This window comes from Aquarana catesbeiana, linkage group LG11, assembly GCF_042186555.1.
Source record: "Aquarana catesbeiana isolate 2022-GZ linkage group LG11, ASM4218655v1, whole genome shotgun sequence".
NCBI lineage: Eukaryota > Metazoa > Chordata > Amphibia > Anura > Ranidae > Aquarana > Aquarana catesbeiana.
In genome coordinates this window covers 274,700,188-274,761,135 of record NC_133334.1, presented here as the reverse complement: position 1 = coordinate 274,761,135, position 60,948 = coordinate 274,700,188, and the positions used below count along the sequence as shown (strand labels likewise).

At 45.5% G+C, this 60,948-nt stretch overlaps 2 protein-coding genes across 2 annotated transcripts in view; one reads left to right on the top strand and one right to left on the bottom strand.

The window, feature by feature from the left end:
• Positions 1–11,868: 11,868 nt before the first annotated feature.
• Positions 11,869–35,325, bottom strand: ATXN1L (ataxin 1 like). The gene is made up of 2 exons (XM_073605855.1): positions 35,146–35,325; positions 11,869–19,271 (listed from the first exon to the last, which is right to left on the bottom strand). The coding sequence occupies exon 2, from the start codon at positions 19,152–19,154 to the stop codon at positions 17,064–17,066; it is 2,091 nt and encodes a 696-aa protein (XP_073461956.1). The 5' UTR covers positions 19,155–19,271; positions 35,146–35,325; the 3' UTR covers positions 11,869–17,063.
• Positions 35,326–46,341: 11,016 nt separating this feature from the next.
• The window catches only part of NQO1 (NAD(P)H quinone dehydrogenase 1), a 28,861-nt gene continuing 14,254 nt past the window's right edge, over positions 46,342–60,948 (top strand). The window contains exon 1 of the mRNA XM_073605854.1: positions 46,342–46,475. Coding sequence (XP_073461955.1) covers positions 46,469–46,475 — 7 coding nt within the window. The 5' untranslated portion in view covers positions 46,342–46,468. The remainder of the gene's footprint in view (positions 46,476–60,948) is intronic.

The window sequence follows — 60,948 nt, the reverse complement described above, 5'->3', positions numbered from 1 at the left end:
ACTTTAAAAATCTCCATAGGCAACTCTTTAAAAATGTTTACAGGTTCGTTTACAGAGGAGGTCCAGTACTAGAATTATTGGTCTCGCTCTAATGTTCGCAGCGATAACCTGTGGTTTGAACGCTGTTTACATATGTGGGCGCAATGTGCGTATGCGTTCGTTTTCGTGGTGTGGAAACACAGGGGCGCTTTAAATTTTTTTTATTTCTATTATTTTACTTTTATTTTTTTATTTTGACACTTTCCCTTTCATTTTTTTTATCACTTTTATTCCTATTACAATGAATGTAAACAACCCTTGTAATTTAGAATAGGGCATGACAGGTCCTCTTTACAGCGAGATCTTGGGTCTATAAGTCCCCAGATCTCGCCTCTAGGCTCAAAAGATTAAAAAAAAAAAAAATAATAAAAAAAGACGATCTCGGCTTCCCAGCCGAAGAGACGGCAGTGTTTACATCTGCCAAGGCTGGATGTGACGTCATAACATCGCGCCCGGCCTCAGAAGGTCATAGAGATTGCTGGGGACCACCTGGTCCGCGGTATTCTCTATGGTAAACTTTCCCCCGCCCGCTGATTCATTCTCCGGCTCCCCAATCGCACGGGCGAGCTGGTAGAAGCACCGAAGGGCGGCAGGAGGGGGACGTCCCCTTCCCGCTATGCCGCTATGATTGTTTTTACATGACGGGATTGCCAGCAGAAAAAAAAAGATAGATAAAAGGGGATTTTGCGAGCCACAATGGTATATTGCCTCAAATGTGGAAATCGCCTAGCTGCCCGCGCAGAACACATTTCATATGCTGTGCAATACAATGTATACAAAAGATATGCTGCGCTAAAGTGAAAATATCAATCTGGAGATTATTAATGCATATGAGGTATACTGAAAATACCGCATAAGCGGCTTATCCAGCCACAGCAAGGCACAAAGGATATAGATATATAAAACAAGTGATTTTAAAGTGCAATGTGTAAATAATATACTAGATGTATATCATTAGAATGAGAGTAGTGATTACTGAACTACTACTGTACCTGTATATATAATGGATGAAAAAATCATTTATATAGTCTGAAATTTACCGTGAAAAAAAGAAAAAAATATAAATAAATATATCAGTGATAAGTGCGAAATACAACAAGGTGCCAAGTGCCACACAATGAGTGTGAATATCAAATCCAAGATGTGGTACGTGATTATTAAAGTCCAGTATATGAAAGAAATGCACATAAAGTCCATAAAAACAGTCCATAAAAAAATCCAACGTGCGTGCATTTATCTTAGTGGTCAGAATACCATGCTCAAGTGCCATCCAGTGACCCCCCCCGGGGACAGCCGCTCACCTCAGAGAGTGCGACTCAGCTGTGAGTCTGAGTCTAAACACGCTTATGAGCCATCCCACGGCTCAGTGATGGAATCCAGATACACAGTTTTCAGCAGCAACTCCACAGTTAGGAATAAAGGAAAAGAAAAACTGGATAGTGTGATATTGTTTTTAAGTATTAGAATAAATGCTCCCCACATTAGGGTACTCGCATTTGCAAGGTGCGTGAGTGCACCAATCTGATAACAGTCTCCAAAGTTTGCCTCAAAGTTTGCCTGTCAGGAGGGATAAGCTGTGCATCTCATCTCAGTGGAGTGAAAGGCTCCGTGCTCCGTCCTGGCCCTTCCCCTACGCGTGTTCGACACAGGGTCACGTGTCTTCATCAGGGGGATGATATGCAGCCTGCAGCTGTACCCATCATTCAGATATCCCCACTCAAAGTCCAGGCCGTCATATGACGCCCTTGGGCGGGAAGTGGTTAAACTGTCATAGTGGTCCATTTGAAAAGGACAAACACCTTTAGAGCTCATGCACCAGGGCGTGATGAAATGCTAATTATTTGTCTCCTCGAATACCTGATGCGGAGGGCACAGCGGGTGCTTAAGGGCTACCTAAATGCCCAGGATTCTGGGTTCGCTCCCCTACGACGGAGCCTGAAGGGAAAGTGGCCGGCTAGAAGCCTGCTCCCTCCCCTCGCAACTGTGGACTGGAACTAGAGATGCATGACGGAAAAAATTATTTTGGATTTTTTCATTAGAACAATTTGTTTTTGGAATTAGTTTGTATTTTCAGATTCGGTTAGTATATTTATTTATTTCGAATCGATTCAAATTTCGGAAGACAGCTATATTCTGTTTTACTCTATTCTTTTCTATTTTATTCTATTTTTTTTAAATTCGATTCTGTTTCATTCTATTTTTTTTATTTCTTATCTATTACATAGTTACCAGTCTGGTTGAAAAAAGTCCATCTAGTTCAACCAATAAAAGGGGGGGGGGAATTATACAATTTGAGTTACATAGTTAGTCTGGATGAAAAAAAGACACAAGTCCATCTAGTTGAACCAATAAAAGTTAAAAAGAAAAAAAAAAAAAAAAAAAAAAAATCATACAATCCTATACCCAGAGTTGATCCAGAGGAAGGCAAAAACAACACCAGCAAAGCATGATCCAGTTTGCTCCAGCAGGGGAACAAATTCCTTCCTGATCCCCCGAGAGGCAATCGGATATTCCCGGATCAACTTTTTCCTATAGATGTTAGTATCCAGTTAACCACTTCAGCACCGGGCCATAGACATATGACGTCCACAGATGGGATCTCCCATCCTGGGTGGACCTCATATGACAGCCTGGGATTCCCGGGCGTCTAGGGAGCGCGGGCCGCGTTGCTCGGGACCCGGCGGCCGCGATGTCCGCCGGGCACCCGCGATTGCCCGTTAACCGGGCCGGACCGTGGATCTGTGTGTATGTAAACACACAGATCCACGTCCTGTCAGTTGTGAGGAGAGGCGATCTGTGTTCCCAGTACAGCGGAACACTGATCGGTCTCCTCCCCTTGTATGTCCCCTCCCCCTACAGTTAGAATCATTCCCTAGGAAACATACTTAACCCCTTGTGTCCCCCTAGTGGTTAACCCCTTCACTGCCTGTCACATTTACACAGTAATCAATGCAATTTTATAGCATCGATCGCTGTATAAATGTGATTGGTCCCAAAAATGTGTCAAAAGTGTCCGATGTGTCCGCCATAATGTCGCAGTCACAAAAAAAAATCGCGATCGCCGCTATTACTAGTAAAAAAAATAAATAAATAACTTTTTTTTAAAAATGCTATAAATCTATCCCGTATTTTATAGACGCTATAACTTTTGCGCAAACCAATCAATATACGGTTATTGTGATTTTTTTTTTTTACCAAAAATATGTAGAAGAATACGTATCGCCCTAAACTGAGGAAAAAATTTGTTTGTTTTTTTTAAAAATTGGGATATTTATTATGGCAAAAAGTAAAAAATATTGTTTTTTTTTCAAAATTGTCGCTCTTCTTTTGTGTAGAGCGCAAAAAATAAAAACCGCAGAGGTGATCAAATACCACCAAAAGAAAGCTCTATTTGTGGGGAAAAAAGGACGTCAATTTTTTTTGGGTACAACGTCGCACAACCGCGCAATTGTCGTTTAAAGTGCGACAGCGCTGAAAACTAAAAATTGGCCTGGGAAGGAAGGGAGTGAAAATGCCCTGTATTGAACCGGTTATATTATGAATATTTATGCTGACCAAACACTATACAAAAATATTGAATGAAATTCAGTCATTTGGCCAGTTATTGGGCACAAAATCGATAATCTTTGAGACGTTTTTGAGCCGAAAAAAACGGAAGGACAAGTTTGGAAATTTTCCAATTTTTGAAACATTAATGTGTTTCCCGTCAGAACTGCTTGCACTCGGTATATATAAAAAAAAAAACGAACAAAAAATGGATCCATTTATGTCCACTGAACGATTTATCGATCATTACAAGATGGCACTATCGTTTGCTCTCACGGCTGAATGTTCGTGTTTTAGAAAATGGGTTCGGCTGATTTTTTCGTATAGTGTATGGCCAGCATTAGGAAAGAATCCAGGCCTTAAAGCAATCTGAGCTGACTAAAACCAGTTCTGGAGGAAGTCTATTCCACATTTTCACAGCGCTTAAAGGGATACTAAAAGTTCGTTTTTTAAAAAAACAAAAAAAACCAAACATGTTATACTTACCTCCACTCTGCAGTTCGTTTTGCACAGAGCCGCCCCGGATCCTCCTGTTCTGGGGTCCCTCGGCGGCTGGGATGTATTAAGGTGAAAAAACACTTTAAGCCTCGTACACACAATCAGATTGTTGGCCAACAAAGCGTCAGACTTTTGTCCGAAGGGCGTGTGCCAGGAACTTGCCTTGCATACAAACGGTACACAATTGTCGGCCAACAAACACGAACGTAGTGATGTACTACGTGGAGATTTCAACTCTTGAGCGCCACCCTTTTGGGCACCTTCTGCTAATGTCGTGTTTGGTGAACATTGATCCCAAACATGCATGTTTGTACTTTCAACTTTTGTATGACGGATTTGTGTACAAACGATAGGAAAATCTGACAACAGACCGTTGTCCGCTAAAAATTTACTAGCCTGCTATCCAACATTTGTTGGCGTAAAGTTGTCTGATGGAGCGTACTTAAGCCTTGTACACAAGATTGGACTTCAAACAAACTTTTCCGTGGATTTCTGTCCAAAGGGCGTTGGCTGTGAACTTGGTATGCATACACACGGCAGGACTTTTTCAGCCAACTTTCACCAAATCACGTGGTTTTTCAGCTCATTACCGCCACCCTTTGGACAACTTTTGTATTGTTGTCTGATCTTTTGCATTGGTTCTGAGCATGCGTGTTTGTACTTTGGACTAAAGGCCGATGGATTTGTATACACACGATCGGTCTAGCCAACGTAGGACTTTTGTTGCAGGAAAGTTTGTCTGTTCACTCAGCCAACATTTGTCCGATGAAAACCGAAAAAGTTGGAGCATACACACGGTCGGATGTTGCCTTAAAACAGGTAATTTGCATGTTTGTTGTCAAAAAGTCCGATCGTGTGTATGGGCCTTAACATTTGGATTTAAGGCCAACAGTCAGTCATCACAATTCCTAGCCGAAAAGCCGATCGTGTGTACGAGGCTTTACTGTTAAGAAAGCTTTTGGTATGTGTAGATTAAATCTCTTTTCTGCCCCCCTTGTCCTTTGTGAGGACCTTAAAGTGAATAATTCAACACCAAGTTCACTATATAGACCACTTACAGTCATGGCCAAAAATATTGGCACCCCTGCATTTCTGTCACAGAACGCACCACTTCACCCAGAAAATTGTTCCAATTACAAATGTTTAGGTATTCTCATGTTTATTTCTTTTGTTTGTATTGTATGACACAAAAAAAGTGGAGAAATAAAAAGCCAAATCTGACACATTTTCCACGCAAAAAAACTCAAAAAATGGACTGGACAAAATTGTCACCTTCCCAAAACTGTAAGAAATATTTACATTCCAAGTTGGTAATGCTCCCATAAATTAAATTAATTTGGTGAGTAATTCAACTAACCTTTATCAATTAACAGGTGCTGACAATATAGAAATCACACCAGCAACCAGTTAAAATGGTGAAAAATTGACTCAACCGTTCTGTTGTGTGTCTCTGTGTGCCACACGGAGCATGGAGAAGAGAAAGAGCAGCAAAGAATTGTCTGAGGATTTGAGAACAGAAATTGTGAAAAGCATGGACAATCTCAAGGTTACAAGTCCATCTTCAGAGATCTTAAAAAAGGAAGTAAACCTCTTTTTTTGGGGGGACCTGCAAAGTAAAGGCAAAATGTACTAGTATACATCGCATACTAGCACATTATATGAAGCTTACCTGCAAACAAAGCACCTTGTCGTTCCCCGCTGGAAGCGGCATCCATCTTCGCCCCCGTCTTCCTTCCAGGTCTGCGGACCCCCCCGGCTGTGTGACTGGCCAGAGCCGCGTGATGTTACGGCACACAGCTCTGAAGAAACGGCACGGGCGGCCGTTCCTTCGGAGCGCATGCGCCGATGACCTCATCGGCGCAGTATACAGTAAATATCTCCTAAATGGTGCAAGTGCGTCCTGGATTTATTCCAGAATTTTCATTTCATCGCACCACTAGATATAACCGAGGAGTGAATACGTAGTTTTGAGGTGGAGCTAGGAAGTCAGGAAGGTGGTCTAGGGGGCATGAAGGATGATTAGAGGACTTTGCTTTCCCACTTAAAACCATGAAGGTAAGCAGCTAAGATAAAGTAAGATGGAGAGAACAACCCAAAAAGCTTCTTTTCTACCCCGAGTTCCAGCAGAACATTCCCGTCCAAAAGGAGGAAACACAAATACTGACCAGTTCAGCAGAAGGACTTCCTTTTAAAATATTTTTTAGTGACGTGTTTCCTCTTCCTGTTGAAGGTGGTGTCTCTCATGTACTCTCCTGGAGGACGATTTGTTGAAAACTGTATTGGTTCGTAAAGTTCTCTCATCTTTATACGTGTATAGACGCGTAAACAAACATCTGTATGCCTAAGAGTACGGTTCCCGAGGGTTACTGATCTGGAAACTGCTAGTAAGCCACGAAGGCCAAAAGCTGTCCAACCTTGATAGAAGTAAAATGTTTCTGGTGAAAAAAAAATAAAAGTAGAAGGTGTCCATCACCTAAGGACACTAGCAAAAAAACCTGGAACCTCATGGGTGGGGTTATATGGGTATACTAGGGGGTTGTCCCAGTGAAGACTTCTCCCAGTCTCAAATTACCTGAAGGTCCAAGGTCTACGAACGGATTCCTGTACTGTACAATATTGTGGTTTCCTTCTAGCTTTGTTTTAAAGCTAAGAGGTAAATGTACGTACGTTTATAAGCCCTCCAACCTTGATAGAAGTAAAATGTATCTGGTGAAAAAAATAAAAGGTGTCCATCACCCAAGGACACTAGCAAAAAAACCTGGAACCTCATGGGTGGGGTTATATGGGTGTACTAGGGGGTTGTCCCAGTGAAGACTTCTCCCAGTGTCAAATTACCTGAAGACCCAAGGTCTACGAACTGATTCTTGTACTGTACAATATTCTTGTTTCCTTCTAGCTTCGTTTTAAAGCCAAGAGGTAAATGTACATACGTTTATACGTGTCTACGTGGAAATTGCTGACCTCAGACGCAGATTTTTTTTTCAATCCCAGCGCAGCATGTGTTTACTGATCTTTATGCAGCTGTGTGCCAGAGCCCTGAGAAAATAATGGAACTGTATTCAGATCTATAAACATTGTACTGATAAAAGTGCAGCAGAGGCTGAGCCAGGTGCCGGTCCAGAGTTGTGGGCAGATCACAACCATATTGTCGCTATCTTGCCTCAGCCTGGACCGGCTCTGATGTCAGCTGGCAGCGGGCTTCAGCTCGCTGTCTACTAAAAACAGCTCATAGGAGTGCAGAACAAACTGCTCTCCTGTGATCTGTGGGAGAAGTACAGCCAAACGAGGTTTGGCTGTACTTCTTCTTTAAGCTGTCTTTTTCATATTTGCCTGGAGCTCAGCTTAAAATAAATTTTTACCGCTACAGAGGAACCTTGGATTACGAGCATAATCCGTTCCAGGAGAATGCTTGTAATCCAAAGTACTTGCATATCAAAGCGAGTTTCCCCATAGAAGTCAATGGAAATGAAGATAATTCGTTCCGCATTGACTTCTATTACATGCAATACCGCGTGTGGCCAGAGGTGGGGGGGCATCGAAGAGCCTCGGAAATACTCGGGGACAGCTCGGCTGAACTCGGAAAGTCTCGGAAACACTTGGGAATGGAGTGTTTCCGAGTATTTCTGAACGGCTCCGAACTGTTCCGAGTGTCCCTGGCACCCCTGGCCAAATGCCTTACTGCACACCCCATTAGCTTGAATTCTGCTCGTTTTGTGAGACAACACTCGCAAACCGAGTCAGAATTAAAAAAAGTTGCTCATCTTTCAAAACACTTGTTAACCGCGTTACTCGTAAACCAAGGTTCCACTGTATGTGATTGCTGTCTCAGCCAATGAGGAGGGAGAGTCCTGGGCACCCGAGGCTCTCATGCAACATCGCTGGATCGTGATGGAACTCAAGTAAGTATGAGGGGGGCTGCTGCACACAGAAGGTTTTTTATTTTAAAGCAGAGTTCCGGCGAAAACAATTCTTTATTTTTTTGCATCCTACCATTATTACTAATGAGATTTGAAAAAGAGTAAATAATGATCACGATCACTTTTTAGTAAATATAAAGTTCTTACCGTTTTTTTTTTCTGCTCTGTTTGTGGCCATTGCCATCCTGAATGTGGGCATGTGAAGCCCAATCGAGATTGTTTCCTGGAATAGCTTGGGAGAGGTGCATGCTGGGTAACCAGCATGCACCACTCGATCTCGCGCATATGAGATTCAATGGCGGTCGTAGCGCCGAGCACAGTACTGCCCAAAGACTCCTGGGAAATGATGTGTCATCATTTCCCAGGAGCACAGGCGAGGGAGGAAGTCACCAGGAGCTCCGCGGACCAGGAAGTGGCAGATTACGAGGACTGCATAGCAACAGTGCCTTTCTGGTAAGTATAAAAAAAAAAAATTCCTCCAAATGATTTTTTTCTAGGTTAAAAGGAGTCATTTAATGAATTTTTTTTTTAGGGTGGAACTCCACTTTAATGCATAGAATGCGTTAAGATAAAAAAACTTCTGCCTTTACAACCACTTTAACAGGAGCCAAATACTGAACTTAAAAGTGACACCTTACACATAACAACTTGATAAAAAAAATAATGTTCTTTAACAAGGAACATACATTTCACGTTATTAAGTATGCTACAAAATTACTATGTGCTGAAAATTGCCTCCAGGAGGTGCTCCTGTTTCTTCTTGCTGGAAGCTGCTATTTTGCTGAAGCCCAGAGCCCCTAATCAGCAGTAAATCTTTAGGCTGTCATCAGATCGGGCTCTACATTTGTGGCACAGTGCCTAAAAATAAAAAGCAACTGAGCATGTGCAGAGTGAGACAGAGTGTATTGTAAATTACTAGATTTTAAACAGTATAGGCACTTATTTTTAAGGTTTCATATAGCTATACCTGCAAAAAGGGGCCAGCCTGAAGTGATCTACAGTGCATCTGGAAAGTATTCACAGCGCTTCACTTTTTCCACATTTTGTTATGTTACAGCCTTATTCCAAAGTTGATTAAATTCATTATTTTCCTCAAAATTCTACAAATACCCCATAATGACAACATGAAAGAAGTTTGTTTGAAATCTTTGCAAATAAAAAAAATAAATCCCATGTACATAAGTATTCACAGTCTTTGCTCAATACTTTGGTGAAGCTCCTTTGGCACCAATTACAGCCCCAAGTCTTTTTAAGTACGATGCTACAAGCTTGTCACACCTATTTTTGGGCAGTTTCTCCCATTCTTCTTTGCAGGACCTCTCAAGCTCCATCAGGTTGGATGGGGAGTGTCGATGCACAGCCATTTTCAGATCTCTCCAGAGATGTTCAAGTCTGGGCTCTGGCTGGGCCACTCAAGGACATTCACAGAGTTGTCCCGTAGCCACTTCTTTGTTATCTTGGCTGTGTGCTTAGGATCGTTGTCCTGTTGGAAGATGAACCTTCACCCCAGTCTGAGGTCCAGAGCGCTCTGGAGCAGGTTTTCATCAAGGATGTCTCTGTGCATTGCTGCATTCATCTTTCCCTCAATCCTGACTAGTCTCCCAGTTTCTGCCGCTAAAAAACATCCCGACAGCATGATGCTGCTACCACCATGTTTCACTGTAGGGATGGTATTGGCCAGGTGATGCCTGGTTTCCTCCAGACATGACACTTGCCATTCAGGCCAAAGAGCTCAATCTTTGTTTCATCAGACCAGAGAATTTTGTTTCTCATAGTCTAAGAGTCCTTCAGGTGCCTTTTGGCAAACTCCAGGCAGGCTGTCATGTGCCTTTTACTGAGAAGTGGCTTCCGTCTGGCAACTCTACCATACAGGTCAAGATTGCTGCAGAGATGGTTATTCTTCTGGAAGGTTCTCCATAGAGAAAAGCTGGAGCTCTGTCAGAGGGTCCTTAGGGTTCTTGGTCACCTCCCTGACTAAGGCCCTTCTCCCCGGATCGTTCAGTTTGGCCGGGAGGCCTGCTCTAGGAAGAGTCCTGGTGGTTCCAAACTTCTTCCATTTATGGATGATGGAGGCCACTGTGCTCATTTTGGACCTTCAATGCTGCATAAATGTTTCCGTACCCTTCCCCAGATCTGTGCCTCCATACAATCCTGTCTCGGAGGTCTACAGACAATTTTCTTGGACTTCATGGCTTGGTTTGTGCTCTGACATGCACAGTTATCTGTGGGACCTTCTATAGACAGGTGTGTGCCTTTCCAAACCATGTCCAATCAACTGAATTTACCACAGGTGGGCTCCATTCAAGTTGTAGAAACATCTCAAGGATGATCAGTGGAAACAGGATGACCTGAGCTCAATTTTGGAGTCTCATGGAAAAGGCTGTGATACTTATGTACTTGGGATATTTTCGTTTTTTATTCTTAATGAATTTGCAAAGATTTCAAACAAACTTCTTTCACTGTATTGTTTGTAGAATTTTGAGGGAAAATAATGAATTTAATCCATTTTGGAATAAGGTTGTAACATACCAAAATGTGGAAAAGGTGAAGCACTATGAATACTTTCCGGCTGCATTGTATCCGGACAAAATGAGGGTGAAATTGTCACAAAAAACGCTAGGCCGTCAGCAATATGTGACATTTACTAAAGGGCTACAGGTCAACGTTAAACTCTTTTTATTAAAACCTCTCCCTCTGGAAAAAACCAAGTTCGGTGTTATCAACAGTACAGGTACTCTTGAATGTATTGCTGAGTGTAGATGACCTGGACGGTTCAGCACTGCTTAGTGTACACAGGAGACGATCTGGCCAGGAACAAGTAACACACACCCAGAAAAAAAAAAGAGCTATGTGTTTATATATAGGCATATTGGTACATAGAATGCTTACATATGTTAAATGTGATTTAGCACGAAAATACAGTCTTTATACAACCCAAGTACAGAGATTTTTCAAGAGGAAAAAAAAAAAAAGAAAAAAAAAAAAAAAAAAAAAGAAATGCTTCTCAGCTGGAATACAAATATACAATACAAATTGATTTATTTAAAACTGTTACAAAAAAGCACAACAAAATATAGATTAATGCTCTGTTAAAGATCAGGTAGCATAATAGGATAGAAGCACCTGCCTAAAATCTAAGGCTTTGAAGGATGCATAATAGGTTATTGGTTAATTATACGGAACGTAGGATCTGGGGACTGATTAGAATAATCTTAAAAACGTGGGCTGATCTTCAAAAAGAGGGCTGAACAAAGGCTGCGTCTGAAGCTGTACCTTCATCTAACACAGTGGGTGAATGCAGTAGAGCGCTTGTCCTCGTGTTCCTCCTTATATCCTAATAAGGCTTCTTTGAAAAAAAAAAAAAAAAAAAAAAAAAAAAAAACACAGCAAACACTGTCTCAGACCCTCTACGCATAGAGCCAATCACCCCTCCCAATGTTATGACATGGCACCACACGCCCCTCCCCCCTCATGCTATACCACAGAGCCACTCGCCTCCCATGCTATACCATGAAATTATTCAATCCCCCCATGCTACAACATGGAGCCATTCAACCCCCCCAATGCTATAACATGGACCCACTCAACCCCCCCAATGCTATAACATGGAGCCACTCAACCCCCCCAATGCTATAACATGGAGCCACTCAACCCCCCCTAAGCTATAACATGGAGCATCTCAACCCCCCTATGCTATAACATGGAGCCACTCAACCCCCCCCCCATGCTATAACATGGAGCCACTCAACCCCCCCATGCTATAACATGGAGCCACTCAACCCCCCCATGCTATAACATGGAGCCACTCAACCCCCCCCCCCCATGCTATAACATGGAGCCACTCAACCCCCCCCCATGCTATAACATAGAGCCACACAACCCCCCCATGCTATAACATAGAGCCACTCAACCCCCCCATGCTATAACATGGAGCCACTCAACCCCCCCATGCTATAACATGGAGCCACTCAACCTAACATGGAGCCACTAAACCCCCACATGCTATAACATGGAGCCACTAACCCCCCCCCATGCTATAACATGGAGCTACTCAACCCCCCATGCTATAACATGGAGCTATCCCCCCCCCCATGCTATAACATGGAGCTATCCCCCCCCCATGCTATAACATGGAGCCACTCAACCCTCCCGCATGCTATAACATGGATCCACTCAATCCCCCCATGCTATAACAGAGCCATTCAATCCCCATGCTATAACATGGCAACACTCACCCCCCCTCCCATGCTATCAACTGGCGACACTCACCCCATCCTACAACATTGCTTAAAATCTGATTTCCTATCTTTAGAGTTCATGATAAAACCAACATTGGTCATTATTCTGACCTGTCCGCTCTTCTTCAAACTTCCCATTGAGCATACTAACGTGTCCACCTTCATCTACTGTCTGAAAATAGTCCTCATGACAACTGCTCTCTATGGCATATGCAGGTGCTTTTAATTCTTTTGGAAGGTACGTTTTGCCTTGCTCTTGAACTGAATCACATGCTGGCTTCTTTAGCTCTTAAGAACTCCAGTAGAATGAACAACTACTGCAATTCTCAACTCTACATAATAGCCATGGCCATCAAAAAACCCAACCATTGAGTTGAGGTCCCTCAACAAATTCTCCTAAATGCCAAATGATTAGGTGATCCCATCCTTTTGCCCCATGAAAGGAGGCATAGCCACAAAATACTGAAGGGAAACCTCATCCACTGGAGCGACCAAGAGATATAAGAAGCCAAAACATCATGCAACTGTTTTGGTCAAAAGTGGCTTTCAATAATATGAAGTTGTGATTTGCTTGTGCAGGGGGCAAAGCAATGGGTTCACTTTAACTTCTTCTCTGAAGCTACACATATTTCAGTCTTTTCACTTACACCCTGATCTGTTCAGACGGTGGGCGCAAAAAGGTAGGCCTGAGGTCTCTGCCCCGCGTCATTGGATTTGATTGACAGCAGCGGGAGCCAATGGCTGTGCTGCTATCAATCTATCCAATCAGGACACGAGACACCCGCTAGAGCTTGTGTACTCGTCCCCTGGGAGAAGAAAACCGGGCTCAGGTAAGTAAAACTGAGGTACTGGGGGGCTGCAGCACTACAGAAGGTTTTTCACCTTAATGCATAGAGTGCATTAGGGTGAAAAACCACGAGGGTTTAGAACCCCTTTAATGTTATTTGCTCTTTCCCTACTGGACACCAGTGGCATCTTGATGGGATCCTAATTTCGAAGTCTCAGCAAGATCCCCGACTCCAGTAAACACAAGTACAACCAGTTTCACTAAAGGTGAAACTTTATCAAAGAACTGCCAATCTAAACAGGACATGTGCCAAAAGGAATAGCTTATTGGCCATACCTAGGAGTGTCCAGTGTTGTAGGTGCAGTCAATGGTTACCAAACCATCCAAAAAAAAAAGACCAACTGCACTTGCCTTAGAGAAATATTTGCTCTTTGCTAGTTTATCACAGGCCTGTGATCAGATGAAAATAGGAGATAGAAAGCCGGCAACATGTTCATCTGAAAATGATTTTATTATTGCAGGGGGGGGGGGGGGGGAGTACAAAAAAACAAAACAAAGGCTTTACGCGTTTCAGCCTATAGCCGTAGTCATAGCCATCATGGCTATGACTAAAGCTGGCTACACATTATACAATTTTCCTTTACATTTACCAAAACCATATAAATATGAGGTCAAACCCAAACACTTTCAAACTGTATGCAATCAGGTAGGGCCTTGCACTACACAGTTGAAGGTAAATCTAAAGGAAATTGAACAAAAAAAAAAAAAGTTGTATAATGTGTAGCCAGCTTGAGGCCGAAACGCGTAAGCCTTTGTATTTTCTATACTCCACCTGCAATAATAAAATCTTCATAGTAAGAAGGACCAGTTCTCGGCTTTCTATCTCCCATTCTCATGTTGTGTTTGGGTGTATGGAAGGCACAGCAAGCCAGTGCACCCACTGCTCGCCGCCTCAGGAAAATCATCCGGCATTGTCTCTGTTCATATGTGATTAGATGAAGGTAGAAGCATCATAACACTAGCGAGTATGAGTCCTTACAGAAACTAGGGTAAGGGAAAGGCGGGTGGGGCAAGAAGAGAATGAATGTAGTGTCCAGTGATTTCCAGAATGGGTACAGGTGCCTTCTAAAAGCAGGTTTGGCAGTGTGGAAATTCAATAAAAAACAAAAAAACAGCATACTACCAAACACCAAGTGTATCCCAGAGCTGAGATCAATATATATATTATATAACATAACATGTCTCTGCAGGTAAAGCTTTCAGTCAGAATCAAACAAGGTGCAGGGAGAGCCAGGGTCCATGCTACAACAGGACATGTACCTTTTTATTGCACTCTGGGTGTGTTTTGGGGTAGATTAGGAACCCTGCTGTGCCAAGACTATGGTGCTGGCTCGGGAATGTCAGCTACTCAGCAAACATCATCTCTCTGAAGTCTTGGGTGTGCTATGGATCTTCACTGGCACTGCAACACTGCTTGGTGCTAAAGAAAGGAGTTGGAAAGCTGCCTATCAAACTAAAAGAAGAATGATCAAATCAACATAGCAGAAGAACATGCAGTTCCAGTGGAAGCCTAGAAAACCCAGGAAGACGCATACCAAAAATAGCCAGTGTTCTTTCTCTGCAAAATATTATCACACTCTGCAATATTTTAAAACCCCCTTTTTGCTTCCCCCACCCTAATCCTTGCACAAAACTTGTAATGGGAGCCCATCACAACTGCCATTACATACAATGCCTTGATTCTTATCCAGTGCTAGAGGTTTTCATTGGCCAGCTTCCAGAACCAATGCTGGCCCTGGGGCAGAAAATCAGGATGCCATCGCACATGTCAACAAACCAGCCTTTTAAACAAACATGGCTTCCAGGAACTGGCCAATGGAATCATCTCAACACAGATTGGGAGCCTCAACATGGCCTTGGTTTTCATCCAGTGCTGGAGTCTTTCATTGGCCAACTTTCAGAACCAATGCTGGCCCTGGGAACGAAAAAACCAGGATGACATCACACATGGCAAAAAAACAAACAAAAAAAACAGGCTTTTAAACATGTATGTCATCCAGGAATTGGCCAATGGAGTCATCCCAACACAGACTGGGACCCTCAACAAGGCCTTGGTTCTCATCCAGCGCTACAGGCTTTCACTGGCCAACTTCCAGAACCCATGCTGGCCCTGGGGCAGAAAACCAGAATGCCATCACACTTGGTGACAAACCAGCCTTTTAAACAAACATGGCTTCCAGAATCGGCCAATGGAATCATACCAGCACTTATTGGGAGCCTCAACATGGCCTTGGTTCTCATTCAGAGCTAGAGGCTTTCATTGGCCAACCTCCAGAATCAAAAACCAGGATGGCATCACACACGGTGACAAACCAGCCAATAAGTACATCTTCCAGGAATCGGCCAATGGAATCCTCCTGGCACCGATTGGGAGCCTCAGTCATATCCGCTAACAGCAGTTGTGGTAAGTTCTTGTTTAATGCATGGAGAACAACAATTTATGAAGAGTACAATATGTTTCACATGGTTACAAAGAAAATAAAACCTTTTAAGTTTTCCATCTAAATAACAGGCAGTAACTGTCTAGTGGAGGTAATTAAAGGGTCAGTTCAAGTAAAATGGATACTTCAGTTGCTGGTGGATGCTGGTGAGATACATTCCCCAATGTCTCCTTAGATTGCTAGGGGACTCCAGTAGTGAAATCCCTCCAATGAGTATTCATCTCCTTCCCATTCTGGAGTGGCACTTCTCCTGAGAAGTCCCATAGCTCCCTATAAAATTCACCATATGGCCAAATGTATGTGGCGTTTACATGTTTCTAGTGAAGAGTAATTTTAATGTTACAGCATACAAAGACATTTTAAAACCAGGGTTCAATGGAACCTTAGGGTTCCTCCAGAGGTTTTTAGGGGTTCCTTGAGCAATGAAGAATTCCTCTCTGATAAGTTCCCACTGACACCATTGATCTTTTTAGGAGAATAATTCTTCCCAATGACCACAAGTGTAAGGAGCCTTCTTCCCACTGACCATCACACTAATGTATCATACATTGTATAGTATTTTTTTTTTTTGCAAGGGTTCCCCGAGACCGGAAAGTTATTTCTACGGTTCCTCTGTGTTGAAAATGTTTAGAAAGACTGTTTTTCACCAAGGTTGGAAGCACACAAGTGTCTAAGACATTTTCTGTTCCAGCATGACTATGCAGCAAAAAGGCAACGTCTATTCGGATTCCCAGCTGAGAGTGTCTTCCGTGCACCCAAACAAAAGCTATAGCAGAAATAGACAGCCGGCAACTCAAAACATCCACATGAGAAAGTCTATTATCTACAGGGTGAATATAAGGTAAAAAAAAAAATCTTACGCACTTCGGCACGTAGCCTTTATCATAGCCTATTCGCTAATAAAGATTTTCACATGTGGTGCTTCGAATTGCCGGCTGTCCATTTCTGCTCCAGCATGACCATGCCTCTTTATACAAAGCCAGCTCCATAAATACATGGTTTGATGGGTCTGGTGTGTAGCGCATGTCCTGCACAGATTCAACCCTAATAAACACCTTTGGGATTAACTGAAAAGCCAAATGTAAGCCAGGTCTCCTTGTCCAACATCAGTACCTGACTTCAAAAATGTTGATTTGGCTGTATGGGCCAAGCCACACTATAAAATCTTATGAATGACCTTCCCAGGTGAGTTGAGACTGTTTTAGTCGCAATGCTCATATAGGTGTGATCGTTAGATGTTCACAAACTTTTGGCCATATAGTGTGAATAAAAGAACATCAAAAGGGAGGAGTATGATTAGAAGCTCAGGGGCAGAGATTCCTCTCGCTGAATCCCCGACAAATTTAAGAAGCTAGTACGTGACCAAATAAACCAGCATCTACTTAGAACTGAAATATCACTTTTGGGGTTGACTGCCCCTTTAAACTCCTGCATCAGCAGGGACCTGTCCGCATTCCTCCTTTATTATCCCTGTACTCTAACTGTGCAAATTTATTCCGCTTGCAGAGGGGGCCTTATTTTTTTTTTTAATGTAGCGCTACTTCCCTGCGTTTGACCGGCCCTCGATGGACAACTTCACCTCCTGCGGAATGAAAGAGTGTCGTGAAGGAGAAGGCCGGGTTTCTGAACCGTGCCCACTGTATCTTTGGACTGCTGAACTGGGCCAGCTTGACTGAGCTAAAGGAAGAGAGGACATGGACAGGGTATGAGAGCTCTGTGCCATGCCATCTTTCTGGCGCCGATTCTGTTTATCACCATCTCTCTCTGGGCACTCCCTAGACTGTAACACTGCTTTCTCATTAGGGAGTGGCAGGGCTTGATGAGCAGAGATGCCACTAGCTGGGGAGGCACCGTTCTTGGATAAATTCTGCAGGCTAATGGAGATGCAGACATCTCCTACTTGGAGCTGGTGGCAGGGAAGTGCAAATAGTTGAGCGGTCTGGGAGGGGTTACAAGATGACCAGCCTTGACCATATACAAAGAATGGATGTTCAGGTGGGACATCCAAACAGACTTTGCTCTGCTGCTCCCCAACAATGAACTGAAGAGTCACAAATCCTGGCCACTGGCTATCCTGGATGTCCACCACAGTGCTGGAGTCGATTTTAAGGCCACCACTGACCTCGGCACTGCGCACAAAATCCTGGGTCTGCAGATCTTCTACTCTCTTCAGCTCTCCAGTGGCAAGCTGAATAATGGCTCCTTTCATAAAGTGGGAGGGAAGGGTGGTGGAATGTGGAGGCTGAGTGGGTCCTGTGGGTGGAGAGCTTCTATCTGGGTGAGAATCTCTGTTGAGGCCTCCAGGAGATTTTGTCCTTTGGGTTTTAGAGGCATGTTGGGGAACGTCTGAAGGTAGATTCTCTTTGTGACACATTGCTCCTTGGGTTGAGTCTCCATTTGATATAAGTGCATTTTTCTCTGTGTATTGGAGAGGGTGTTGAACGTTGTATAAGCTCCTAAGTTCTCCTCTGGATGGACTTGCCATGGTTTTTTTGCCCTGCTCTGCTTCATGTTTACCATCGATGGAAAGGTTTAACGGGCTTATTCTGTCTTTTCTCTGAACAGAGGGTGCACAGAACTCTTGGGATGCCATACTTCCCACCACTCTCTGAACTTCTAGATCTGTATCAGGAGTGCTCCGATGGGTCATCAAAGTGACTTCTGTCCTTTGTGGTGCATGTCCTAAGTATACGTCACAGTCCAACAGACCTTCACCCTTACCCCTTGCCATGTGCAGCTCTGCGTCATGCATGTACTGGTCCACAGCTTGACTGCCCCTCCGAATGTGGGCAGAATCAGGCCCTCTCTGGGCCCCATTGCTAGGCGTGATCAATGATTCTTTGCGATTTGGAGAGGCCGAACTATGGTCTTGATTAGGAGGACATGTCAAGACCATTTCATGCACAGGATAGCCCGCTTGCAGCTGAGAAGAATGCTGATAAAATATGGGAACCCTTCCCTTTGTGACATCGACAGGTACGACACCCAGGAGCACAGGGGGCGATTGTGCTGTGTTCACTTTATTAAAAGAGTGTGGAGATGGAGTCTGCGGAGGGGGAGTCACCCCCTCAGACAAAATGGAGTTATATGGCACATAGTGAGGAACATGAGAAGCAGCCAAGGTAGCGGGAGGAGATATCACAGCTCGCTGAAGAAAGCCAGGAGGGACAGCATATGGAACGGCATAAGGAGACCCAAGAAACTGAACAGATGCGTGCGAAATGGGAGTATAATGGATGGGTGGATATGTCATTCCTGGATGCTGGATCAACTGAGATGCTACATTAAAGGAGGGAGGAATGGAGCCCACCACAGAGTGGAGGCCCTGCTGGGAGAAGGCAGTGGATGGGACAGCAAGTTTGTAAAGGTTTCCATACTGATCCACAGTGACAGTCTCGGCGCCTTCCCCGGCCACTTCATAGCTGACCCCATGTCCTTGTCCTGCTGCCACCAGCACGCCTCTGGGCCAGTTGTTAGGTGCCTCAGTAGCTGGACTATTGTTGGAGGAAGAGGAGGAGGCGGTGACATTATCCACCTTGGGCGGCTCCTCTATGTGTATAGTGCTCTGGACCAGATCGCGTTTCTTTGGTGGAAGGCATTCCTGGCTGCGCTCGTGTGCAGGCTTCATGGTGCTTCCTGCTCTTAGTGGGGCCTCTATGGCTTTCGGACAGCTTCATGGGTGTCTTGCAGCAATGGCTGGTGATGACACCACGTGTATCCTGTGGGCATCTTGTTGAGCTAAAAACTGGAGGAAAAGAATGCGAATTAGTAGGAGACAATGTTATCACATGAAACCAACCAAGAAAGACACTACAATGACAATGACTTCTGCTAACAAGCAAAAATATTTAAATAAATACTTACCTTTCCTGTTACCGTCCCATTAATAAAGTATAGTCCCCTGAAGTCTGCACTAGAAAACCAGCACTTCCATGAGTGAAGTGCCAAACTCCTGGCCTCCAGCCCACCTCCACCTAATTACTGCATCCTTTTACCTTGAAAATAGGTCACAGAGAACCCCATAAAACATCACCAACTTTAACCACTTAAGGACCACCCAGAACGTACTGCGGATGGGTGGCCCGTACAGGCCTAGCGACGTACCTGTACACTGCTGGCAATCAACACAGGGCTCTGTACAGAGGTAACGATCTCTTTGTTTCTTCTCCCTGCAAAGCAGGGAGAAGGAACAAAGAAGGGAGAAGGAACAAAGATTTTTAGTAAAAATCAGTACACATTACCACTTGTTAGGCACACACTTAACCCCTTGATTACCCTGAGATGTTAACCCCTTCCCAGCCAGTGTCATTAGTACAGTGACAGTGCATAGTATTATCCCTGATCACTGTATTGGTGTCACTGGTGATATCAGTGGCAGTTAGTCAATTCCCAGCCAGCGTCAGTTAGTGTCAGATTGTCTGCCGCACTATCACAGTCCCACTATAAGTTGATATACAACAGAGGGGGGGAGGGGGGTAATGTATATCTCCATATACTGGGACTTTAAATGAAGCGCACAAGGAAAGGGGGGTAGTGCACCTCCATCCCTAATTATAAATTCAAAAAATTATAAAAGAGTATGGGACTTTAAATGAGGCAAGTTTAAACACAAATTTGAGAGTAAAAATAAATAAATATTTTTAATGTACATGAGTATCAAGTTGCGTAACGTTATATATAACAAAAAATTGCTCAGTGCATATGCAGACATCTTGGGAAGTAAATTGCATACATATAAACAGAGTGTAAAACATAATTGCCATAACAGGGGGACAATAATACATATTTCATGAGTATAACTTGTAATATACAGTAAAATTCATAAAAATCTTGGTGGAAATGTGATTATTTATCTGTAAATAATGGAGATTAGAGGTCGACCGATATGGGTTTTTCTCTGGCCGATGCCAAAGCCGATATTTAGAAATCGCGGTGGCCGATGGCCGATATATGATGCCGATTTTTTTGGGCCGATATATTAGGCCGTTTTTTTTTTTTTTCCCTTCATCTCATAAAATCTAACAGTTAGACCCCTTTCACACTGGGGCGTTTTTCAGGCGCTTTTGGGCTAAAAATAGCGCCTGTAAAACGGCTCCCCTGCAGTCTGTGTGAAAGCTCCAGTGCTTTCACACTGAGGCGATGCGCTGGCAGGATGTTAAAAAAAAGTCCTGCAAGCAGCATCTTTCGAGCGGTGTATAACCGCTCCTCCACCACTCCTGCCCATTGAAATGAATGCACACCGCTGCCGAAGCGCCTGCAAAGCGTTTCGGCAGCAGCTCTTTAGGGGCACATTTAACCCCTTCTTCGGCCGCTAGCTGGGTTATAAGTGCCCCGCTAGCAGCAGAATAGTGCCACTAAAATGACGGTAAAGCGCCGCTAAAATTAACAGCGTTTTACCGTCAACGCATGCCCGCTCCAGTGTGAAAGCAGCCTTAAGTAATAAGTGATACAGAAAATGTTTTATATTTAAACATTTATTAAACAAAACAAACCTCCAATCAGTTCACTTGTATGTAGAATTTAGATTAAAAAAAAAAAAAACTATATCTTAAATATTAAATACACAAAAACAGGTAATCAAAACTTTTGGACGAAAAAAAATGGGCTAACTATACTGCTTTTTTTTTTTTTTTAATTTCATTAGTGTATTTTTTTTTTTTAAATTGCGTTTGAAAGACCGCTGCGCAAATACCGTGTGACATAAAATATTGCAACAACCGTTATTTTATTCCCTAGGGTCTCTGCTAAAAAAAATATATATAATGTTTGGGGGTTCTAAGTGATTTTATAGCAGAAAATACAGGATTTTTACTTGTAAGCAACAAGTGTCAGAAAAGATTTAGTCTTTAAATGGTTAAACTGAAAACTTCTCCATGGAGTTCAGTCTATTGATAAAAGAACCTGAAAGAGATACAATGTATCTTCTTATCAGACTTGGCAGGCTGCCCAGAGGAGGAGAGAAGACAAACTTCAGACAACTTGCAATTGACTTCTATTACAGAAGTTATTTGCAAGTCCCGCTGAATCATCAGCACAATCGGCCGATGCCGATTAAGTAAAAAAAGCCAAATATCGGCCGATATATCGGCCGGCCGATATATCGGTCGACCTCTAATGGAGATGTTCTAAATCAAAAAATGGGGCCCATGATATGGAAAGTATTATATGTAAAAAGAGATTATATAGAGTGAAGAGATGGTCAAATCCACAAACTTAGATCCCATTGGAACACTGAACTCCGAATAATCCCGGTGTGCAGGGGTCACCATATCAAGCCTGCCTGGGAGCTGAGGTATCGACGTTTTCAAAGGTGGCCAACGTCGATGACAAAACGCGTAAGGCGGGGCTACGCACTTACGCCACTTCCGGTACGGAGTCAGGGAGCCTGGAACGCAGCTGGACCGCACGCTGCGAGACGGCTCTTCCTGGTTACCGAATACACACTCGGGGTAGTGTTTTTTGTAGCTTTCATTCACTTATGGGAAAAACCTTTGTGTTTTTATGGTAATTTAAATAAGCATTTTTATTCAATATACTACACCAGGCATGTCCAAAGTCCGGCCCGCGGGCCAATCGCGGCCCGCGGTCCGGTTTCGGACGGCCCGCCTGGTAATTTTGACATATATATCTTTTGTGGCCCCCAACGAATCCCCGAGCGCCGGGGGCCATAAAAGATAGATATGCTGGCTGCCTTGGAGGGGGCGGGACAAGCGCCGTACAGGATACAGGAGAATTTCCTGTTTACACGGCGTCCTGTGTAAAAGGAAGTCCCGTCTCCTGCGCTGCCATTGGACAATTGTTTTGTCCATCATAGGAGGCGGGACTTTCAATTAAAGAGGCCGCCGTGTAAACAGGAATTTCTCCTGTATATCTGTTGGCGCTCGTCCCGCCCCCTCCCTGTCTCCTCCAAGGCTGCAGATGGACATGAATCAGGCTGCACTGACAGCAATGGTGAGTCTGCATTCATGTCAATGTGGTGGGGGCTGCCGTATTTATGTCAATGTGGTGGGGGCTGCATTCATGTCAATGTGGGGGCTGCATTCATGTGAATGTGGTGGGGGCTGCATTCATGTGAATGTGGGGGCTGCATTCATGTGAATGTGGTGGGGGCTGCATTCATGTGAATGTGGTGGGGGCTGCATTCATGTGAATGTGGTGGGGGCTGCATTCATGTCAATACGGTGGGGGCTGCATTCATGTCAATACGGTGGGGGCTGCATTCATGTCAATGTGGTGGGTAGAGGTCGACCGATATGGGTTTTTCTCTGGCCGATGCCGATGCCGATATTTAGAAATCGCGGTGGCCGATGGCCGATATGTGATGCCGATTTTTTTGGGCCGATATATTTGGCCGATTTTTTTTTTTTTCTTTTTCCCCTTCATCTCATAAAATCTAACAGTTATACCCCTTTCACACTGGGGCGTTTTTCAGGCGCTTTTGGGCTAAAAATAGCACCTGTAAAGCGCCTGTAAAACGGCTCCCCTGCAGTCTCAGTGTGATATCCCGAGTGCTGTCACACTGAGGCGATGCGCTGGCAGGATGTAAAAAAAAAGTCCTGCAAACGGCATCTTTGGAGCGGTGTATACCACTCCTCCACCACTCCTGCCGATTGAAATGAATGCGCACCGCTGCCGAAGCGCCTGCAAAGCGTTTTGGCAGTGGCGCTTCAGGGGCGCATTTAACCCCTTCCTCGGCCGCTAGCTGGGTTATAAGCGCCCCGCTAGCAGCCGAATAGCGCCTCTAAAATGATGGTAAAGCGCCGCTAAAACTAGCAGCGTTTTACCATCAACGCCTGCCCGCTCCAGTGTGAAAGCAGCCTTAAGTAATACAGAATTTTTTTTTCATTTAAACATTAAACAAAACAAACCTCCAATCAGTTCACTTGTATGTATAATTTAGAAAAAAAAAAAAAAAAAACTTAAATATTAAATACACAAAAACAGGTAATCAAAACTTTTGGACGAAAAAAAATGGGCTAACTTTACTGCTTAGGTTTTTTTTAAATTCATTACTGTATTTTTTTTTGTAAAAATTGCGTTTGAAAGACCGCTGCGCAAATACCGTGTGACATAAAATATTGCAACAATCACCATTTTATTCCCTAGGGTCTCTGCTAAAAAAAATATATATATAATGTTTGGGGGTTCTAAGTGATTTTCTAGCAGAAAATACAGGATTTTTACTTGTAAGCAACAAGTGTCAGAAAAGATTTAGTCTTTAAATGGTTAAACTGAAAACTTCTCCACGGAGTTCAGTCTATTGATAAAAAGAACCTGAAAGAGATACAAATGTATCTTCTTATCAGACTTGGCAGGCTGCCCAGAGGGGGAAAGAAGAAAACTTCACAGATAACTTAAGGCAACTTGCATTAACGTCTATTACAGAAGTCATTTGCAAGTCATGGCTGAAGTTACAATCGGCCTTTTTTATCAGCACAATCGGCCGATGCCGATTAAGTAAAAAACGCCAAATATCGGCCGATATATCGGCCGGCCGATATATCGGTCGACCTCTAGTGGTGGGGGCTGCATTCATGTCAATACGGTGGGGGCTGCATTCATGTCAATACGGTGGGGGCTGCATTCATGTCAATACGGTGGGGGCTGCATTCATGTCAATACGGTGGGGGCTGCATTCATGTCAATACGGTGGGGGCTGCATTCATGTGAATGTGGTGGGGGCTGCATTCATGTCAATACGGTGGGGGCTGCATTCATGTCAATACGGTGGGGGCTGCATTCATGTCAATGTGGTGGGGGCTGCATTCATGTCAATACGGTGGGGGCTGCATTCATGTCAATACGGTGGGGGCTGCATTCATGTCAATACGGTGGGGGCTGCATTCATGTCAATACGGTGGGGGCTGCATTCATGTGAATGTGGTGGGGGCTGCATTCATGTGAATGTGGTGGGGGCTGCATTCATGTCAATACGGTGGGGGCTGCATTCATGTCAATACGGTGGGGGCTGCATTCATGTTAATGTGGTGGGGGCTGCATTCATGTCAATACGGTGGGGGCTGCATTCATGTTAATGTGGTGGGGGCTGCATTCATGTCAATACGGTGGGGGCTGCATTCATGTCAATACAGTGGGGGCCACATTCATGGCAATGGAGTGGGGGCCGCAGATGGGCACTGATTAGGCTGCATTGATGGGCACTGACCCTTATTTTGCTTCACAGTTCTTTATTTAAAATTTAAGATTTTTTTTCCTGAAACTTCATTTTTAAAGTGAAGGTGCGTGTTATAAGCAGATTAAATCCGGTATATCCAAATAACACGCCCAAGCTCATCTATTCACCACACACAGCACAAAGGCAAGAGAATTCTTGTTGGGCCGTGTATTAGTGCTCGGATGGACACACTTAGACCAAATTTTAATGGTTTAAGAATGTCAGGCAAAATGGTCGGCCCTCAAGCATGTTCTATTCATCAAATCTGGCCCTCTTGGAAAAAAGATTGGACACCCCTGTACTACACTATGGGAGTGTATCTCTTAATATGAGGACTCATCCCTGAAGATCCCTTTTCTGGATATGGTGGCAGAGGCTGTGATGTACGATTGACTGATCCGGATGTCCTGGTTTAGTGGAAGCAAGAGCCATTGCTAGAGGGACTACAGGAAACCATCTATGAAGACTGCCTATGATATTCCATACTGCCTGTCACCCCTGTAGGGGTATAGGGAGCTGGTGAGTGTGGAGCCATAGGGGAAGCACAGAAGTCACCGGTCAATTTGAGTACAAGTCACCAGACTAAATGTATGTTCCCAGCAGGGTCATGTGAACACATCACGTTACTCCTTTGAGCCTCTGCAGGAACCCCCTCCCTTCAGGCTGCATCTGCTGAAGAAATCAATACGGTCAGCTACATCCCGTAACCGGATTTTATTAGACAATTTTATTTTATGCCACTTACACAATAGAGGCTTTTGATGCATGTGGAGGGAGTTTCTCTGTTGAACTTCTAGAGTTAGACATTTTAGCTGTAGCTGTTTTTTAATGCTTTTGTACCAAAAAAATTGTCAAACAAAAACCAAAAAAGTGCTTAGCAGAGAGGAGAGCATGATCTAAGTGTAGTATAAACACATTTATTGTGGTGAAAAGACATAACTGCACTTTAACAGATAAAAACAATGTGGTTGATTTACTAAAAATGGAGAGTGCAAAATCTGGTGCAATCCTACATAGAAACCAATCAGCTTCCAGCTTTTTTGTCAAAGCTTAATTACACAAGATGAAGTTAGAAGCTGATTGGCTACCATGCACAGCTGCACCAGAATATGCACTCTTCAGTTTTAGTAATTTAACCTCAATGGCTCATGAAAAGATAAAGGACTCTGGTGGAAGTCCTCAGCACAGCAGGACGCCTGGGTCCAGACAACACAATGGGTAGGCTGGTACAGTCATCTGTACGGCTAAGAAGAGATACCAGGGGACACCAACGAAGTGCAGTATATACAAACAATGGTGGTGCTAACAAGGGCCAAATTGTAATGCCTAGATGACTGGGTCAGGGCAACTCCAAAACTGCAGCTCTTGTGGGATGTTCTCAGTCTGCATCGGGTCATCAGGACTGAGCAAAAGTGGTCCCAGAAGGAAATCCAGTAAACCAGTGACAAGGTCATGGACAGCCAAGACTCATTGATGGAGATGGGGAGGAAAGGCTTATTGATGGAGGCGGGGAGGGAAGACTCATTGATAGAGGTAGGGGGGTGGAAGGCATATTGATAGAGGCGGGGTGGGGGGGAGGCTCATTCGATGGAGGTGGGGTGGGGGGAGGCTCATTCGATGGAGGCGGGGTGGGGGGGAGGCTCATTCGATGGAGGTGGGGTGGGGGGGAGGCTCATTCGATGGAGGTGGGGTGGGGGGGAGGCTCATTCGATGGAGGTGGGGTGGGGGGAGGCTCATTCGATGGAGGTGGGGTGGGGGGAGGCTCATTCGATGGAGGTGGGGAGGGAAGGCTCATATTGATGGAGGTGGGGAGGGAAGGCTCATATTGGTGGAGGCGGGGAGGGAAGGCTCATATTGGTGGAGGCGGGGAGGGAAGGCTCATATTGATGGAGGCGGGGAGGCTCATATTGATGGAGGCGGGGAGGGAAGGCTCATTCGATGGAGGCGGGGAGGGAAGGCTCATATTGATGGAGGCGGGGAGGGAAGGCTCATATTGATGGAGGCGGGGAGGGAAGGCTCATTCGATGGAGGCGGGGAGGGAAGGCTCATATTGATGGAGGTGGGGAGGCTCATATTGATGGAGGTGGGGAGGGGAAGGCTCATATTGATGGAGGCGGGGAGGGAAGGCTCATTCGATGGAGGTGGGGAGGCTCATATTGATGGAGGCGGGAGGGAAGGCTCATATTGATGGAGGCGGGGAGGGAAGGCTCATATTGATGGAGGCGGGGAGGGAAGGCTCATTCGATGGAGGTGGGGAGGCTCATATTGATGGAGGCGGGGAGGGAAGGCTCATATTGATGGAGGCGGGGAGGGAAGGCTCATATCGATGGAGGCGGGGAGGGAAGGCTCATATTGATGGAGGTGGGGAGGCTCATATTGATGGAGGTGGGGAGGGGAAGGCTCATATTGATGGAGGCGGGGAGGGAAGGCTCATTCGATGGAGGTGGGGAGGCTCATATTGATGGAGGCGGGAGGGAAGGCTCATATTGATGGAGGCGGGGAGGGAAGGCTCATATTGATGGAGGCGGGGAGGGAAGGCTCATTCGATGGAGGTGGGGAGGCTCATATTGATGGAGGCGGGGAGGGAAGGCTCATATTGATGGAGGCGGGGAGGGAAGGCTCATATCGATGGAGGCGGGGAGGGAAGGCTCATATTGATGGAGGTGGGGAGGCTCATATTGATGGAGGTGGGGAGGGGAAGGCTCATATTGATGGAGGCGGGGAGGGAAGGCTCATATTGATGGAGGCGGGGAGGGAAGGCTCATTCGATGGAGGTGGGGAGGGGAAGGCTCATATTGATGGAGGCGGGGAGGGAAGGCTCATATTGATGGAGGCGGGGAGGGAAGGCTCATTCGATGGAGGCGGGGAGGGAAGGCTCATATTGATGGAGGCGGGGAGGGAAGGCTCATATTGATGGAGGCGGGGAGGGAAGGCTCATTCGATGGAGGCGGGGAGGGAAGGCTCATATTGATGGAGGTGGGGAGGGGAAGGCTCATATTGATGGAGGCGGGGAGGGAAGGCTCATTCGATGGAGGTGGGGAGGCTCATATTGATGGAGGCGGGGAGGGAAGGCTCATATTGATGGAGGCGGGGAGGGAAGGCTCATATTGATGGAGGCGGGGAGGGAAGGCTCATTCGATGGAGGTGGGGAGGCTCATATTGATGGAGGCGGGGAGGGAAGGCTCATATTGATGGATGCGGGGAGGGAAGGCTCATATCGATGGAGGCGGGGAGGGAAGGCTCATATCGATGGAGGTGGGGAGGCTCATATTGATGGAGGTGGGGAGGGGAAGGCTCATATTGATGGAGGTGGGGAGGAAAGGATGGCCTTTGTAGTCCGATCCAATAGAAGAGCTACTGGAGCTCAGTTTGCTGAAAAAGTGCATGCTGGATCTGATAGAAAGGTGTCAGAACACACAGAGCATCGCCGTTTGTTGTGTAGGGGGCTGTGTAGCCGCAGACCGGTCAGGGTGTCCATGCTGACCCGTGTCCACAGCCAAAAGCACCTACAATGGGCACGTGATCATCAGAACTCGACAATGGAGCAATGGAAGAAGGTGGCCTGGTCTGAGGAATTCAAGAATGGTTTGAGGAACACAACAAGGAGTTTAAGGTGATGACTTGGCCTCCAAATTCTGTGGAATGTGCACGAAAAAAGTCAGATCCATGGAGGCCTCACCTCGCAACTTACAGGCCCTAAAGTTGTTCTAAAGTCAAAGATCTCATTCCAGCACTGTGTGGAGTTTTTCTCCATTTTCCTCTATTCACTGGCTCTGAGGGCAGCGGTGCCATTGGCTTTTGCAGCTGTCAGTCAAATCCAGTGAGGAGGAGGGAAGGCAGGGGGCGGGCCAAGCCATGCTGTATGTGTCAGGAGGGCCCCTGCACAAGTGACTCCTCAGCACACCAATTGCTGAGGGGGCATGTGAAGAGGAGGAGTGGAAAGCACCAATGGGGGCTGACAGAAGAGGAGGTTCGTTCCTGCAATATCTTTGCACAGAGCAGGCAAATATGATATGTTTTTTTATCTTATGAAAGAAAACTGAGCCTTTACAATCACTTTAAGGCTCGGTTCATATATATGCAAAATGTGTTTTAAACATGACATGTGAACCGGCATCCTTCTCTATGGAGTTCACATATCTGTGGGCCGGTCACAGGGCATTTTTTAAAGGAATCCTGTGCGGTTTTCAGTCCGTTTCCGGTGCGATTTCAAGTAAAAAATTTGCTCCGGAACTGGTGAACAAAACTGTACCGGACTCCTTCTGGCCAGACGTGTGAACTGAGCCTAATCGATCTGCTACTGACGGTGCCAGATACCACAGCATACCTTCAGAGGGTCTAGTGGAGTCCATGCCTGGGCAGCTTATGGTGGGTGGTCATAACGTTATGGGTGGGTGTTTTTGTTCATCCGGTGTTGATGTTTTTTGGGGGGGGTGTAAACTTTTTGTTGCAGTAAAACTAAATCAAACTGTGTGACTTGTGCAATCTTCTATTGTCTTCTATAACGAGGAGATTTTATAGGCTTCCTGCACCTGGCAAGAACAAAGGTCCAATTATCACTGCAAGTCACCACAGATCCCGAAGACCTGGTAATGAGGGGGTTGGAGATGATCGTTAGGGGAGGAGTCTCTATGATCGTTCGGAGGCCTCTGCATTCGAAAAAATGGCACCGTGTCGGCTGGGAAGCTGAACCTAGAGGTGAGATGTGGGGACTGACTGACCCCCGATCTCACTGTAAAGAGGACCTGTCATGCTTATTCCTTATACAAGGAATGTTTACATTCCTTGTAATAGGAATAAAAGTGATCAAAAAAATGTAAAATAAAAAAGTGTCAAACTAGAAAAGTAAAACGAACAATAAAAATTAAAAGTGACCCTGTCTCCACACGCATACATAAGGCGCACCCACATATGTAAACGATGTTCAAACCACACATGTGAGGTATCACTGCGAACGTCAGAGTGAGACCAATAATTCTAGCCCTAGACCTCTTCTGTAACTCAAAACATGTAACCTGTACAAATTTTTTAATGCGTCGCCTATGGGGCTTTTTAAGTACCGAAGTTTGGCTCCATTCCACGATTGTGTGCAATTTTGAAGAGTGACATGTTAGGTATCTAACATGAATGACACGGATGAGCAAGTTTGGGGTGGATGAACTTGACTGGCCTGCACAGAGTCCTGACCTCAACCCGATAGAACGCCTTTGGGATGAATTAACGCGAAGACTGCGAGCCAGGCCTTCTCGTCCAACATCAGTGCCTGACCTCACCAAAGCTCTTCTGGAAGAATGGTCAAACATTCCCATAGACACACTCCTAAACCTTGTGGACGGCCTTCCCAGAAGATTTGAAGCTGTTATAGCTGAAAAGGGCGGAGCCAACTCAATATTGAACCCTACAGACTAAGACTGGGATGCCATTAAATTTCATGTGCGTGTAAAGGCAGGCGTCCCGATACTTTTGACAATATAGTGTATCTGCAATGAGTTTGCATGTGATTGTGTGGGTTTCCGCAATGCTGACAATTTAATTCCGGTCTACAATTAAAGTGGTAGTAAAGGCTCAAGATTTTTCCCCTTCATATATGCTATGCATGTGTGCAGCAACCCTTACCAATACTTACCTGAGCCCCCATCTCGATCTAGCGATGTCCACGAGAGCCTTACCTCTCTGGGGACTCGCACTTCTGATTGGCTTTTGGCAGCAGTGGGAGCCATTGGCTGTCAAACACAACCAGTAAGCCAATCATTGGACAAAGGGGGTGGAGCTGAGCCATGGCTGTGTGTAAATGGACATAGAGCCGTGGATTGGGAGCTCGTCTGCTTGGGTGCCCCCTGAGCAAGCTTCTTGCTGTGGGGGCACCTAGCAGGAGGGAGGAGCCAGGAGTGCCGGCGGGGCACCCGAGAAGAGGATGATCTGGACTGCTCTGTGCACAGCCCCCGCACCTCTGGACCCCTTTACAACCACACAGTCCCCGCACCGCTGGACCCCTTTACAACCACACAGTCCCCGCACCTCTGGACCCCTTTACAACCACACAGTCCCCGCACCTCTGGACCCCTTTACAACCACACAGTCCCCGCACCTCTGGACCCCTTTACAACCACACAGTCCCCGCACCTCTGGACCCCTTTACAACCACACAGCCCCCGCACCTCTGGACCCCTTTACAACCACACAGCCCCCGCACCTCTGGACCCCTTTACAACCACACAGTCCCCGCACCTCTGGACCCCTTTACAACCACACAGTCCCCGCACCTCTGGACCCCTTTACAACCACACAGTCCCCGCACCTCTGGACCCCTTTACAACCACACAGTCCCCGCACCTCTGGACCCCTTTACAACCACACAGTACCCACACCTCTGGACCCCTTTACAACCACACAGCCCCCTCAGCACTGCTCTTTCCTACCTTGCCCCATGCAGAGAGGGAGACAGAGCGGAGCAGAGCAGGAAGCTGAATGAGAACACGGGAGACACACAGCAGCGCTGATAATACAGCTCCACTGTATTGACACTGAAAGGTGGCACTAATTAAAAATGATAGGTGGCACTGGTAGGCACTGATTAGCTGCACTGGTGGGCACCGAGGCAGGGACCGATGTCCCTGTAACAGAAGCCGGTTGCCGGCTTTCTGCTTCTCTCCTCACGCTGATCGCTAAACCGGCTTGTTTACTACGGTGATCGGCTGTCATTGGCTGACAGTTGATCACGTGGTAAAAGGTCCCTTTACCCTGTTCTGTGATCAGCCGAGTCGGAAGTCACAGATCCTGCCAACACTTGCTCCCCAGGAGGAGCGCGAGCAACGCGATGACGGGAGGACATCTATTGACGCCCTCTCGGTACCCCCCCCTCCCTCCAGTACCATCCCCCCTCCTCCTTCCAGTACCACCACCCCTCCAGTACCATCCCCCCCCCTCCAGTACCATCCCCCCTCCAGTACCATCCCCCCTCCTCCTTCCAGTACCACCCCCCTCCAGTACCATCCCCCCTCCTCCTTCCAGTACCACCCCCCTCCAGTACCATCCCCCCCCCCTCCAGTACCATCCCCCCTCCAGTACCATCCCCCCCCCCAGTACCATCCCCCCTCCTCCAGTACCATCCCCCCCCCCAGTACCATCCCCCCTCCTCCAGTACCATCCCCCCTCCTCCAGTACCATCCCCCCTCCTCCAGTACCATCCCCCCTCCTGGGGTCATAACTGATCAGCACCATGGCTCAGACAAAAACAAAGATGGCCGCTTCCTTGGCTGTAAAGGATGGGGGGGGGGGTTTAATTCTCCATGGAGAGGGATCTGCAGCGCCTCCCGGCTGATCAACATCACCAACCCGGGTACAAAATGCATAACTTCTTTACTCCATCGTCACCTAGATAGATGATGTCTGGGGGCCACACAGGGACCCTTCTGGTCTGGCAATGGGGTCCCGGAGTGCTGTGATCAGACTTGTTGGTGTGCTGGTGGCCTCTTCTATCCACCTTCTCTCTATCAGTCCTGATTACTGTTGTCACTGGGACAGGAAGTGAAGAGAAATCCAACAATATGATTGGTTGCCAGGACAAGAATAGAGGGGAACTCTCCTAACGGGGGATGCTCGTTACCATAACGACCCAGAAGGTGTTCCCCTCACTTGGTATAGATTTCCTTCCACTTCCATCTCCAGGACATGAAGAGAAGTCAAACGTTTTGATTGGCTGCCAGAACAGGAATGTGGGGGGGGGGGGGGGGGGGGGCGACACTTGTTAATGTAACAACCTCACTTAGTAGAGACTTCCTGTTGTATCCCGAGGGCCGGGACTGACAAGAAATCCAACTTTTTGATTGGCTGCCAAGAAATGGAGGGAAACCTTCCAATGGGAACACTTGTTACCATAACAAGCAAGGGGGCGTTTCCCTCACTGGACTGGAAGTGATGAGAAATCATTTTGATTGGTTACAAAACGCAGAAATGGGAGGGGAAACTTCCTAATGCAGACATGTGTTCTTGTGACAACCCAGAGGGCGTTCCCTTCTCTTGGTAGAGACTTCCTTCCACTTCCTGTTGTGTCTCCGGCACCTGAAGTGATGAGAAATCCAACAATTTGGTTGGCTGCCAGAACAGGAGGGGGGAGGAACAATCTTCCAATGGGGACACATGTTACCATTACAACCCAGAGAGCAGTTCCCCTCACTTGGTAGAGATTTCCTCCCACTTCTCCGGCACAGGAAGTGACGAGAAATCCAATTATTTGATTGGTCACCAGAACAGGACCAGGAGCAGGAAATCTTTCCAAGGGGAGGGGGGACATTGGTTCCCATGACAACCATGAGAGCGTTTCCCTCAGTTTGTGGAGTTTTTCTCCCACTTTCTATTGTGACCCCCAGGACAGGAAGTGATGAGAAATCCATAGTTCTGATTAGTCAGGACAGGAAGTGATGAGAAATCCATAGTTCTGATTAGTCAACATAAGAGGTGCAGAGGGGAAATCTTCCAATGGGGGACACTAGTTCTGGCAACAAGAAAAGGAGGCATTTCCCCCACCTGGTGGAGATTTCCTCTCACTTCCTGCTGCATCTCCTGGACAGGAAGTGATGAGAAATCCAATGTTTTGATTGGCTGCCAGAACAAGACTAGGAGGGGAAATCTTCCAATGAGGGACATTTTTTACCGTAACAACCAAAATGGCGGTCCCCTCACTTTGCAGAGATTTCCTCCCACTTCCTGTTGTGTCTCTGGGACCTGAAGTGATGAGAAATCCAACAATTTGGTTGGCTGCCAGAACAGGAGGGGGAGGAACAACCTTCCAATGGGGACACATGTTACCATAACAACCCAGAGAGAATTTCCCCTCACTTGGTAGAGATTTCCTCCCACTTCCTGTTTTCTCTCTGGGACAAGAAGTGACGAGAAATCCAATTATTCGATTGGCTGCCAGAAACAGGACTAGGAGGGGGAAATCTTTCCATGGGGAGGGGGACATTGGTTCCCATGACAACCATGAGAGCGTTTCCCTCACGTTGTGGAGATTTTCTCCCTTTTTCTATTGTGACCGCCGGGACAGGAAGTGATGAGAAATCCATAGTTATGATTAGTCAACATAAGAGGCGCAGAGGGGAAATCTTCCAATGGGGGACACTAGTTCTGGCAAACAACCAAGGGGGCATTTCCCCCACCCGGTGGAGATTTCCTCTCACTTCCTGCTGTATATCCTGGACAGGAAGTGAGGAGAAATCCAATTTTTTGATTGGTCACCACAACAGGACTGGGAGGAAAAATCTTCCAATGAGGGGCATTTGTTACCGTAACAACCAAAATGGCGGTCCCCTCACTTTGTGGAGATTTTCTCCCACTTCCTGTTGTGTCTCCGGGACAGGAAGTGATGAGAAATCATTTTGATTGGGCACCAAAAGCAGAAATGGGAGGGGAAACCTCCTAATGCAGACATCTGTTCTTGTGACAACCCAGAGGGCGTTCCCTTCTCTTGGTAGAGACTTCCTTCCACTTCCTGTTGTGTCTCCGGGACAGGAAGTGAGGAGAAATCCAATGTTTTGATTGGTCACCAGAACAGGACCAGGAGGGGAAATCTTCCAATGAGTGACATTTGTTACCGTAACAACGAAAATGGCGGTCCCCTCACTTTGTGGAGATTTTCTCCCACTTCCTGTTGTGTCTCCGGGACAGGAAGTGATGAGAAATCATTTTGATTGGTCACCAAAAGCAGAAATGGGAGGGGAAACTTCCTAATGCAGACATTTGTTCTTGTGACAACCCAGAGGGCGTTCCCTTCTTTTGGTAGAGACTTCCTTCCACATCCTGTTGTGTCTCCGGGACAGGAAGTGATGAGAAATCCAACAATTTGGTTGGCTGCCAGAACGGGAAGGAGGGAAGGGGGGGGGGGACAATCTTCCAATAGGGAGACGTGTTACCATAACAACCCAGAGAGAATTTCCCTTCACTTGGTAGAGATTTGCTCCCACTTCCTGTTGTCTCTCCTGGACAGGAAGTGACGAGAAATCCAATGTTTTGATTGGTCACCAGAACAGGTCTAGGAGGGGGAAATCTTCCAATGGGGGACTTTTGTTACCGTAACAACCAAAATGGCGGTCCCCTCACTTTGTGGAGATTTTCTCCCACTTCCTGTTGTGTCTCCGGGACAGGAAGTGAAGGGAAATCTCTCAAATGGGACACAAATGGCACAAAAAAAACCCCCCAAAAATCTTCCCGTTCTCCCCGCCATCCGCAACATCGATGAAAGTTCCGGTGATAATATTCCGGGTACATCGCAGGGATTGGCCGGTCCAGGCGGATGAGTTCCAGGGACAGAGCTGACTATAGAAGGAAAATCCAGCCAATCCCAGGGGGGGACCCCCTCCCCCCAACCATGTCCCTGGAAACCCCACCAGCTGGCCGGGATGAGCCCCCCCTCCCCCCATACAGCCGTCACCCCTCCTCCACTCACCGGTACATCTTCTCATGATGGACTCCCCGCAGGCCGTCTGATCCCGGCCTCTACATGGCGCTCTCCCCGGCCTCTATCTCTATCTCTCTCCGGCCCCGGCGCCTCCTCGCGGCCTTGCCCGGTCACAGCAGCCGTCGCGTCACCGTGACGTTCCCTTAGCAACCGACGTCTAAAAATTGCGTGAGCGCTGCGTCACTCCCTAGCAACGGCGCCCCCCACGTGACCCCGCCGCGCTGCCGTCATCAGTCAGGGCCGAGGAGGCGCCGGGGCGGTTACTATGGTGACGGGTGAGGACTAAGCGGCGGGTTTTGTTGCGTCGGCTGTGGAGCCTGGGAGTGGCCGCAGGGGGGCGGTGTGCCAATGGGAATTACACTACCCTGAGCCTGGTATGGGCAGTGTGTGCCAGCAGGGGGCGGTGTGCCAATGGGAATTACAGTACCCTGAGCCTGGTATGGGCGATTTAGACGTATCCGAATTTCCGACTCACAATAATTTCAACCAATCTGAAATAAATTCTAACAAAACGAATTATCCAAATTCGATTGCGAAAGTGAATATGAGTTGTCAATGGAAACATATTGCAATAAATAAGAAGAAAATGGAATAGAAAATTAAAGAATAGAATAGAAAAGAATAGAATAGACTAGAATAAAATGAAAAATAATAGATGAGAAAATACAAGAATTGAATGGAAAAGAATATAATAAAACAGAAGTAAATAAACAGAATATAGTAGAATAGAATAAAAAATAATAGCAGAAAATAGAATAGAAAAAAATAGAAGAGAATAGAAAATAATACAATAGAAAATAAAACAAATAGAATAGACTAGAATAAAATGGAAAAGAATAGAATAGAAAATAAAAAAAGAAAAGAATAGAGTAGCATATAATACAAAAGAATAGAACAGGATATAAAATAACAGAATAGAAAATGAAAGAAAAGAATAGAATAGAAAATAAAATAATAGAATGGACAAGAATGGAATAGAAAATAAAAAATAGAACAGAAAATAAAAGAATGGAAAATTAAAGAATAAAAAAGAATATAATAGAATAGAATAGAAAACAAAGAATTAGAATGGAAAATAATGTAATACAACAGAATAGAATGCAATTGAAAATAATAGAAAAGAACAGAGTAGAGTAGAATAGAATAAAATATAATAGAACATAAAAGAATAGATTATAAATGAATAAAATAGAATAGAACAGAAAAGAAAAGAAAAGAAAAGACTGAAATAAAACGAAAAAGAATAGAATAGAGAATAAAAAATAGAAAAGAATAGAACAGAACAGGATAGAAAATAACAGAATAGAAAATGAAAGAAAAGAATGGAATAGAAAATAAAAAATACAACAGAAAAGAATAGAAAATAAACAACAGGATAGACTAGAATAAAGTGGAAAGAATAGAATAGAAAATAAAAAATAGAAAAGAATAGAGTAGAATATAATAGAAAAGAATAGAACAGGATATAAAATAACAGAATAGAAAATGAAAGAAAAGAATAGAATAGAAAATAAAAAAAAAATAGAATGGAAAAGAATGGAATAGAAAATAAAAAAATAGAACAGAAAATAAAAGAATGGAAAATTAAAGAATAAAAAAAGAATATAATAACATAGAATATAAAATAAAGAATGGAATGGAAAATAATGTAATACAACAGAATATAATACAATGGAAAATAATAGAAAAGAACAGAGTAGAGTAGAATAGAATAAAATATAATAGAACATACAAGAATAGATTATAAATGAATAAAATAGAATAGAACAGAAAAGAAAAGAATAGCGAATAAAACAAAAGAATAGAATAGACTAACATAAAATGGAAAAGAATAGAATAGAAAATAAAAAATAGAAAAAATACAGTAGAATATAATAGAAAAGAATAGAACAAAACAGGATAGAAAATAGCAGAATAGAAAATGAAAGAAAAGAATAGAATATAAAATAAAATAATAGATAGGAAAAGAATGGAATAGAAAATAAAAAATAGAACAGAAAATAAAAGAATGGAAAATTACAGAATAAAAATAATATAATAAAATAGAATATAAAATAAAGAATAGAATGGAAAATAATGTAATACAACAGAATAGAATATAATAGAAAAGAAAAGAACAGAGTAGAGTAGAATAAAATAGAATAAAATATGATAGAAAATAAAAGAATTGAATATAAATGAATAAAATAGAATAGAACAAAAAAGAAAAGAATAGAAAATAAAACAATAGGATAGACTAAAATAAAGTGGAAAGAATAGAATGGAAAATAAAACAATAGAAAAGAATAGAGTAGAATATAATAGAAGAGAAAAGAATAAATCAGAATAAAAAAAACAGAAAAGAATAGAATAGAACAAATATAGCCGGCTTCTGAAATTTGAATTTTCGGATCAATTAAAAAATAACGAATATACGAAACAAAATATATTAACTTAACAAACGAATATGAAATGAAACAAATTGTTTCCGTTTTGCACATCTCTAATAGGATTTACAATACCTGCGTTCTCAGGTGCTTCTTCATGAGTTTTAGTGCGATTTTGTGCATTTTTGATGCTCTTTCATGCCTCGGGTCCCATTCATATCCAGCGGCAGTGAACACACATTTTTACGCCCCCTCTTTTTTTTCTTTTTTTTGGCGCATCACAAATTCTGCAACAAATGCACCAATGAAGCTCCAGAACCTTTTCAGGCGCAGAGCGTTCCATTTTTTTTTACCGCGCGCTTTGGTATATTTTCAGCGCTTTTGTTGCATGTTTTGTAGCGCACAATAATGCACAGATGCTGGCCATGTTTGGGCTTCCATTAAGGACCAATGGCACCGCATATCTGACGCATCTTTTGCGCGTTCCTGGAACGCGGAGGTGGGAATGGGGCCTGATTTGTGTTCTTTTTTAGAGGAGCAGGAGACTGGTTGTTACACACCAAAAAAAAAAAAAACCACACGTACATGCGCTCTTCATGTGCTCCCATTGAAGTCTATGGGCTCGTTCACATCTGTGCATTGGAAAATGGAAAATGCACATCGCGTTTTTAGCGCTTTTTTAATGACTTTATTTAAAAAAAATTTTTTTGGTGCGCTCCCATAGACTTCAATGGAAGGTGCATTTTTGGTGTGTACCCATAGACTTCAATGGGAAATGTGTTTTTGGTGCACTGCAGCAAAAGCGCACAGGTGTGAACTGAGCCCATGGGGACAAAACTACACCTCCCTGCACCAAAAGAAGTGCATGCATCTCTCCCAAAAAATTCACTGGAGAAAAATTCATAGATGTAAATGGGCCCCATACGCGCGCTTACGGTGTTAGCACTGTTGCACTACAAACCAACTAAAAATTTTACAGGTGTGAACCAAGCTTTAGTGCTGTGTCTGGTATTACCATTGCCTGGCAGCAGGGGGCAGTGTGCCCATAGGAATTACAGTACCTTAGTCCTGAGTCTGGTATTGCCAGTGTATGGCAGCAGGGGGCAGTGTGCCCATAGGAATTACAATACTGAGTCTGGTAATACCAGAGCCTGGCAGCAGGGGGCAGTGTGCCAATAGGAATTACAATACCTTAGTCCTGAGTCTGGTATTGCCAGTGTATGGCAGCAGGGGGCAGTGTGCCCATAGGAATTACAATACTGAGTCTGGTAATACCAGAGCCTGGCAGCAGGTGGCAGTGTGCCAATAGGAATTACAATACTGAGTCTGGTATTGCCAGTGTATGGCAGTGGGGGGCAGTGTGCCAATAGGAATGAGTCTGGTGTTGCCAGCGTATGGCAGCAGGGGGCAGTGTGCCCATAGAAAATACAGTACCTTAGTCCTGAGTCTGGTATTGCCAGTGTATGGCTACAGGGGGCAGTGTGCCAATAGGAATTACAATACCTTAGTCCTGAGTCTGGTATTACCAGTACCTGGCAGCAGGTGGCAGTGTGCCAATAGGAATTACAATACTGAGTCTGGTATTGCCAGTGTATGGCAGTAGGGGGCAGTGTGCCAATAGGAATGAGTCTGGTGTTGCCAGCGTATGGCAGCAGGGGGCAGTGTGCCCATAGAAAATACAGTACCTTAGTCCTGAGTCTGGTATTGCCAGTGTATGGCTACAGGGGGCAGTGTGCCAATAGGAATTACAATACCTTAGTCCTGAGTCTGGTATTACCAGTGCCTGGCAGCAGGGGGCAGTGTGCCAATAGGAATTACAATACTGAGTCTGGTATTGCCAGTGTATGGCAGCAGGGGGCAGTGTGCCAATAGGAATTACAATACCTTAGTATTTATTTGTAATTGCTTCAGAACTTTTTCTCACAGGTTGTCAGCTTGCTCGGTATAGAGAGCCTCAGCTGTGGCCCCTGACATCACTAAAGGGCCGCACATATGTAATAGTAGAGAGGACCGTCAGAGACCACGGACATACGAGACGAAACGATGGCCGGGGACATGTAACAGGTTTGGTTGGAGACTAAGGACATGCTGCAGGTGAAAGTGGGGACGTGGTACATGAGGCCAGTAGAGATCACTGCTATTGCCCCTTTTACAAATCATCACTCCTATTATAAACCGTTGGGGTCCAAGGGTCGCATACCAAGCCTCAAAGGACCACACGTGGCCTTCATGCCATAAGTTGGGTACCAGGGTCCTAAACAATGTCATAAAATGGGCAGCACATTGGCATTTTTTCTGGGATCCAACGTGGATGCTACCTGTGTAGACTTTGTATGACCTCCCTTCACATGTGAGGGTTTCCTCCGGGTATTCTGATTTCCTCCCATACTCTAGACTAGCTGGTCTCAGCCTTTCTCAACCAGAACGCCCCGGCACCCCTGATGAACTCAGACGGCACCCTGGTTGAGAAAGGCAGCTCTAGACATGCTGATGGGGTAATTGGCTCCCGGCTAAATTGGCTCTTGTATGTAACTCACCACTGTGTTCTTTCTCCTCTTAAATGGAGAAAAAGATACATTGTATCTTTTTCTCCTTGCTAGAGGAAAATAATGTATTACAAAAAAAAAAAAAAAAAAAGCAGTAATAGTTAAAAATAAAATAAAGTTAAAATAGGTAGCTCAGGGTTTGATCTAGGTCAGGGTTAGAATTAAAGGTCATGGTTGGCATCAAAGGTCACAATGAGTGTGTTTCTGGTGGAAGTTTTTTTTTTTTTACTTTGTCAGTGTTGGTGTGTTTTTTTAGGTAGGATAAAAAAAGTAACGGGGTACTACGGGGTACAAACAACAATTACACATATGTGGTGCTGCGGACGCCAGGAGTAGGAAAAGTTTTTTTTGGTTTGTTCTTTGGTGGTGGGCAATGGCAAAAAATGTACATCTAGATTTAAACAATTTTTATGACCCTCTCTTCTAGAACCACCCATCAACAGGGGAAAGTTTCCTCTTATAAGCTATGCTTCCTGAGCCACCTACCAAGAGGGAAAAGTTTCCCTCAACGCTGTACTTCCAGAGCTGTCCACCAAGAGGGGTCAATTTCCCTCTATCACCTACTCTTCTAGAGATGCCTACTAAGAGGTGAAAGTTTCCCTTTATGACCTGTATTTACAGAGCTGTCCACCAAGAGGTGAAAGTTTCCCTCTATGACCCACTCTTCTAGAGCCATCCACCAAGAGGGGAAAGTTTCCTCCTATAATCTACACTTCCTGAGCTGCACACCAAGAAGGGAAAATTTCCCTCTATCGCCCACTCTTCTAGAGATGCCTACTAAGAGGTGGAAGTTTCCCTTTATGACCTGTATTTACAGAGCTGTCCACCAAGAGGGGTCAATTTCCCTCTATCACCCGCTCTTCTAGAGATGCCTACCAAGAGGTGGAAGTTTCCCTTTATGACCTGTATTTACAGAGCTGTCCACCAAGAGGTGAAAGTTTCCCTCTATGACCCACTCTTCTAGAGCCATCCACCAAGAGGGGAAAATTTCCCTCCATGACCTGTATTTCCAGAGCTGCCCACCAAGAGGTGGAAGCTTCCTTTTATGACCCTCTTATTTAGAGCTGCCCAACAAGAGGGAAAAGCTTCCCTTTATGACCCTCTTATTTAGAGCTGCCCACGAAGAGGGGGAAGATTCCCACAATGACCCATGCTTCCAGAGCCACCCACCTAGAGGGGAAAATTTTCCATTATGACCTTTATTTGTAGAGCTGTCCACCAAGAAGGGAAAGTTTCCCTCTATGACCCATTCTTCTAGAACCGCCCACCAAGAGGGTAAAGATTCCCACTATGACCCATGCTTCTAGAGCCGCCCACCAAGAGGGGAAAGTTTCCCTTCGTGACCCATTCTTCTTAAGGTGTCCACCAAGAGAGGAAAGTTCCCTCCTATAACCTATGCTTCTAGAGCCGCCCAACAAGAAGAGAAGGTTTCTTCCTATAATCGATGCTTCCAGAGCCGCCAACCAAGAATGGAAAGTTTCCCTCCATGACCCATTCTTCTTAAGGTGTCCACCAAGAGGGTAAAGTTCCCTCCTATAACCTATGCTTATAGAGCCGCCCAACAAGAGGGGAACGTTTTTTCCTATAACCTATGCTTCCAGAGCTGCCTACCAAGAGCGGAAAGTTTCAACTTTTGCTTCCAAAGCCGCCCACCAAGAGCGGAAAGTTTCCCTCCATGACTCATTCTTCTTGAGGTGTCCACCAAGAGGGGAAGTTTCCTCTTATAACCTACGCTTCCAGAGCTGCCCACTAAGAGGGCAAAGTTTACCTCTATGACCTGTATTTCCACCAAGAGGGGAAGCTTCCTTTCATGGCCCTCTCTTTTAGAGCTAAGTGGGGAAAGATTCCCACTATGACCCATGATTCCATAGTTGCCCACCAAAGGAGGAAGGTTTTCCTCTATGACCCACCCTCATAGAGGTGTCTACCAAGAGGAGAAAGTTTCCTCCTATGACCCATTCTTCTAGAGCTGCCCATGAAGAGGGGGAACATTTCCCTCTATGACCTACGCTTCCCAAGCCACCCAACAAGAGAGGAATAGTTTCCTCCTATGACCTATGCTAGCTGCCATAACCCCCGTATTTCTTTACATAGTGGGCAATTCGGCGTCTGATAAAAGTGTTCCCGGCGGAGCAGTCGTCACAGGATCACTTTTATAGGCAGCGGGAGAGGTGCGACCCCTCCCTCCTGCCGCTTCCCGGTCGTTTCCCCACTTACTGGAGCCGTCGGTAAAGGGGGAAAATGATCCGATCCCCTGGAGCGATGGGCAGGAATTTGAGTGAGGGCAAGATGGCCCCCACCCGACTCTATGCCCTTGAGGGACCGGAGCGATGTCCGACATCACTTCTGCCTAACGGCCTTAAAGGGTTACTGAACCCTTGTGTTTTTTTTTTTTTTTTTTAATAACAAACATGTCAGTTTGTTTTGCACAGAGTAGCCCTGATCCTCCTCTTCTGGGGTCCCTCAGCGGTGCTCGTGGCTCCTCCCCACATCGGGAAACCACCTAGGAGAATCACTCTCCCTGGGGGTAACTGTTCAGGCGCGCTCCGTGTCCATAGACACAGAAAGCCGGACTCGGCCCCGCACCCCCGGCACCCGTGTCATTGGATTTGATTGACAGCGGCGGGAGCCAATGGCTGCGCTGCTATTAATCTATCCAATCAAGAGCCGAGACACACGGCTAGAGAGTGTGAGCGGGTCTCCGGCGTGGATACGAACGGGCTGAGGTGAGTAAAGCGGGGGGGCTGGGGGGCTGCTCAGTGACAGAAGTTTTTTCACCTTAATGCATAGGATGCACTAAGGTGAAAAAACACGAGGATTTACAACCCCTTTAAAGGGCTAATTTTTTTTTTTTTTTTTTTTTGTAATTGTAAAATACATTTTTTTTATTTATATTTATTTATTTATTTATTTTGCTTTTAAGTGTAATTGTGGGATCTGAGGTCTTTTTGACCCCCAGATCTCGCAATAAAGAAGACCTGTCATGCTTATGTCCAATACAAGGGATGTTTACATTCCTAGTAAAAGGAATAATAGTGATCAAAAAAAAATAAAAATTTTAAAGGACAGTGTAAAAATAAAAAGTAATAGATATATGTTTTTTAAAGCGTCCCGTCCCTCCGAGCTAACACGCAGAAGCGAACGCATACGTAAGTCGCACCCACATATGTAATCGGTGTTCAAACCACGCATGTGAGGCATCGCTGTGATCGTTAGAGCGAGATCAATAATTCCAGCACTAGACCTCCTCTGTAACTCTAAAATGGTAGCCTGTAAAAATGTTTTGAAAGCATCGCCTATGGAGATTTTGAGGTACCGTAGTTTGTCGGTACACATGAGTGTGCGCAATTTTGAAGCGTGACATGTTAGGTATCTATTTACTCGGCGTCACATCATCTTTCACATTTTACAAAAAAATTGGGCTAACTTTACTGTTTTTTTTCTTTTAAATTAATGAAAGTATATTTTTTCCCAAAAAATTTGCATTTGAAACACCGCTGCGCAAATACAGCGTGACATAAAATATTGCAACGACCACCATTTTATTCTCTAGGGTCTCTGCTAAAAAATATATTAATAATGTTTGGGGTTTCTAATTAATTTTCTAGCAAAAAAATTCTAATTTAAACCTATGGTAAGCCGGTGCAACCACTGGCCTCAGTGCCAGACCTCCCGATCGCATGGGAGATCCCAGAGAGGCACTGGAGGGCGGCCGGATGGGAGGGAGGCACGACCCCTCCCGCTGCCTGTAAAAGCCATCCAGCGGCTAATTAGCCGCTAGGATGGCTTTTAAATTAAAAGGATCACTGGCTGAAAAAACGGGGGGGGGGGGGGGGGGGGGGTGGTGTAACATCTGTCAGGTTTTTATTTGTCCCATCAAGGAGATTTCCCTTAACTTCCTGTCCCAGAGCCAAAACAGGAAGTAAGAGGAAATCCCTGGTTGTCACCAGAAATATACCTCCCAAATGTCCCTGATTTGGAGCAATGTCCCTCTGTCCCCCATTCCCCCTCATTCATCCCTCATTTGGTCTGATCTATATAGTTGTATAAAAAAAATGCACTTTTTATCTTTCAAAAAGTGTTTCCCAGCGCTAAACCTTTCATCTGATTTCTAAATTGCTGCAATTCAAAAAGCCAATATAAAGGAATAGTTGTGGTAAAAAGCGCTTGTGGGTTTATTCAATCTTGTGTTTTTGTACAATTCTCCTTTAAGGGGGTGTGGCAAGGGGTGTGTCCTATGCCTGTATACTTTTGCTGATAGGTGTCCCTCATTCCCATCTCAAAAAGTTGGGAGGTGTGCCAGAAGAACTAGTGTTCCCATTGGAAGATTTCCCCTCTCTTCCTGTTGGCAGTTACTTTTACTTTCAATGATAATGGTAAACAGGACAAATAGAATCTCCCTAACGGGGGGCACAGACAGCAATAAAAACCTGGCAGGGGGGCTAATCCCTCTCTGCAACAACAACAAAAAAATGTTTTGCCCTGATATACATGCTGGTTCACAGCAGGGCGGCTTTGAAATTGCGCTACTTCAGCGCAATTTCAAAGCCGTAGAACAGTGCGATTTGGATCTCCGATTCCATTGCGGCTTGTGCCTTCATTGAACCCCTTGGTGTCGGCTACCGCCAGCCCTTTAAAGGGTTTGCTGTGCTGAGGAGGCGAAGCGGGGCTTATGGCCAGGTGACCGCCGTGATCGTCTGTCAAATGATCGGAAAGTAGGGGCGCCCCCCCTTAATATCTATACGCCCACCGGCCCCTAATCTTCATGCAGGGCACCAGACACATAGAGTTCTACGGGGTTTTTTTTTTTTTTTTTGTGAAGCACATGATTAGAGCCGGAGATTTTAGTTGGCTTCAAAAAAGGCGGGCTCAGAGCACTGCGCCCTGAGCCCACCCACTTGTGACAATAGCAAATCAACATTCGCTATTGTTTTCTTCCTGCTTCTTCTCCTCAGGCCAATCAGGACAGGAAGTGGGTCCTGAGACCGGATTGGCCTGGAGGAGAAGCAACCGTATTGGCCGGGAGGAGAAGCGACCGGATTGACCTGGAGGAGAAGCGACCGGATTGGCCTGGAGGAGAAGCGACTGAATTGCCCGGGAGGAGAAGCGACCAAGTTGGCCAGGAGGAGAAGCGACCAGATTGGCCTGGAGGAGAAGCGACCGGATTGGCCTGGAGAAGAAGCGACCGGATTGGCCGGGAGAAGAAGCGACCGGATTGGCCGGGAGGAGAAGCGACCAGATTGGCCTAGAGGAGAAGCGACCGGATCGGCCTAGAGGAGAAGCGACCGGATCGGCCTGGAGGAGAAGCGACCGGATTGGCCGGGAGGAGAAGCGACCGGATTAGCCGGGAGGAGAAGCGACCAGATTGTCCTAGAGGAGAAGCGACCGGATCGGCCTGGAGGAGAAGCGACCGGATTGGCCGGGAGGAGAAGTGACCGGATTGGCCGGGAGGAGAAGCGACCAGATTGGCCTGGAGGAGAAGCAACCGGATTGGCCTGGAGGAGAAGCGACTGAATTGGCCAGGAGAAGAAGGGACCGGATTGGCCAGGAGGAGAAGCGACCAGATTGGCCTGGAGGAGAAGCGACCAGATTGGCCTGGAGGAGAAGCGACCGGATTGGCCTAGAGGAGAAGCGACCGGATTGGCCTGGAGGAGAAGCGACCGGATTGGCCGGGAGGAGAAGCTACCGGATTAGCTGGGAGGAGAAGCGACCAGATTGGCCTGGAGGAGAAGCAACTGGATTGGCCTGGAGGAGAAGCGACTGAATTGGCCAGGAGAAGAAGGGACCGGATTGGCCGGGAGGAGAAGCGACCAAGTTGGCCAGGAGGAGAAGCGACCAGATTGGCCTGGAGGAGAAGCGACCGGATTGGCCGGGAGGGGAAGCGACCGAATTGGCCGGGAGGGGAAGCGACCGAATTGGCCGGGAGGAGAGGCCGGGAACGCCGCCCGGAGACCTGGATGGGGTAAGTGCTGAGCGGGGATTGTGAGTGGGGCCGCCGAGCGACTCGAGTCGCAACAATTTGAAAGGTTCCGTTGCTGGCAATGGGGTGCGACTTGTCGTGCGATTTTAAACGGTCAAATCACATAAATCGCATTGGCGTGATTGAGGGCTGCATGAACTTTATAAAATGTATTTGCAGAAATAAATGAAACAGTTGAAAAAGTTACAATGTATATCTCAATTTGTATCTCCCTCCTCTACTCACAGCCAGGGATCTCCAGTATAATGGTCACACTGGAGGAATCCCTGCCCAGAGGATAGCTGTCATCAAACTCCTCCCCTGGGGCGGGGCCAAGAAACCTCACCCAGCCACACCCCCAACATCTACTGTCATCCTGGCTATTTGCTCCATACAAGGAGGACTGTCATCACCCAGAGAGCACTGCACAGGACAAGGACATGGCCGGTGAGTCCCTTCATGTGTGTCCCCCTTCTACTTCTCTGGGAGGACTTTATGGGCAGAACTTTGCACAAAAGCTTGCAATCTATACATATAGTTTCCATCAGGGTGTAGATCTTGCACAGTACAGATTGCAGTGTGTGTAGACAGTCATGTTGCAGATCTCTTATGTATTATTCAGGATATTTCATTCTCTCCTTGTACAATGGAGAGATCATTAACCTATTACAGCAATGATTGAGCACAGGGAGACCCCCCCCCCCCCAATGGCTGGATGGATCGAACCATCTCTGATTACGATGGGGGTGGGTGGGGTGTAAACACAACTGGACCTAATTAAGCGTTACTATTCCCAAGTGCGCTAACGTTTGGCAACCAATCGGAATCTGATTTGTACAGATTTGATTTCAGCAGAGTGATTTATGATTGTTTACGGAACATAAAGCGGTAATGAACCCTGAACGTTTATTATATTGCAGCTTCTCAATTCTTAGCTGCGACGGCTGCATTCATCTTCTTTCTTTTAATTTTACACCTGGTGATCCGGCCAGTAAGCCTGTCGTTTTTTCAAAGGAACAAGCTGTCCTGCAGATGTAGCAGTTGCAGGGATAAGACAAACCATTTCCCACTGACACGGGGGTGCTTACAAATGATCAGCTTTTATCCACGTAAAACTTTTATCCCGAAACTGCAACTGGTTATAAAAGTGTGAGCTGGAGTTTTGGCTCCAGTTTGTTAGTGTATCCAAATCTGCTGGTACACTACCCCCCCCCCCCCCCCCCCGGGCCGTTTTTAATATTGATTGGACCCTGGGCAAAAATCTTCTTGGGGGGCCCCCCCCCCCATGCAATTTCACTCTCCACCTGCTCTGAGACATACAATAAATAGCAGCTAGACTTAAAATCAGTTTACTGTATCAGATCAGGCAGCAATTGCGATTGGTTGCCAGAGGTTACAGCATATCGTTACCGCTTACTGACTGGTTGCTAGAGGTTACAGCACACATTAGGGCTCACTGATTAGTTGCTAGAGGTTACAGCACATGATTTCTGCTTGTTAATTGGTTGCTAGAGATTACTGTACAGTAATACTGCTCACTGATTGGTTGCTAGAGGTTACCGCTCATCATCTGCTCACTGCAGGGGGGGCATGATATACATATGAATGCCGCCTTTATTTACATATTAATGCCGCCGGACGCAGCTATTTACTTATGAATGCTGGTTATTTACATGTAAACACGGGGTCAGCAGGTGAGTCATCTGTACACAACAATAGGGCAGAGCTGGGCAGCATTAGTAGCAGCACTTCACACTGAGATATCGGGACACAGCACAGGACTTGAACTTCAAGGGACGAGGGAATTTAAACTGGGATAGTTGGCAAGTATGAGGCAGCTGCTTTGGGCCCCACAACAATGACAGGGCCCAGGGCAGCTGCCCCTTTTGCCCTGCCTTAAAGACGGCCCTGCTACCCCCCCTCCGACCAGACTGACAATGCTGCTGATGCTGTGCCCCCTTTGCTCCTTCATCCAGAGTGGGGGGAGGGGGGGCACTCTAATACAGGAGGTGTGTTACTGGCCAGATCACCAGGTGAAGACAGAGGGGGAAAAAAGAAAACAAATGCAGCCACCACATCTATAAGCTGCAATATATGACATTTTTGTTTTTGGGTTTAATACCGCTTTAAGTTTAACAACATCCTTATTCTCCATATAATTAATATATATTATTCTCCATATAAATAATCCATCCACATCCACTACTTATTGGCCCTGTGATCTATTTTTCATGCAACGGTCTCTGTGTTTTTCTGCCTCTTTGTACCGTCATCTATGAACTCCCAAACCTCTCCTTTCCCCCGTTCAATTCCATATGTTACGGCCGTGGATAGAGGGGAGGATCAGAGGTGGTCCCATAGGGGTCTTTGCAGCTGCAATGCACGGGCGCAGCCTGGACAGGGGAAGGCTTGCAGCGTTGATGTAAACAAACAGTGGAAGTGCGGCTTTTGAATCAATGTAAGGATGCATGTGTAGCACCCTGGAGTTTAGGCAGGATTGCTCCTCACGGATTTACTTGCCAGGAGTAATTATCCTGGTTGATTGATAGAGATCTATTGATTTCTCCGTACGTTTGGCCTTGTTGCACTTTTCTCTTCTACCACTAGGTGGCCGGGTACTTGGTGGTACTGGGTATGAGAAGGGCAACCCAAGGTCAGGTTATGGGTATGTGGGGTATCTCAGCCAATGGGCAGGGGTTTTCTTGGATTCCTTGGCCTGCTGGGAAAACTTATATATTCAGGTGGAGTCAGGTGATCTATGTTCTGTGCACCTGGACGGCTGTCTGGGTGGACGTGTGTTGTATTGCCCGAGCTGCCAGGCCAGAGATTGGGCCTATCCCGGGGCACATCTGGCTGCCAGGCTTGACAGCGGACACTAGTGGATGTCGCCAATACCAGAGTAATGCTTGCAGGTGCTGTTCGGCCAACAATTTTCCACCCGGCTCCTTCAACAAAAGTCGATTGAGTGGGTGGGTGAGGCAGGTGGGAGGGTTGGAGGTGCTGAGGGTGAGGTGGGTGAGAGGCGGTAGGGAGCAGGGGTGAGGAGAGGGGGGGAGAGGTGCTGTAAGCTGGGAGGCACTGTGATGGAGAGGAGCGGGGTGGGCAGAGGGGGTTGCTGTGACAAAGCAATGGGTGCTGTGATGGGGGGGGGGTGAGGTGGATAAAAGGGGGGGGCTTTGACAGAGAGTCGGAGGTGGAGTGAGGTGGGTGGCAGGGACACTCCGTAACTAAAGTGGGGCAAGGTGGGTGGGGCGCTGGCGCTGTGATGATTTCTGATAGAGGATGGTAGAGACCATTACTTGCAGAGCAGGATGGTGGAGGCCACCCCACGCCTTGGAGCAGGATGGTGGAGGCCACCCCACGCCTTGGAGCAGGGTGGTGGAGGCCACCCCACGCCTTGGAGCAGGGTGGTGGAGGCCACCCCACGCCTTGGAGCAGGGTGGTGGAGGCCACCCCACGCCTTGGAGCAGGGTGGTGGAGGCCACCCCACGCCTTGGAGCAGGGTGGTGGAGGCCACCCCACGCCTTGGAGCAGGGTGGTGGAGGCCACCCCACGCCTTGGAGCAGGGTGGTGGAGGCCACCCCACGCCTTGGAGCAGGGTGGTGGAGGCCACCCCACGCCTTGGAGCAGGGTGGTGGAGGCCACCCCACGCCTTGGAGCAGGGTGGTGGAGGCCACCCCACGCCTTGGAGCAGGGTGGTGGAGGCCACCCCACGCCTTGGAGCAGGGTGGTGGAGGCCACCCCACGCCTTGGAGCAGGGTGGTGGAGGCCACCCCACGCCTTGGAGCTGGATGGTGGAGGCCACCCCACGCCTTGGAGCTGGATGGTGGAGGCCACCCCACGCCTTGGAGCTGGATGGTGGAGGCCACCCCACGCCTTGGAGCTGGATGGTGGAGGCCACCCCACGCCTTGGAGCAGGATGGTGGAGGCCACCCCACGCCTTGGAGCAGGATGGTGGAGGCCACCCCACGCCTTGGAGCAGGATGGTGGAGGCCACCCCACGCCTTGGAGCAGGATGGTGGAGGCCACCCCACGCCTTGGAGCAGGATGGTGGAGGCCACCCCACGCCTTGGAGCAGGATGGTGGAGGCCACCCCACGCCTTGGAGCAGGATGGTGGAGGCCACCCCACGCCTTGGAGCAGGATGGTGGAGGCCACCCCACGCCTTGGAGCAGGATGGTGGAGGCCACCCCACGCCTTGGAGCAGGATGGTGGAGGCCACCCCACGCCTTGGAGCAGGATGGTGGAGGCCACCCCACGCCTTGGAGCAGGATGGTGGAGGCCACCCCACGCCTTGGAGCAGATATTTAAGACTGTAGATGCTTTTCCCCCCAAATGTTATCAAGCTCCAAATTCTCCAGCAATTTCGGGTCTGCTTCTCATATGCACAGTAAACAGTTCTTGAGCTAGGTGACCCCGGTGTTTGATCAGTTTGCTGGCAGTCGTGTTATTCCACTGAGTCACTGACCTGGAATGTACATGCGACCAGTAAAATAAAAAATGCTTGTTTGTATCCTGAGGAGGTCTTGGGTCCCTTAGACCAGCAAACTAGCATTTTCAGGAGGAGGGGGTTAGCAATGGTTCCTTCTTCTTCTTTTTTTCTTTTTTTTTTGTCGCTGAGAACAGGAAATCCTTTTAAAGACGCGTTAGTTTGACTCACAAACTGTACGTGTTCAACTGCTACATTCACCGAGCCAAAATCCCGGCCACACCTGATAACACGTCTACCGAAAACTTTTGTTCTGCATTCAACAAACAAAAGCGTTGAACTGGGAGGACCTCGTGGTACAAACAATCTCTTGTGTGTGATTGGTAGAATGCAGAGGAGTAGACATTAGAGTACATGGAAGGACAGACATCCAAACCATTCCCTATAGAAATAAGAAATGGTAAACGGAGACCTGATCCACTGGTACAAACTATAGGCAGATCTGTACCAGTGGACCGGGGGTTCTCCATAACTAAGATCCGTGGACGAAGTGAAACGCGTTGGGAGGGCCTGGCCTGGTTGGAGCCTGAGATGAGTCTGTCATACACCTTCTTATGGGGTTTTGCAAAGATGTGCGACTTCCAGGACCTTTCCCTTTTCCATTAGATGTCTAGAGCTGGGACAAGCTCTTGTCCTTGTCTGCATTCGTTTTCCTTTTTTTTACCGCTTGCCGACTGCCCGCCGTCGATTTGATGGCGGCAGAATGGCACTCCTGCGCGAATCTCTGTAGCTGTACAGTGGGTGCTTTAAGGAGTATAGGGGGGGCTGCGTCCCTAAGGAGCCAATGCACGTTGCAGCCGCCGGGCACCCGCAATCGCTCCTGACAGAGCGAGAACGGGGATCTGGAGGTTTTTTTTTTTTTTTTTTTTTGCTTCAGCTTGTTAGTGTATCTAAATCTGCTAGTCAGTGCTGGGACAAGTCAAACTGCGCCCCCCCCCCCCCCCCCCCTCCTGTTTTTAAGAAAGAATTGTTTCAAAACAAGAATATAATTATTATATTAAGGGACACTGATGGGCACATTTTATATTAAGGGACACGCTGATGGGCACAACAAAACGTGCCCCTTAACATAAAATCTGCCCATCAGAGTGCCCCTTAATACAAAATGTGCCCATTGGTGTTGCTATTAAAATAAAATATGCCCATCAGAGTGCCCCTTAACATAAAATGTGCCCATCAGCGTGATCCTTATTTTTATGTTAAGGGGCACTCTGATGAGCATGTTTTAAGGGGCACGCTGATGGGTATATTTTTAATGTGCACGCTGATGGGCACCTTTTTTTTTTTTTATGTTAAGGGACACTCTGAACAAATTTTATTTTAAGAGGCACTCTGATGGGCACACCAAAATGTGTCCATCAGTGTGCCCCTTAAGAAAATATGCCCATCAGCGTGCACATTAAAAATATACCCATCAGAGTGCCTCTTTAAAATACAATTTGTTCATCAGAGTGCCCCTTAACAACATAAAAAAAAGTGCCCATCAGTGTGACCTTTAACAAAATATGCCCAGCAGTGTGCACAATAAAAATATGCCCATTAGTGATTAGTGGTTAACATGTGGCCCACATACCTTGAATGCAGAAGGGCACAACTGAAATACCAAAGGGGGCGGAAGCTGCGAGATATGGAGAGCCAGGACCCAGGAACTGCGAGTAGCGGGGGGGGGCGGGCGCGCACATGACGTCACGCCCCTACTCGCGGCCCGTGAGTGCGAGCTGGTCTTCTGTCAACTCCGAGACCTCCGGTGAGGAGCAGGGGGTGGGCGCACGCACGCAGCGTCACTGGTTGCTTTGGAAACCCGCGGTCCCAGCAAACTAGTGATGGCTGTTTTAGAAGGATACTTCACTGCGCCCCACCCCCACCCCCAATAAATTGTACCGCCCAGGGCATCCGCCCCTTCTGCCCCCCCTTGTACCGGCTCTGCTGCTAGTACATCTAACGCTCCCCTCCCACCGGACTGACAATGCTGCTGTCCAAAGGCGCCCCCCTGTGCTGCTTCATCCAGAGTGTGGGGGGCGCTGTAATACAGGAGGTGTGTTACTGGCCAGGTCACCAGGTCAGAACAAAGGGAGGAAAAAAGCCCACACAAATAAAAAAACAAATGCAGCCACAACAGCTAATGATTGGTAAGCTGCAATATATTACATTTTTGGGTTTATGGTTCAATTCATATTTTTGGGGTTTTTATATAAACATATTACAAAAAAGACAATAAAGACGTGAAATAGTCACAAAATATAACACGGTAAGTTTCGTGTGAGTAACAGACGTGGGTTTTGGTGTTGTGTGTGATAGATTTGTATTTTATGTTTGTGTTGGATGTTGGCGTTCTCCTGGCAGGGAGTGAACTGAGCCCTTCTTTTATTCCCATTCATTTCATTCTGGCACATAGTCATAAACCTCGGCACGTGATCAGGGCTGAAAGCAAAGCTGAATTTTGCTTAATCATGGTGAGATCCGAGGTTTGCCAGGCAAAAAAAAAAATTAGGAGGACGCTTTCCTATGATTGGAAAAAGTGAAGTTTGCTTCATTGACTGCCAGCCGTGGCCCCCCCTTTGCTTGGCGGGTGCCGAATCGTTTGGAAAATGGAACTGAGACTGAAGGTGGCACAACTGGGCTAAAGCTGAACCCCCAGAAACTCCCACTTTGGAAAAATGTTCTGAATTAGTACGGGGTCAAGTCCAATGAGGTGCATGCCACCGCCTGGATTCATCTCTTTAACCTCTTGCCGTTGGCCCCAATAGCAGTTACTGCTACATGGTGGCGGCTGTGCCCTGGATCACGCGTGTTGGACATGTGCAGTTGGTTTCGAATTAAAATTGGGAAATTCAGATACATGCAGATTTCCGAATTAGAATAGTACAGAATTTAAACGAATCCGAAAATAACGAAGAAAAAAATTCGGACAAAATTTGCATAGTTTTTCGAATTTAGAAAATTTTTCGAAGTCAAATTAGTTTTCCAATTTCCAAAGAGAATAAAATAGAACAGAAAATAAAGGAATAAAATAGAAAAAAAAAAATATTTTTTCTATTCTATTCCTTTATTTTCTATTAGTTTTTGAATTAGAATTGTTTTAAAAAAAGAAAAATTTAAAAAAGAATTTAAAAAAATTCTAAAACTTTTTCATTTCGATTCAAAAACTAATTCCGAAAACGAAATAAACGAATGAAACTAATTTATGTAAATGATGAATCGAAACTAAAATTTTTTTTTTTTTTCGTTCTGCACATGTCTAGTGTGTGTGTGTATATCTATCTCTATCTACAGTATATTATATATATATATATATATATATAATCTCTATAGATGTGTGTGTATGTATATGTATCGGGCCAAACCCCGATGTCCGTGTTAATGGATGCAGCAGCAGGACTCTGGAGTGAGCAAAGAGCTTTCCTTGGGGGCACCCGATAAAGAGGAGGGGCCTGGAGCACCAACGGGTGGGGGGGGATCCCAGAAGAAGAGGATCGGGGCTGCTCTGTGCAAAACCATTGCACAGAGCAGGTAAGTATATCGTGGTTGTTTGTTTTTATAAAATGAAAAGGGAAAAAAAATGTGAGCTTCATAATCACTTTTAAGCCGATCACACACAAACCATTCTACTTTCTCGTGTCTTTTTTGAACACACCCAATAAACGTTCACAGTGCTGGAAGAAAAAGTAAGTGAACCCATAGACTAATTACTTCGACGAAAGCTGATTGGAGTCAGTAGTTTGCAGCCCTGGAGTCCAATCAATGAAATGATTTTGGAGGTGTGGTTGTGGTTTAGAGCTACTCTGATTTGATAAGACACTCAAACATTTTAAGATTGCCGTTCAGAAGAAGCACCAGCTGATTACTGCTGAAAACCAGTTAATGCTAAGGGGTTCACATACTTTTTCTTGCAACTGTATCTGGATAACACTGTTGTGGCGTTTTTTAATCTGAGATTCATTAAGTTGCATACGAAGAATACTGAGGAAATCCTTTGACGTGGAGTGGAGGAGCTGCCTGGCCAAAATCCAGATACTCCGTCCAAATATTACAACTCGGGATCCCAAATCTCGTGAGGTACTCCAGAGCTGTACAAGAGCATCTTCTAGTGAGATTTGGGAATCCTCAGTCTCCCCAGGGCCTTTGCCGGAAGGCCAGCAGCATCGCCCATGGCATCACCCTCGCCCCAGGGCCGTGGATGGATATCGGGGTGTAAGATGGGCAGGCCCGGACTGGCTATAGGGCAAACTGGGCACTTGCCCGGTGGGCCCGGGCCACATGTCCTTGTGGGGCCGAAGTCACTTGGCCTCTCCGCGGCCGTCTGCCAGTTAAGTTTAGCAAAAGGGGGGGGGGGGGGGGACTACAGGTCAGCTGACCTGTGACCATGAAGAGAGAGAAGCTGGAGGAGACGCCAGAGGGAAAGTGAGTGCGGATCAATCTCTCTATTTTCCTCCTGCAGCCTCTTTAAAGCCAACTTCTACTCCCCCTCCCGCAGGCCGCTTCTCCTATCCAGCTTCTTTCTGTCTGCTGCCCCCCCATGCTCTCTGCCCCCTGTGCTCTCCGACCTTTCCCCCCAGTGCCCCCTATGCTTTCCAGCACCCCATACTCTATGTGCCCCCCATGCTCTCTGCCCTTCCCCGTGCTCTCCGCCCCCCAGTGCCCCCTATGCTTTCAAGCACCCCATGCTCTACACGCCGCCCCCCATGCTCTCTGCCCTTCCCCGTGCTCTCCGCCCCCCAGTGCCCCCTATGCTTTCAAGCACCCCATGCTCTACACGCCGCCCCCCATGCTCTCTGCCCCCCCGTGCTCTCCGGACCCCTTCCCCATGCTCTCCACCCCCCCCCCCCCGTTCCCCATATGCTTTCCAGCACCCCATGCTCTTTGCCCCCCGTGCTCTTTCCATGCCCCCCTCGCCTTGCCCCCTTTTGCCTCCGTCAGGATGGAGATTGGGAAAGGGTCCCGGTAAATCTCATGGCCTACTCGGTCTAAAATGCCCGGCCCGATTTATTTATTTATTTATTTTTTTTTGGTCCCAGTCCGGCCCTGAAGATGGGTGTATATTTTTATTTTTTTCATGTGCCTCCAGTGTGTCTTTTTTTTTTTTTTTTTTTTTTTAATATGTTAAAAGCAGCCTTGAAATGAAACGATTAACTATGAAATCCATCATTTGATTTTTGATAGAACACTACAACAATTCTATATACTGAAGTCACTTTTAACAAATCCTGTTCAGCTGTCCTGATAATCCAATCAGATCTCAGCAGGAAATTCAGAATCTTCCTTCCAGGCTTCTTGTATTCTTACCATCATCTTAGGAATGTCTGAACTTTTCTCGGGCATCAAATCACAAGACTGGGGGGGGTCACGTGGTGTCTTATTGGCGGCTTATGAGGGATTAGACAAGTCATGTGACACACCGGGGTAAATGTTTAGCTGAAAATACTTTAGATGATTGTGTTGGAAAATTATTCCTGTGGTCACTCTGGACCATCAAATGTATTATATAATAGTTTTTAGTCAATTTTATTTATTCTTTTTACTTTACTTTTAAAGTTGTTTTTTTAATTATTATTATCTTTTTTTAATGATGCAGCTAAAATCTTTATTTTGCAAAAAAAACACAATAAAAAAAAAATACTTGTAATAGGTGTACATGACGCTGTGTATGTAAAGCATGCTTGGCTTTCTACTAAGAAAGTCCAGCACTATCTTTTTAGACTATTATTCCACCAGGGGAATACCTCTGCGGTGTGCTCTCTGAAAATGTTATTATCCTTAACCACTTCAGCTCAGGAAGTTTTACCCCCCCCCCCAGAGTTTCCAACCGCCAGTAAATTTACTGACACTTTGTAAAAATCTGTTTTTTTTGGCAACTGCCAGTAAATATCAGGGGCTGATCATTTCATGCTGTATTGACTTTTTAAGTGTAAATCAAGCAAATTACTTTTGTTATGGTTATTGTCCGTGTTTCCATATCATGTTTATACTGTTCAAATATTCACTGTGTTAGTTTTCAATAGGACTTCTGTGATTTCTCAGGTTGTCAGTAAAAAAATGTGCTCTGCCAGTAAATTTTCCATGTTTTGTCAGTAAAAAATACTGCGGGAGGTTGGCAACCCCCCCCCCCCCCCCCCCCCCCCCCTTCATGACCAGGCAATTTTTTGCGATACGGCACTGCGGTTCTCTAACTGACAATTGCACGGTCGTGCAACACTGTACATAAATAAAATATATATTCTTTTTTTTTTTTTTTTCCCCACAAGTAGAGCTTTCTTTTGGTGGTATTTGATCACCTCTGCGGTTTTTATTTTTTGCGCTATAAACAAAAAAAGAGCGCCAATTTTGAAAAAAAAAATATATATATATTTTTTTATTACTTTCTGACATAAAACGTATCCAATTCAATAAAATCAATTTAGGCCAATATGTATTCTGCTACGTATTTTAGGTAAAAAAAAATCGCAACAAGTGTATATTGATTGGTTTGCGCAAAAGTTATAGCGTCTACAAACTATGGGATAGATTTTTTTTTTTTTACTAGTAATGGTGGCAATCAGCGACTTATAGAGGGACTGCGACATTGCGGCAGACAAATCAAACACCTGACACTTTTTGGGGACCAGTGACACCATACAGTGATCAGTGCTAAAAAAAAATAGGCACGGTCACTGTACTAATGACACTGGCAGGGAAGGGGTTAACATCAGGGGTGATCAAAGGGTTAACTTTGTTCCTAAGGAGGGCTTTCTAACTGTGGGAAGGCAGAGATCTGTGTTCCTGCTTTGCAGAAACACAAGATCACTGCCTTCCCTCGTCACTGAGCGGCACTTGTAATGGAAGTGACCTTTCGTCGCCGCCATCTTGATACACCCCGCACTTGTCCACAGTAAGGATACAGTGAGAAGGCGGCACGCGGACATCTTGTTACACCCACCGGAGACTTGCATTTCACACCTATTTTTATTTATTTATTTTTAACAGCACACTCAGCTTATATTGTGAAATTCAGTATATTGAAATCCCTCACACTGTTTTGATGTTGATTCTTCAAAGCAGCGGTGTTCTGTCACATTAGCAAACCTGTGAGATGAGCAAGTTTGCTGCTGCTTTTAAAATTCAACATCTAAACAGTCAGATTTCTATATTCTGTATTTCACTTTATAAGCTTTGTTTAAAAATAAGTGTGAATTGTAAGACTCCGGTGGGTGTAACAAGATGTCCTCTTGGCGCCTTCTCACTCTATCCTTACTGTGGACGAGTGTGGGGTGTAGCAAGATGGCGGCAACGGAACGTCACTTCTGTTACCAATTCTGACGGGTCGCCTAATCTGATGAACTACAGAGGTGCTGAGAGGAGGAGTTCCAGGAGGCGGAGTAAGTACAGGAAGCACTCCTTTCCCGGCAGCAAGGTACCATGGGATATGTAGTCTTGAGAAATGGAAAGTAAACAGCAGAGAAGAAGCTGCAAAGCATGCCGGGAATCCATAAAGTTGTGGAAAGAGAGGGCAGGCAGCACTCAGTAAACTTATATTGGATTGTCAATAATAACTATAGTTTCTATTCCAATGCTGATGTTTTAAAATGAAAGGCAAAGCTGTAACCATAGATCTCTTGTAATTCAACAGCTGCTATATGATACTTTAGCTTCTACTACAGACATACTTGTAGCCCCCTCTATTGGCTGCAAGTGGTAATATTCACATGGACCCAGTTACAAGTTTTAGGGAAATAAAGGTTGCTTCCTCCTGAGCAAGGACATAAAGATTGAGATTCGAGGGTCTTCCTCCTTATTAGTCTATTCCTAACACAGGTTGCCCAGTGCATGAAGCATTTAGAGAACTAAGAAGTCTCTGGGAACAAATGAGCCGCTCACCGCTCTGGTTCCTGGTTTCCAGTCTGTTTGGCTTTCTGTCTTTGGCTTGGAACTTCTGACAAGGTGACAATTACATCTGTACCAACAAGCTTGAATCTTGGCGGGAAGTAGAAACCAATTTTCAAGGGAAATACTGGTTAAAAAAAAACAAAAAAACCTCTTCCTGCGTAGATGGTGTAGGTGGGGTGCAGCGTGGTGCGGCGGCAATAACACACACAGTCCAAGTACCACGCAAGGAACTTGTATTTGAAGTAATGCAGCAACAGTTCACAGTAAACCCAGAAGGGAAGACAGACCAACCGGGAACATTCACGAATTTCAACAGCGTGCGGAGAGCAGGTCCCAGCCGAACCGACAGCAGTTGTTAGGAGGGGCAGAAAGTGGCCTGGCCATCTCCTACCCAAGCAGGAAGGTGTCCAGAAGAGTTGTGATCCATACGCTTTCCCTCCTCTACCCACTTGCAAAATTCGCACTAAGCCTGGGTGCTAGGGCCTTAAATAGGCTCTGCCTAATCCAAGAGGGCTGCCAGTCAAATGGTGCAGCAGCATCCAATCACATGGTTTCCCCAGTGACCCAGGCAACCATAGAGGAACCCCTTGAGTGTTCCTCTCCAGCTGCAGTGCCATTGCAGCAGGCTCGGTGCTACCACTAGGCAAACTAGGCAGCCGCCTAAGGCGCACTGCTGCCTAGGGGCGTCCGGCCGCTGGTTTCCCTCCACGTCTGCATGCTCTGTAGGCTGCAGCATGTAACTAACTCAGTCCAATCGGTAGTGTAATTAGAGGTGCAACGCGGCACTGGAGCCAGCGCTAGAGGAAGCAGAGCCGATGCTTCGTGTGTAGTAACGCCTTCTGTCACATGGGCAGGGTAAAAGGGGTGGAGTCAGGGGTGGAGCCAATGGGGGCGGCAAAATTAGGTTTCGCCTAGGGTTTTCAAAAATCCTTGCACCAGCCCTGCATTGCAGACAAGCGCCACTTACAGTGGAGAAAGTAGGTTTCCCCTGCCTACAAGTAGAGGAAGGTTAGAAGCTCTGTCAGTTTTTTTTCTTTTCTGGCAATGGATGGAGATCTTTCTCTTTCCAAATGACAATGTTCTTCTGCTTCTGCTCTAAAACTAAAGAAAAAAAAATATTTTCTTGCGCTTTTAAAAATGTAAGCTCTGGAAATCTGGTCAGCTTGGCATGCCAAAGCAAATTCTAAGACCGCAAACGTGCGATTCTTATAAATCGTGGCCTAGCGACGTGCCTTACTAAATGTATTTGTTTGCTGGCGGTTGAACCGTCAGGCAATGCCTTACACAGGGGAGTTGGGCTGAGCTATTTATTGAGATCTTAACTATACCAGGAGGGACTATTCAGTCCTACAAAATAAACACGCTCTTCGCTGAATTGGATATGGCACCAGTGCCACCACCTGAGCAGATTCTGCCTAGCAACACAAGTATTTGCCAACTGCGGTGCTGGCCATACACTTTGTTAGAACGTTTGTACAGAAATAATGAAAATTTAGTTTGTAAGAACGTTCAGTCTTGGAATCCTCGGGTGTATGGGCAGCTTAAATGGTCTCTAAAAAAATTCAAATGGTAACAGACAGATGTAAAATGTCAATAAATGCAATGTAGTTATACGTTCATTATTATTATTATTATTATTTTTTTTTTTTTTATAAGCAACTAAGTACCTAAAAAATGTTTTGATATTAGGCTGCATTCACACCTGAGCGAAGCGTCTTTGAGTGCTTTTTCGGCTTTTTTTTTTTTTTTTTTTGTGTGTTTTTGGGCTTTGACGTTTTTTTTTATTAGCCGATAAAACTATTATCTGTTGCATCGTTTGTTGCTAGGTATTTCATCTTTTTTACCTTTTCCATTCACTTTTATTTCTTCTTTTATTATTATTATTATTATTGTTCATTTATTATAATGTTTTTTTTTTTTTTTCGTTTGGATAAGGGGTTCGAGTTCAGTTTAGGTTTGGGTTAGGGTTATTATTATTTTATTTATTTTTTTATTTTATTTCATTTATTATACGAATAATAATGAATAAATGTAAAATAAATGCACAAATAAAAATTCATAAATTTAAAAAATAAATTCAATAAATTAATATGTAAAAATAAATAACCCTTAACTTGAACCCTTACCCCTTAAAAAAACAAAACAATAAAAAATAACTAAACATCCTAACCGTAACACAAAAAAATATTATAATAATATATTATTATTAATGTATTTTTTTTGTTCGAGTTTGGGTGTTTATTGTTTATTATTAATAATATAGTGTATTTTTTTTAAGGTTAATTATTATTTATTAATGTATTATTACATATTCATTTATTTTAATTTATGATGATTTTTAGTTATTTGTGTATTGATTTTACATTTATTTATTCATATATTATTCATATATTATTACTATTTTTTTTACTTTTTTTTTCATTTGAGCAGAAAATCGCGCAAAAACGTGCGAATGGCGCATTTTCAATTCATTTATATGGGAATACAAACGCGCCAAGAACTTGTTTTGGCTTCAGGGCAACTTGGAGTGGAGATGTGAACCAGAATAATAATTTTTTTTTTCTCCTCGCGT

Coding starts and splice junctions, on each gene's coding strand:
- ATXN1L (XM_073605855.1), bottom strand. CDS start 19,154: ATGAAGCCTGCACACGAGCGCAGCCAGGAATGCCTTCCACCAAAGAAA.